Here is a 72089-nt window from a genome sequence, read left to right as displayed (position 1 = left end):
TGGGGAGAGAACCAGTGGAATGGAAGACATCTCTCTCTCTCTCTCGCTCTCGCTCTTGCTCTCGCTCTGGCTCTGGCTCTCTCTGTAACTCTGTCTTTCAAGTAAATAAAACATATCTTTAAAAAAAGAAACTTAAATGAGTCCTACCCCTTGGGCATAAACTCAGCTAAATCTACAGTGTCTGTCATCTGTCCATAGTAAAACTCAAGTCTGGTACATATCTCTCTTCAGCTAGACATTACTGTGTCCTTCCTTTAAGAATCAAGAACAGGGGCCAGCATTTGGTGCAGATTAAGCAGCTGCTCACAATGCTGGCATCCCAGATGAACTCAGGTTCCAGTCCCAGTTCTGATCCAGTTCACTACTAATGTGTGTAGGAAAGCAGCAGAACATTGCTGAAATACTTTGGCACTTCCCACTTTTATGGAAGAACCATTGGAGTTCCATGCTCCTGGTTTTTGCATGGCTCAGTCCCAGCAATGGTAGTCATTTGGGGAGTGAACCAGCAGGTGGAAGATCTCTCTCTCTCTCATAAATAAATATTTTAATAGAGTCCAAAACAGACTATAATTGTGCTACGACTCTACATTTGTCACTGTGATGTGCTGAATAAAAAATAATTAATGTGTATTATCATGTAGTTATTTGGATGATTGATTACTGGTAATTAGTATTTAGTTTTAAAGAAAAAATTTCAAGGGACAGTATTCATCAATAGGAAAAAGTTGAAACAAAGCGCTCTCTATTTTTTTTTCCCTACAGGCAGAGTGGACAGTGAGAGAGAGACAGAGAGAGAAAGGTCTTCCTTTTCCATTGGTTCAACCCCCAATGGCCACTGCACCTGCAATCGGGACAGAATCTGGCACTCCATCCAGGACTACAACCTGGTGTGCCAGCGCCGCAGGTGGAGGATTAGCCTATTGAGCCACGGTGCCAGCCAAAGCACTTTCTTAATCTCACAAAGTCATGTGGCTAGGGGAAGGCATATCTGATTTTTTCTAATCAGCCTTCCTAAAATTTACAAATTTTTTTCTGGCAACAGTGAATTTGGCTCATCATAGAAAGTTCTTTGAAGGCACTTATTAAACTTCTTCCTCTTTGAAAAAGTAAATTTTACTGCATGCTACTGCAAGAGGTAAATTTTTGATTTATAGGAAATTTGAAAACCAATTATGCTTAGTCTCTAATTTCTGATTTACTTATAGGACAGAAATTACACAGATAAATGTTACTTTGTCTAATTTTTAAAAATATTTACTTATTTATTTGACAAGCAGTCATAGATAGACAAGGGGAAAGACCAAGAGAGAGGTCTTCCATTTGCTAGTTCACTCCCCAAATGAACACAATGGCCAGAGCTGGAGCAACTCAAAGCCAGGAACCATGAGCTTCTTCACACATGGGTACGGGGGTCCAAGCACTTGGGCCACCATCCACTGCTTTCTCAGGTCATTAGCACAAAGCTGGATTGGAAGTGGAGCAGCTGAGACATGAACCAGCACCTGTATGGGATACCAGTGCCACAGGCAGAGGCTTAATGATTATGGCACAGCACCAGCCCCCGCTTTATCTAAATTTATGGTAAACCCATGAGTTGCACCACAATGCTATTTTCTTTTCCTTCCTTCCTTTCTCTCTTCCTTCCTTTCTTTCTCCCTTCCTTCCTTCCTTCCTTCCTTCCTTCCTTCCTTCCTTCCTTCCTTCCTTCCTTTCTTTATTTCTCTCTTCCTTCCTTTCTTTCTTCCTTCCTTCCTTTCTCCCTTCCTTCCTTCCTTCCTTCCTTTCTTCCTTCATTCCTTATTTTTCTGTGTCATGAAGCTTGCACATTGCATCCAAGGACATGGACCAGGGATAGAGGCTTATGATTACTCTGTGCAAGAACTCTCCTCTTGGGGGTCAAAGCATCTGACAAGGAAGCTCTCCTAGATTAAGTCCTTAAGCGCCTCTCTCAATAACAAGCCAGAGAAGGTGTGCTAACTGGAGAGAATCTTTGGTTTAATTAACTCTGGGAGGTCTGAGTGTTGCTGGGGTCCTCATTGGGCTATAATAATGGGTCATGAATCATTGGAATGTGACTATTCACCACTAGAGGGCTCTGTAGGGTCAATTACATTTTCACAATCATTGACACCTGATTCCCCACTGTTGTCTCCAGCTGCTCTGCTGGGGAAGAAAATCTGCTTCACTTACAGGATACTTAAGTCCAGCACTGGAAGAAGGATAATTGAAAGAGCCCACAGCTGAGATAAAGGCATAAAGACCCTTGCTTCCATGTGAGAATGACTAAGAATACTGTCTTGGTTGGGTTGGGTAAAAGTCATCATGAAGAGGATCAGGGACCTCTGCATCTCCAAGTGTATTTCTACCTCCCAGCTGTGAACCCAGAATAGGGTATCCATTAAACAATGATTCCATACTTCCATGTGGTGCTTCTCTGCTTAACATTGCCTGCTGAATTCTTGTTCCCATATATTTTTACCCAGCATGATTAATTTTCTCACTTCTGCCTGACAATACTCAACAATTTACACACTGTGCTCTACATTTGCACACACTGCCAGCACTTTCACTTGATGTGCATTATAAACCTGATAAATTGCTCTAATGATTTTTATTATTCCATCATTGTAAAAAAAAAAACCAGTATCATGTTCTTTAATAAGTTTGGCATAATACTGAAAGTTGGATGTTTGCCCTGGAAGACATTGTATTTTGGCTCACTGGTATTACCTAGATTAGGAGTAGTGATATCCTCTGGTTATACCTTCAATTTGAACTAAATTCTAAAACATAAATAAAATTGCTGATAATGGAGATGAAGTTAAAGAGGTAGAAGACAAAATTGGGCACTCTGATGGTGTGAGTGAGCTGTTTATGGTGATCTGTTTCTTATATAAAACCTGCTGCTGTGGGTTTGCCAAGTTATGTACCACTCAATAACCTTCATGTATCTTTAAGAATTCTGTCCCAAATCTCGTCCCTTAATTTCACTTTCACAGTTACAGAAAATGAAATTTTGAACAAAGCTGCTGATTATGGATTTCAATTATTTGCAGAAAATCTGTCTTGCTAATGTGTGAGTCGGTGATGCTAAAAGATTCCTCTTATCTCTCCCAGCAAGAATCTCTCATTGCCCACACTGCTGCTTGTGCTGTAGAAACTTAGAGCATTGAAGGTGTATCCAAAATGGAGGCTGTCATGATGAAATTATTGTAATATGCATTTTAAATAATCACCATATTTTTGTGTTGCTATTGACTAACTCACAGTATCATGTTATCCTTTGTTCAGCTGAGCTATACTGCAATCTTCTTTATGGACATGATCATCACTTTTTATCCAGAGATTAGCATTCATTACATATCTCATCTGAGTTAGGCCACTCTCAAGGAATGAGGTTGTGTTGGTAAATAATTTAGTTATACTGTGTGTCCTGTGGAATGTAAAATTTAAAAGAGATAATTTATCATAACCACCTCAAAGGTCCTTTGGTACATCTTTCTGAATCACTTAGAGATGAGAACTCCTTTGAAAGAAGAAATGAAGTAGCTGACACATGGAGCCACTGCCTGTAATGCCAGCGTCTCATGTGAGCCCTGGTTTGAGTCCCAGCTGCTCCATTATGAGCCATCTCCCTGTTACTGCATCTATTTGGGGAATGAACCAGCAGATGAAGATCTCTGTCTCCACTGCAACCTTCTCTCTCTGTATCTCTGCCTTTCAAACAAATACTGTAAATCTTATTTTAAAAGAGTTTAGGGTCCAGCACTGTGGTGTAGTGGGCTAAGCCTCTGTCTGTGGTGCCAGTTTGAGTTCCAGTTGTTCTTCCAATCCAGCTCTCTGCTTTGGCCTGGAAATGCAGTCAAAGATGGCCCAAATGCTTGGGCTCCTGCACCCATGTGGGAGAGAAGAGTGAAGCTCCAGGCTTCTGGCTCCTGGCTTCAGATCAACCCAACTCAGTCTGTTGTGTCTACTGAGAAGTAAACCAGTGGATAGAAGATTTTTCTCTCTGTCTCTCCCTTTGTCTGTAACTACCTCTCAAATAAAACAATAAATTTTTTTAATTAAAAACAGAGTTTAGCCTCACCTTTGGAACTTCTAGTAATTTTGATGGGTTGATAGGAAATTTGTAAAGTCTATGATACAACTGAGAGCCTTCCGAGTCCTAGCATGTAAGAAGAGAATAGCGAGCAGACAGCTGGTAGACAAGACCTAACAGGGTACAACCCATACATAGCATTGTCTTTCTGAAGACCACAGTAAGTCCTATGGTCCCTGTTCAAAGGTCATGGGAAACCATCCACACAGTTGAAAGAGGAGTGTGACTTGATGAGATTTTGGTTTGTAAAATGACCTTAGTATTAAAGAACATCTCCAGAGCAAACATAGAAGAGTACTGCTGGATGGTAAATCTTCATTAATAGTAACAAGACTTGATGAAAGAAATGGCACCTTTAAGGGAAATGTAATTCAGGGAAGGAAGATAAGAATTAGTGAATCTTTTCTCCTAAGATGGTACTTACACCAACTGTAGATATTGGGGCCCTAATTTGGTGTGTTGAAGAGGATTCCTCTAGGATCTGGAATAACTTGAGCATCAGAACACATAATTTCAGACTATAATACCTTTAACAAGATAAGAATCTATGAACTCATAATGATATAAAACATAATGACACACTAACTAGCACAGAAGAGTGAGCCCTTAGCTTTGATGCTAGATCAAAATATAAATGGAGAAACAATATTGGGAATTAAAACACCAGCATTTCATATAGTATTGATGATTAAAATACTATTAAAGGTAGTGGATGAAAATTTGATAGGAAGTAGGATACTGGCATAATATTGGAATAATTTTTAATAAAAGTCCACACATTCCAAAAAGGAATAAAAATGTGCATATAGCACAGCATATACGAATGCTGTGGTGCAGCAAGTTTTGCCACTGCCTGCCACACCAGCATTCCACATCAGAGTGCTGTGGTGCTGCCTCAAGTCCCAGCTTCTCTGCTTTTGATCAAGCACAATGTGAATGCACCTGGGAAGGCTTCAGAACATGGCCCAAGTCCTTGGGCCCTGCCACCCATGTGGAAGACCGGGAAATAGTCATTCATCCTAGCTTCAGCTTGACAAAGAACTTAACATTGCAACTCTTTGGAAATGAACCAGCAGAGACAGAGAGAGAGAGAGAGAGAGAGAGAGAGAGAGAGAGAGAGAGAGAGATCCAGCTCTCTGCTATGGCCTGGGAAAGCAGTAGAAGATGGCCTAAGTGCTTGGACCTCTGCACCTGCATGGGAGACCCAGAAGAAGCTCTTGGCTCCTGGCTGTTGGTTGATGCAGCTCTGGCTGTTGCAGCCAATTGGGGAGTTAACCAGGAGATGGGAGACCTGTCTTTCTCTCTCACTGCCTCTCTTTCTCTCAAATAAATAAATAAATCCTTTTAAAAGATAATAGATGTAGACATAGATATAGGTATCGATCACTCATTGTAATTCTGCATTCAAAATGGATAAATAAATACTTAAAAGGTTGCATGTGAATCAATCTGGCAGAAATTCACTAAGTACCAAGTTGATAGCATCCATCATAGCACAGAAGGGAGACTGAGCAGAGCCCAGCATTGACCCATGGTGCTTCTGATGAGAATACAGGGCCCACATTTTCTCAGAAAGGAATACTGGAGCAACCCAGCTTGAGTCATCTCTGCTCTTGATATCTATTAAGGGTTTTCATATTAGAATTTCATATTAGAATTCCAGAAAAATAACATGGAATCACAGTGGGAGAAACGATATTTTAACATGGTTGGAAAAAGATGTGATAGTTCTGTGGATTGAGTTGTGTTGGATTAATGTTGGTTTCTTAAATTGGGGTTCATATGCTATTTATCAGGGGACCACCCTATAGTTAGCAGAAACATCTTGGGTCAGGGGCAAAAGTGCTGAAAGGATACTAACTGGGCATTCTCAATGAATGGGACTCACTCATGATATTTCTGTAAGTTTGAAATAATTTCAAAATTAACTACTCTTAAAATGACCAAATTGTAAGATGACAATATCCACATCCTGTTAGTAAAACAGGGACATAATCAAATACTATAAAGGCTAAACCTTACCCAATTCCCATTAGGCCAACGTTATAAAACTGGACCCCCTCTAAGCATCTACATGCCTGTATGGAGACTGCAGAAATAATACAATAATATTCACAATGTGTTTCCTGTTCTGAATACATTTGTGATAGTTTTGAAACAGCTTGATCTTTTTATTTTAAAGATTTTGAGAACTCTCTTGATCTTTAGAAATAATTATTTTATTTTTGTACTGAAAAGAAAATATGTGGATATGTCTCAAATCTGTTGGTTCACTCCCCAACTTTATGCCACAACTGGGGCAGGACCAAGCCCAAACCAGCAACCTGAAACACAATCTGGGTCTCTACAAGGGTGGCACAGACTCAACTCCTTTAACCCTCATCACTGTCTCTCAGAATGCACACCAACATGAAGCTGGAGTCAGAAGCAGAGCTGGGACTTTACCCAGGCTCTCTGACATGGGATGCAGGCATCCCAAGCAGTGATCACACCACTATGTCAAATGGCCACTCCTTCATTTTTAAATTAATTTTTTTATTTGAAAGAGACTGAGAAAGACAAGCAGCAGAAATCACTCATCTGTTGGCTTACTGCACAATGCCCACCACATCAGGACTGAATTAAATGAAAGACAGGAGCCAGGAGCTTCATTCAGGTCTTCCATATGGTTGACAGAAATGGTTGGGCCATTATTCACTGCCTTCTCCACAGACTAGCAAAAATCTAGAATGGAAGAGGAGTTGCCAGGACTCAAAGCTGCACTCCAGTATGAGATGCCAATGTCAGAAGAGCAGCTTGACCTATTGAATCACATGCTAGTCCCTGCATCAATTCAAACCAGTGCACTCACCCTACCCTGTATATATTCAAAGAATGCAAAGCTGGACATCCTCTCCCTTTCCTTATTATTATATTAGTTCCTCAGCAGAACCATTGTTCAGTTTAAACTGAGAGAACAGAGCAGCTCTGATTAGTACAGTGATATGCTTTTTGGGTTTTGGACACTTTTTTAAGATTTATTAATTTACTTATTTGAAAGTGAGAGTTACACAGAGAGAGGAGAGATGAGAGAGAAAGAGTTCTTCCATCCACTGGTTGACTCCTCAAATGGCTGCAATGGCCAGCGCTGTACCAATCTGAAGCCAGGATCCAGGAGCTTCTTCTGGGTCTCCCACACAGGTGCAGGGGCCCAAGGACTTGGGCCATCTTCTTACTGCCATAGCAGGCCATAGTAGAGAGCTGATTTCTATGCCACTGGTCCAGACCCTGGACACTTTTTTGAAGGTTGAGTAACTGATTTTGGCAATGACAGAAAGTTTCTTTGACAATGACTTTGATGGGGCTGGTGCTGTAGCATAACAGTTAAAGCTGCTGCCTGGAGTGCCAGCATCCCATAAGGGTGCTGGTTTAAGTGTCAGCTGCCCCACTTCCAATCCAGCTCTCTGCTATGGCCTGGGAAAGCAGTAGAGGATGGCCCAAGTCCTTGGGCCCCTGCACCCACTTGGGAGACTCACAAGAAGCTCCTGGCTCCTGGATTTGGATCAGCACAGTTGCAGCCATTGCAGCCATCTAGGGAGTGAACCAGCCAATGGAAGCCCTCTTCCCCTCTCTCTCTGCCACTGCCTCTCTAACTCTGCCTTTCAAGTAAATAACTAAATCTTTTTAAAAAAGTGAAAGAAGAAGAAATAATAAAATGACCTTGCTTTCCACAGCTAAAGTGTTTTATGTTATCAGGATGTTTAAGGGCAGCAGCCAGTAAATTAGTTTTGTAAAGCTCAGTCTGTACTGTTTGAAGAAATTTATTCATTTCTGCCATCGTAGTTTCAGGTTTTGGAGACAACAGCTTTTAAAACATTTTTTAATCCTGATTTGCATTTTCATAAGCCATTTGTTTTAGTAATATTTTGCCACTTCCTGATTATCTACCTGATGTCCAATAGCTTTTTCTAGCCTATCCACAAAGGACATATTGCCCTCAGTCAGCCCCTGATGGACTGTAGAAAATGAAGTGGACAGGTCTTTAACATCAAGAATCTTTTTCCATACTTTTAATGAATGTTAGAAATTTTTACATAAGCCTTCGTCCAAGGATAAGCAACTTGTCGACCAAGATCTGAATACACTCCCTCTCTCAGCAACTGTTCAAAAGTGGTAGGGACATTGTTATTTAGTTAATCTATGGCTTGTACAGAAGCCCAGTCTCTATTCCTGAGCCCCAACAGTGCACTGGGCTGGAGTAACCAAGATTTTAATTAAAGTTTTCCAGTTCCATGGCACCATCTCACATCCTTCTCCAATTCCCTCCAGTATGCCCACTGTACCAGAACTCTGTATCTTGTACTCCGTTAAGCCCCTTTTTAGCCCTCTGTAAACATTATAAGGAAGATGTCCATGCCAGGGAGCTGCATTTTCGGGTCAAGCTACAGGGCAAACAGTTAACACTGGTGATTCCCCTTGCTCCTTGGCTTGCGGAAGTGTACCTAGTACCGCTGACACACCTGAAGGGGACTCAGATATCACCACCACAACAGCAGGTGCTGAGAGTGCAGAGGTCTCTGTGAGGCAGTGGGGACAAGCCCATTGACTGACCTTCCTGGCCGGGGACAGAGGCCAAGGGAATTGTAACCTTACTAATGGCATCCCAACAGAGATATCACACGTGCAAAAACAGAATAGGAGCTCAAGGCTCCTGATGTTATTTTTGACCAACTTTCTCTCAATCAGTTACTTTTTTTTTTTTAATTTATTTATTTATTTCAAAGTTAGAGTTACACAGAGAGAGGAGAGGTGAGAAAGAGAAAAAGGTCTTCCATCCACTGGTTGACTCCTCAAATGGCTGCAATGGCCAGTGCTGTACCAATCTGAAGCCAGGAGCTAGGAACTTCTTCCTTGTCTCCCACATGGGTGCAGGGGCCCAAGGACTTGGGCCATCTTCTTACTGCCATAGCAGGCCATAGCAGAGAGCTGGATCAGAAGTGGAGCAACCAGGACTTCAACCAGTGCCCACCACTGCAGGTGGTGGGTTTTACCCATTAGACCACAGTGCTGACCCAACAATCAGTTATTTTTAAAGTGCCTTCATCAGGGTTCCAAGGATAGCAACTATTAATTTTTTACAGCAAGCATCCAATTACTTTTTGGTAAAGAGTGTCCCTCTTCGGGCCAGCACTGTGGCTCACTTGGCTAATCCTCTGCCTGCAGCAGTGGCATCGAATATGAGCACCAGGAGCTAGTCCCGGTTGCTCCTCTTCCAGTCCAGCTTTCTGCTGTGGCCAGGGAAGGCAGTGGAGGATGGCCCAAGTACTTGGGCCCCTGCACCCACATGGGAGACCAGGAGGAAGCACCTGGCTCTTGGCTATGGATCGGTGCAGTGCCAGCCATAGCGGCCATCTGGGGAGTGAACCAATGGATGGAAGACATTTCTCTCTCTCTCACTGTCTATAACTCTACCTGTGAAATAATAATAATAAAAAAAGTGTCCCTCTTTCTAAAGGAGATAAAACTGCCCAACTTTATGTTTCCATTACACCAGGTATGGGATTCCCCATCTTTATGACTCACCAGGATCTTGAAGAGATGAGTGTGCAAGTGAAAGGAGAGACAGGAGAGACAGGACATGGAAACAGTTCCTCTGCAAAGTGCTGCCAAACTAACCCGGGGTGTTTTCTTTATTGATAATGATTACAACAGCGTATTGTACAGCTCATGCATGTGCTCATCTAACTCCAAGGTTTCTCTGGAACATGTTTAGCAAGACATATTAGATAAACAAGTCTAGGGCAGCTGCTGCATGTCTTTGGGAAGCCAACATTCCCACAAGGCTCAGTGCTCTTCTTCTTAGTGGACCATAAACTATACTTAGTCCCTGCAGCTACACACTGTGTACTAGGAAGAAAATGTCTTTGCTTTGGCAGAAATCTTATTCTCCACAGTCACATTTGACCATCTTTACAAACCTTCCTATGAGCAACCAGGTTGACCAGATCTGAGTCCACTCTGTGGGTGAATGAACATGACTTTGCTTTATATCTAAATACTGTTCTTCTATTTTGGATTATATGTGTGTTTTTTTTTAACTTTTATTTAATGAATATAAATTTCCAAAGTACAGCTTATGGATTACAATGGCTTCCCCCCCATAATGTCCCTCCAACCCGCAACCCTCCCCTTATCCACTCCCTCTCCCCTTCCATTCACATCAAGATTTATTTTTGATTCTCTTTATATACAGAAGATCAGTTTAGCATACATTAAGTAAAGATTTCAACAGTTTGCTCCCACACAGAAACATAAAGTGAAAAATACTGTTTGAGTACTAGTTATAGCATTAAATCTCAATGTACAGCACACTAAGGACAAAGATCCTACATGAGGAGTAAGTGCACAGTGACTCCTGTTGTTGACTTAACAAATTGACACTCTTGTTTACGGCCTCAGTAATCACCCTAGGCTCTTGTCATGAGCTGCCAAGGCTATGGAAGCCCCCTGAGTTCACCGACTCTGATCATATTTAGACAAGGCCATGGTCAAAGTGGAAGTTCTCTCCTCCCTTCAGAGAAAGGTACCTCCTTCTTTGATGACCCATTCTTTCCACTGGGATTTCACTCGTGGAGATCTTTCATTTAAGTTTTTTTTTTTTTTCCCCCAGAGTGTCTTGGCTTTCCATGCCTGAAATACTCTCATATATATGTGTTTTGTAACTGTGCTTTGATTCATAGTAACTCAACTTTTTATGGAATTGATTATCATTGAATGGAAACTGAAAATATAAATAAAATATTGAAAGAGAAAAAATGAATTTATCCAAATATTACAATGTATCCCAGAAAATTTTTTAAGTATAAAATGGTGACCACAAATGAATAACTCCCTCTTGCTCTTCTATCCAACCCTCTCATTTATCTCTCACTCAATGCTGCTCAACCTCTCCCAGTACCTCTAGTACTGATTGAGCTCACTGCAGGAGTGTCTGTCTCCCCACTGCACTGTGAACTTCTGCCTTCACTCAGCTCTATCTCCTGTGTTCACCACTCACGTAAATTCACTTTGATCACTCCAATGGTTAATGAGGGAATTATTTCCTTAGCAACTCCATGATATAGAAGAGAAAAATCAAGTCTTTCATGTTGCTTCTCTCTAGGAAAATCTTTCATGGAGAAAGAAATGTTAATGTAAATGTTGGAAAGACATTATTTTATTTATTTATTTTTATTTTATTATTTTTTTTTGCCAGAGTTAGACAGAGAGAGTTATAGACAGTGAGAGAGAGAGAGAGAGACAGATAGAAAGGTCTTCCTTCCATTGGTTCACCCACCCAAATGGACGCTACGGCCAGCACACTGTGGTGATCCGAAGCCAGGAACCAGGTGCTTCCTCCTGGTCTCCCATGCAGGTTCAGAGCCCAAACACTTGGGCCATCATAAACTGCCTTCCTGGGCCACAACAGAGAGCTGGACTGGAAGAGGAGCAACTGAGACAGAATCTGGTGCCCCATACGGGACTAGAACCCGGAGTACCAGCACCACAGGTGGAGGATTAACCTAGTGAGCCACAGCGCCAGCAGGAAAGACATTATTGATTATTCTCTGGCCTGATATACCTGGACAAGGGTCCTACCAAAATAAAACTGGAGGGACCGGCACTGTGGCACAGGGGGTTAATGCCCTGGCCTGAAACACCGGCATTCCATATGGGTGCCAGTTCAAGACCTGGCTGCTGCACTTCTGATTCAGCTCTCTGCTATGGCCTGGGAAAGCAGCAGAAGATGGCCCAAATCCTTGTGCCCCTGTGCCCATGTGGGAGACCCAGAGAAAGCTCCTGTCCCCTGGCTTTGGATCAGCACAATTCTGGCCATTACAGCCAATTGGGTGTGAACCATCAGATGGAAGACCTCTCTCTTTCTCTCTCTCTCTCTCTCTGTGCCTCTCCTTTCTCTGTGTAACTCTGACTTTCAAATAATTCATTAAATCTTAAAAAAAGAATTAAAATAAATAAAACTGGAAATAATATTGTTGGATGCATTTAGAAGTCTCAGGCCAAGATGAGAGGCTGCCCATTTTCTTATAAAGGAAGATCCATTCATAGGATTCAATTGCAATTGCATTGTCATAAATTCAGCAGAGACTGGTGTATCTTCCTGCATTGTCACCCAAATACAGTGTGGTAACTAAGGAGACCAAGCTGGGGAGAGAAAAGAGATATGGCATTGCAGTCTTTCCCAACATTCCTAGATGACACCAGTCATGACTCTCTACTCACTTGGGAATAGCCTGCCACCAGCCCTACTCACAAACACCTGAAGAGTGACCAAAGACCAACAGAGGGAGCCCTTTTCTTATACAAGGTCAGATAGAAGAGGGCTTGAGTACTGTATCTCACAAGGGCAGTTGTCACTGTAAGGTAAGTGATGTATACATGTGTCTACACACACACACACCAGATTTCTAGGATTGTTTTCATCTAAAAGTTCTATTTCTACTGAATAGCATACCTTTTCTACCATCCATAACTACCCTTCTAATTTATGCTTCTCATAGTCTATTTTTTTAAAGATTTATTTATTTTATTTGAAAGTCAGAGTTACGCAGAGAAAGGAGAGGAAGAGAGAGGTCTTCCATCTGATGGTTCACCCCCTAGTTGGCTGCAATGGCCAGAACTGCATCGGCCCAAAGCCAAAAGCCAGGAGCTTACTCTGAGTCTCCCACATGGGTACAGGGGCACAAGGGCTTGAGCCATCTTCTACTGCTTTTCCAAGCCATAGCAGAGAGCTGTATCAAAAGGGGAGCAGCCGGGACTAGAACTGATGCCCATATGGGATGCCGACGCTTCAGGCCAGGGTGTTAACCTGCTGAGCCACAGCGCTGGACCCTCGTATTCTATTTTTTAAAAAAGATTTATTTAATTGAAAGAGTCACAGAGATAGGTAGAGCCAGAGAAAGATCTTCCATCCACCGGTTCACTCCCCAAATGACCACAACGGCCAGAGCTGAGCCAATCTGAAGCCAGGAGCCACGAGCTTCTTCCAGATCTCCCACAGAGGTGCAGGAGCCTAAAGACTTGGGCCATCTTCTACTGCTTTTCCAGGCCATAACAGAGAGCTGGGTCAGAAGTGGAGTAGCCAGGAATTGAAGAGGCACCCATATGGATTGCTGACACGGCAGGTGGAGCTTTAAACCACTGCACTACAGCGCTGGCGCCTCTGACTACTTTAAATACTTCATATGTTGGAATCTTACAGTATTTGTCTTTGGGGACTGATATTTGTGGTTAATTTCACTTAGGAAAATAACCTTACTGTTCATCCATGGCACAGGATTTTCTTTTCTCTGTGCCTGCATAACTTTGCACTGTGAGTGCAGGCCACACTAAAAGTCTTGGCTACAGTGAATTATGCTGTGGCAAACAGTGCCAATACTTTTTTTATATTGAACTTTCAATGCTTTTAGATAGTTAATAAGAACTGAGATTATCAGATAATATAAAAATTTTGTTTTCAATGTAATGAAGAACACTCATACTGTTTTCTGTGGTGGTTGCATCATTTTACATTACCACTGACACTGTACATGTAGCTGAAAATATATATCTTCATCAAATTATGCACCTGGGTTTTTTGTTTGTTTGTTTTTAAAGAACAGGAGCAGGAGGTCACATTGGCCATTACTGGCCATGGTTATGAAGATCCCTCTGCACAGTTATGAAGATCCCTCTGTACTTGCACTCAAGGTGAATCAGCATTGGGCTTCATTGTCAGTGTGGTGAAATTGCCCATCACCCAGGGAGAAGTGTATGACTGTTAAGTACATTTTCAACTTCCTGCGGTGGTTCTAAAGCCAGGTCTATAGGTATCATAACCCCATCTGGCTTTCAATATTGTTTCTGTTCCAGGTAACTTTCTGTTAGCAAGGTCAAGCACAGATTTCCATCTGAACATTTCTCTAGCTTGGGATTCACATAAAAGATGAGTGCCAGCACAACATTCCTCTACCCATTCTGCCTGCCATGACCTAGAGTGTAGACCTAACAGGCTAACCCAGATTTTAACTCTTCCAATAAATTGTTCCTACATGGGACAGGACAGCCTACATGAAGCTCCCAAAAATACCCACAAAAGGGGAAGTAGTGTTGCAATGCCCAAGTAGGATCAGCATGGTGACCTTGCCTAGAGTTTCCTTCTTTGGGACAACCCATGTCACCATGGAGTCCTTCCTGCCCAAATGCCTGAGGTATCAATAGCAAGAGCTGAGTCAATATCTGCAAAGTTATAAAGTATTCACATCCTAGATTTCTTGAGTCTGGGCCCCTAGAAAGTAAGGACAGAAGAGAACAGATGGCTTTCTCCAATGGGGCTTCAGCAAAGAAAGCTTAGACACCCTGAGTTCCAGGTTCTATTGTAGACTTTCATCAAGAAATTGATTTCATTTCTTGGGATTCTCTTTCATGGGATTTCTCAGCAGAAAAGACCTCTCCAAAGACTCATCCTCCATCTGCCTCATGCCATGTCAATAATCACACACATTTATGACACATAGCTCAATCTGAAAACCCCAGGGAGTGCCTGGGTACAATCAGGACCCAGCTTTGCAGACAAACTGAGTTCCAAGAGGGTTCCCTCTACCCTCTCAGTTATGTGACCCTGAAATATCACTGTATCTCCTAAAGACTCCATAGTCTGGGCAATGGCAAGTAGAATGGCAGTTACTGGGAGTTGGTGGTGGTGGAATTGTAAAAACTTTCCTTCAATGGGTAGAGAGTTTCAGTCTCATAAGGAAAAACAGTTCCTAATATTCATCCCACAACAATGTGCATATCCTCAACACTACTCAACTATACACTTCGAAATGCTTAAGATGATAAAATTCATCAGCTGTATTTTGTTTTGTCAGGACCACAATAATAGTACATTTTAAAAGTGGTCAAATAGGAGCTAGACCTGTGGCACAGCAGGTTAAAACCTTGGCCTGTAATGTCAGCATCCAACAAGGGTGCCAGTTCAAGTCCTGGGTGCTCCACTTCCCATCCAACTTTCTGCAAATGTGCCTGGAAAAGCAGTAGATGATGGCCCAAATACTTGGATCCCTGCACCCACATTGGGGAACTGGAAGAAACTCCTGGCTCCTGAATTCAGATTGGCCCGGCTTGGCCCATTGTGGACATTTGGGGAGTGAACCAACCAATGAAAATTTCTCTGTCTCTACCTGTCTTTCTCTAACTCTGCCTTTCAAATAAATAACAGAGATCTTTAAAAAAAAAAGTTGATATGAAAAAAGTGGCCAAATACACATCTCAAAAAAATTAACATATTCTCTCAGAAGTGCAGTTAATACTTACTAATTTTGTACAATCTCTTATATTTGCCCATTTTCACAATAACATTCCTAATTCCATTTTGTTGAGTTTTATGTCATCAATTTTTTTTGAAATAGGAATCCGATGCCATCCTCTCTCACTAAAGACACTGATGACAGAGTGGAGAAGCTGAAGCCATGTTCAGTGTGGGTGTGGCCTAGGTTCCCTCCCTCCTGGCTGTGTTTGAGGGAGACATAATTTGGTCACCCTTGGGCATCTTACACTTAGGTGGAAGCAGGTGTACCTTGTGCTGAACAGAGAGATGTTGTGTCAACAGCCAGGGCTAAATCCTGGGGCCTGTACATTCCCTCATAAGATATGCACACCTGAGCCCCAACTCCTCATGCACCAACACTGCCACAGCAGGAAGAACAAGCATGACCCTTGCCCCTGCAGCAGGAGCTAGTTTTATGGTCACTTAACACTTGCATTGACAGGTGGGATGGATCACTCTGAAGAAATCATTGGATGATGCTCTCAGTAGAAGACGTGGACTTATGCCAGGGAAAAGCATCAGAGTTTGAGGGTCATGCAAGTCCAATCCCATTTCTACATAACAAAATGTTTTTTCTATTGTGTTTCTTTGAAGTAGAAGTTTTCTATTTATTTTTATTTCTTTTTATTCACCATTTTCTATATCTTGAAAATTGATTGATTCTTCATTGTTCTATGTGTTTTTTGAATTCCTCATTTTGTTCCTATATTATTATTGATATTGTTGAGTGTTCCTCTGTGTACTTTTCTAGGTTGAACAACATGCATACCCAACCTCAGGACACAGAATATATAAGCAAATGTTGACAGCTCTGAAGGGATAAAGAGCAATGGAACAAACAGAATGTATTACTACTCCACTTTCAAGAGTGGTAGATTTGAACAATATTATAAATCAACTTTTCCTAACAGTTATACAGAGAGCATTCTACCTGACAGCAGCAGAACATGTGTTCTTCTCAACAGCTGTCAACAATTCTCCAGGTGGGATCATCTGTTATTTCAGAAAATATGTGTCAACAATTTTTAGAAAATTGGAGTCATATCATTGCTTTCATAACTCCAATGGAATTAAAATAGAAATCAATTCCAGAAAAATGGGAAAAGTCACACGTATGTGGATGTCAATCCACACTGTGTCAAACAGCCATTGGCTTGAAGAGGAAATCAGAAAATATTTCAGTGGGTACATTTTGAGTTTTGAGCTGGGATCCATAGCCACAATCACAATCCTCAAGTCCAGGCTTGGTACAAAGAGAAACCAGGTGGACATGGAAGGTCACCAGCAGAAAAGCTCTCTGAACACTGAGAACCATGGGGATCTTTAAACAGAGCAGACAGAAGTCTTCTTACTGCCCACAACAATTAAGGAGACAAGGATACTGATGCTCATGACCGAATTCAAAGGCAGACTGCAAATTCATATATATATATATATTTTTTTTTGACAGGCAGAGTGGACAGTGAGAGAGAGACTGAGAGAAAGGTCTTCCTTTTGCCGTTGGTTCACCCTCCAATGGCCACCGCGGCTGGCGCGCTGCAGCCGGCGCACCGTGCTGATCCGAAGGCAGGAGCCAGGAGCCAGGTGCTTTTCCTGGTCTCCCATGGGGTGCAGGGCCCAAGCACCTGGGCCATCCTCCACTGCACTCCCTGGCCACAGCAGAGAGCTGGCCTGGAAGAGGGGCAACCGGGACAGAATCCGGCACCCCAACCGGGACTAGAACCCAGTGTGCCGGCGCCGCTAGGCAGAGGATTAGCCTAGTGAGCCGTGGCGCCGGCCAAATTCATATATATTTTATATACAATATAAACATTTCATAGTCAGCTGAGCTTTATTTTATAAATGGACTGATTGAACATAAGCTCCTTCATTAACATTTAGTAAATAGTTCAGTTTGTTCATTCAACAAATGATCTTCATGTGTCAGGCACTAGACACTATTCTAAGTATTTGGGATGGAGATGCAAAAGACATACAATCAGGAAGGTTGCTTTGTAATAGGTCACACACTACATATGAGAAAATGAATGAAAACTCACACTGATGCTGTCATAAGAGCTATAAAAATGTAAGTGTGGACAGAGAAAGAACTGGGATACAAAAAAGCTGCTTTGAGTACTCTGAACAAATCAATCCATTTCCTCCTAAAGTGCAGTATCCCCCAGATGCTTGATCCTGAAGGGAGATATTTTAGAGATTTATTTATTTTGCTGAAAGGCAGAGTGAAAGGGAAGGAGATACACACACATAGGGGAGGAATAAAGAGAGAGAGAGAGATTTCCATTCACTGGTTCCCTCCCCTAAATGGCTGCAACAGTTGGGCCTGAGCCAGACTGAAGCTAGCAGTCAGGAACCTCATCTGAGTATTTCATGTGGGTGGCAAGGAGTCAAGTAATCAAGCCATTATCTGCTAATTCCTAGGCACAGTTAGGAGATTGGATCAGAAAGAACACAGCTAGGATTCAAGTTGGCACTCTGATAGGAGATGCAGGCATCATAAGTGATAGTTTAATGTGCTGTACCACAATGCCAGTCCCAGCAAGTGAGTTTTATGTTCATGTTCTTGATGATTGTTTCCTATTCCATATTTGCACTGGAACCTGTGAACTAAACTGCAGTGGAAGGTGAAGAGAAGTTGGAGAGGTCCCCTGCTCAGAGGCCTGGTCTGCCTCTGTGGTCTACTCTGGCAGTAGGCTGATATGGACGCCAGGCAAGGTGGTGAGGCGGCATCTTGGCTGGAGCATCTTGTAGTCTCCTTGTGTCACTTAGCAAGGGGGCTAGGGAGCTGGTGCTTCAGCTCCACATGTGAGGAGATCCAGAGGTTCGTACACACTGGGCCCATGCACACACACTAACACAGACAGTGGGGTTACAGCTCAGGGACAGCTCTGAAGGTTGGCTTGTGCCACTACCTGCTCCATGCAGAGTAGCGGGCTGCCTCTTCAACTCCGGATGTGAGGAGATCCAGAGGTTCACACACACCAATTTGGAAGAGTATTCATTTGGTGAAATATGAGTGGTTCAATTTAATTTCCATCCTAAACCACCTTGAGTTGCATTGTGGCTGATTGAGCAGCTTATAGTTACACTCCTATTACTAAGAAGAAAGTGGTGTTCTACTGTAATACTGCATGTCCTGTATGTGTGTTAAATTTAAGAGAAGTTGGCTGTTAAGTGGATTTTTTAAAATGTTTATTTTATTTGAAAGGCAGAGTTACAGAGAAGCAGAGGCAGAGAGAGAGAGAGAGAGGTCCTCCATCCACTGGTTCACTTCCCAGGTAGCTGCAATGGCCAGAGCTGGGCTGATCTGAATCTAGGAGTCAGGAGATTCCTCCCATACCCCCTCCACCCTGGATGCATGCCCAAGCACCTGAGCCATCCTCCACTGTTCTCCCAGGCCACAGCAGAGAGCTGGATCACAACTGAAGCAGCAGGGGGTGGCCCTAACTGGCACCCAAATGTGATGCTGGCACTGTGGGTGGCTGCTTTACCCAATATGCCACAGCATCCGCCCCTGTTTAGTGGATTTCCTATAGTAGAGGTTTTGTGAGAGATCTGGTAAATGCGATGGAGTAAACATTTAAATCCCTTAAACCATCCAGCAACTGTGTCTGTGGCTGTTGATGCCCAAGGAGACAGTGAGGAGTCCTTGTCAATTTAGAAAATGCAGGAGCTTTAGGGATATTTGTCCCATTCTTGACTCTTTCTTTTCCTCCCCTCCCCTCCCCTCCCCTCCCCTCCCCTCCCCTCCCCTCTCCTCTCCTCTCCTCTCCTCTCCTCTCCTCTCCTCTCCTTTCCTTTCATAAAGCATTTACTTAATGAATACAAATTTGATGGATACAGTTTTAGGAATACAGCAGTTCTTCCTCCCATACCCACCCTCCCACCCCCACTTCTCCCTGTCCCACCTTCTACTCCCTCTCCTATCCCATTCTTCATAAAGATTCATTTTTAATTATCTTTATATACCAAAGACCAACTCTACACTAAGTAAAGATTTCAACAGTTTGCTCATACACAGACACACAATGTATAAAGTACTTTTGAAGATGACAAGTTTTACCATTAATTCTCATAGTACAACTCATTAAGGACAGAGGTCCTACATGGGAAGCAAGTGCACAGTGACTCCTGTTGTTGATTTAACAATTGACACTCTTAATTATGAAGTCAGTGATCACCTGAGGCTCTTCTCATGTGCTGCCAAGGCTATGGAAGCTTTTTGAGTCCACAAACTCTGTCGGTATTCAGACAGGGCCATAAGCAAAGTGGAAGTTCTCTTCTCCCTTCAGAGAAAGGTACCTCCTTTGATGGCCCCTTCTTTCCACTGAGGTCTAACTCACAGAGATTCTTCATGTAGTGGTTTTTTTTTTTTTTTTTTTTTTTTTTTTTGCCACAGTGTCTTAGCTTTTCTTGCCTGAAATGATGTCATGGGCTTTTCAGCTAGATCCAAAGGTCTTACGGGGTGATTCCTATGTCAATATGCTGTTTAGGGCATTTGTCATCAGCTCCCCATCAAATTTCTCTCAGCTGCGGCCCAGACAAGCTATGCAGGGTGGGTATGGATCACGGATGGGTGAGGGTGTATAGTGCAGGAAGATGAATAGGGTTAGGACTCATGGGAAGCCAGCCTTTATCATGTTGCTGTTTTTCCTTTTAATAATTTTTGGAGAATTATTAAAATCCCTTAAATGTCTCACCACCCTGGTAGGTAGATTTGCAACCTCTACAGACTGCCACTATTTCTAAAGTATACTAACTAAATACAATGTTTGGAGTTCTCTCATCTTATACTCTCACATTATGCTAGAATCTATATACAGCACCCATACTGGGGTTTTCAGATCTGAGATAGGTTTTGGAATTCTTGGTAATCAAGAAGCAAGAAATAGGACTCAGAATACTGACTCAAATTTAAAAATTTAAATATTTAAAAATCTGGACATTGCTAGGCAAGACTGCCTAATGCATGTAAGAATAACAGCCACTGATGTACTATGGAGAGGCAGAGCAGTTCACTCTTGGACAGCCCATCTCACTATTGCAACCTCATAAACAACAGGGAGGTTCCCAGCTCACAGTCACACGACCTGCTCATTAATCTAAAAATGATGAGTGTCAGCCACCTTTCTTCTAAAGCCTTCCGAGGAACATGTGCATGGATGCTTGGAACACTATAGTCCAGCAAGCCTGTATGTGATTGACATCCCCTTTAGAAATTCGGATCTGGAATTCATTTTTTTTTAAAGATTGATTTTCTTTATTTAAACAGCAGGGTTATATAGAGAGAAAGCGGTAGGAAACTATGCTTTTTCTTATTATGCAGGTGCCTATTGGATGGTGAAGGAGAGATAACTGAGCTTAAATTTCCCTACTGTGGAAGGCAATCGCCCAAAGCCAAATGGCTTGAAACACCCTCATGGCCATCCAAAGAAGAAATTTGTGCCTCCATCAAAACAAGATATTGTGTATAAAATCCCAATAGCTCTGGGATCATTTTCCTAGCTAACATGCCCATCCAGTTTAATACTATGTCTGACCTACAAACTGAGCCCTAGTCAATGGCTTTACTTACTTGAGGTTAAAAATTCTTAGTGAAAGCTGCCAACAGTTTTATGATTTGCTGTTTAGGTAGAGTAATGTTAATATGTTGTTGCTTTTATTATTACTGTGAAATGATAAGGCACCTGCAAGGTAAAACATGTGGAAACTACCTGTGTGGCTCCCCTTTCCCAAGCAGGTAGAGACTGGCTTTCAAATTCATTTCCTGGATACCATCTGGAACCAGGTCTATTTTAGGAGGAATTTTAAATGAGGACTAACATTCTAATAATGTTATTGGGAATTTACTTAGGGTTTAAAGTCACTATGTTACAGAAACTTTACAAATGAACCTATGAGCCAGAAGCTAAACAAATGTTCTTGCCTTTATCTCTCTTCAAAGGGAGAAAGCAAGGGTCAAAACAATGTCAATTTTCCATTCCAAAAATTCCCCTACATTACTTTCATTCAGCAGAAAGTAGCCAGAATGGAGTCAATTCCCCTATTCCATACATATGGATCAGAAAACTTGACAGTGAGGAATTATTAGCCATAATAAAGGCACCTTCCCTTCCCACATTTTACCTTCATGAAGGCATCTACTCTAACCCTAGTCTTGTGAATATTGTTTTCATAAGAATTTTAGGAGTCCACTGAAAGGGGATGATTTGGAATGGCAGACTTTTGACCAGCTACAGAAAGTCTCCTCCCAACTGATGTTGAGCTCTCCCAACTGATGTTGAGCTCCGCATCAAGAACTGCCAGCTGAGGGATCCATGCTACACTCCTCTGCCAAGGTAGGACCCTCATCAGAACAAAGCATGAAAATCTGCATAATTGTTAATCAAATAGACTCATTGTTCTATTTCCAACCTCACTCTGCAACTGTCCTGTTGGCTTGTTGGGAAAGAGCTCACTTTGGATTGGGGGATCTCTTTCCCCCAAGAGTACTGGATTTTTTAAATTAACCCTTTCCTTTTACCAACACTCTGATGAATTGACCATCTGAGCAGCAAGCAGCAAGGGCCTGATTATTTGGTAACTATCATTGAGATTTGATAGACTTCTGTGTCCTCGTTTGCAAAGGATTAACTGCTCTGTTTTATTCTCCCCAAAACCATGTCCTCATTATTTTAATTGGCACTTGCTGTGGGGAGATGGGCCCTGCTCCCCACAGGGCCCTGCTCCCCACAGCTCCCCCTTCTTTTTATTCTTTGTGGTGTTCATACACGCCTGTCTTCGGTGCCCCTTGGCACATACTCTGCTCTGCTAGAGTTGCCCACAGGTGCTTATCACCCTAGGCAGTCCGAATCCAAGCCCTCTCATCGCCATGTTGTGGGGAGACTTTCTTATTTTTTTTTTCTATTTCCCGACTCTCTTATCCCCCCGCAGCTTTTTTCCCCTCAGCTTTCTTTCTCTCCCTGCGGTTTTCTTCCTGCGGCTTTTTCTTATTTTCCTTTCTCCAGCTTTCTTATTTCTCTCTATGTTTCCCCCGTGGCTTTTTGTCTCTTGCTCCCCGCGGCTTTTTGTCCCTGCCGCTTTTTATCTCTCTCCCCGCAGCTTTTTCCCCCCATCTGTATCTGAGTCACGGAACCACTTGTCGCTCCCCAGCAAGCTCACGGGGGGGGGGGGGGGGGGGAGTAGCTACACCAGACTGGACGCTGTTGTTTAAGCGAATGACTCTGCCTTGTGTGCTCAAGTTTGCTCCGGTGCTAACCACATTCTAACCGCATTCCAGTTGGTGTGTGTCCGCATTCTTGTTATTCTTTCAGTGCATTTTGTGAGATGTCTGTGGCACATAAACGAATCCCTCCATGCCGCTTCTATCTTGCCTTTATAGTCCTCTTCCACCAATCCGTGCTCTGCTGCCCACGCACTGAGCATGCTGTTCTCCTCCAATCAGAGGTTGGATCAGGAATCAGCTAATTGATGAAGCAGCTGTGTAAGATTTGTTTACTTCCTCAGAGCACCATATGGTGGGACATCAGGCGCATAGAGTTAGTCTCAATAGTCTCAGTAGTCTAGTCTAGTCTTGGTAGTCTCAGTACTTATTTCACCATGTTGCAGGAGATGGGCCCTGCTCCCCACAGGGACCCGCTCCCCACACTTGGGACAGAGTCCAAGCCTTTGGAAACAACACTATTCTAATTTCTAATTAAATTTTAGTACTTTATCATCAGGTTTGATTTCCAAGTTATCTGGTTGAGCAGCTTGTTAAAATAAACAGACTACAAGAGAATATTTTACATATATGATTATTAAATGAGGAAAAGACATTTTATGTTTTGTCAAAATCTCATTCTCTACTTTTTTTGCTTTTGAAGATTTATTTATTTATTTATTTGAAAGTCAGAGTTACACACAGAGAGAGAAGGAGAGGCAGAGAGAGAGAGATCTTCCATCCACTGGTTCACTCGCCAATTGGCTGCAATGGCCGGAGCTGTGCCAATCCAAAACCAGTAGCCAAGAGCTTCTTCCAGGTCTCCCATGTGGGGGCAGGGGCCCAAGGACTTGGGTCATTTTCTACTGATTTCCCAGGCCACAGCAGAGAGCTGGATCAAAAGTGGAGCAGCTGGCACTCAAAGTGGTGCTCATAAGGGATACTGGCACTGCAGGTGGAAGCCCTACCTGCTCCACCACAGTGCTGGCCCCCAATATGTATTGTTTTTATAAGCAGATCATACAGGGGCCAGTGCTGTGGCACAGAAGTTTAATCTCCACCTGTGGCACCGGCATCCCATATGGGCATCAGTTCTAGTCCCGGCTGCTCCTCTTCCAATCCAGCTCTCTGCTGATGGCCTGGGAAAGCAGTAGAAGATGGCCCAAGTCCTTGGGCCCCTGCACCCATATGGGAGACTTGGAGGAAGCTCCTGACTCATGGCTTTGGATCAGCCCAGCTCCAGCTGTTGCCACCATTTGGGGAGTCAACCAGCAGATGGAAGATCTTTCTCTCTGTCTCTGCTTCTCACTGTCTGTAACTCTACCTGTCAAACAATAAAATATTAAAAAAAGAAAGCCATATGAAGACACACAGAAAGGAGATGTCATGACAACAGGGGCAGAAATTAGAGAGATACAGCTTCTAGCCACTGAATGTCAATGATTGCAGGCAATCATCAAAAGCTAGGTAAAGGCAAGGAGGCATTCTTCTCTAGAGCCATTAGAAGGAACATGGCCCTGCCGACACCCTGATATCAGATTTCCGGCCTCAAGAACAGAAAAAGAATATATATTTATTCCACATTTTTATATGCCTATCCCATTTTAGTTGTTTTAAGTCACCTATTTTGTCATGATTTTATGGCAGCCTAGGAAACAATACACGTTCACAATGCTTACATATTTTACTCTGTGACATCAGATTCCGCATTTATTCACTAGCAAGGCATTAATTTTTTTTATAGGCAAAGTGGACAGTGAGAGAGAGAGACAGAGAGAAAGGTCTTCCTTTTACCATTGGTTCACCCTCCAATGGCCGCTGCAGCTGGTGCACTGTGGGCAGTGCACCGCGCTGATCCCATGGCAGGAGCCAGGTGCTTCTCCTGGTCTCCCATGGGGTGCAGGGCCCAAGCACTTGGGCCATCCTCCACTGCACTCCCAGGCCACAGCAGAGAGCTGGCCTGGAAGAGGGGCAACTGGGACAGAATCCAGTGCCCCGACCGGGACTAGAACCTGGTGTACCGGTGCCGCAGGTGGAGGATTAGCCTATTGAGCTGCGGCGCCGGTTGGCATTAATCTTTCAGTCTGTCCTTCTCCAAGATAAATCTACATTGCTTCAAACATTTTTGATGTAGCAGAATTACTACAACCTGGTTGATTCTGTATCCTGCAACTTTATGGAATGCATTTTTGGATTTAATAGTTTTTTTTTTAATTTTCCTTTTTAAAGATATATCTATTTTAGTCCAGCAACCACCTGCCATTCCGCTATACCACGTGTGCACTGATTAGAGTCCTGGCTCTTCTACTTCCTATCCAGCTTCTTGCTAATGCACTGGAAAATCAGGGAAAGATGGTTCAGGTGCTTGGACCTCTGCAACCTATGCTTCTGGCTCCCCAGCCATGCCACTGTAGACATGTGGGCAGTGAACCAAGATCAAAGATCTCTCTATCTCCCTGTAACTCTGCCTTTCAAATAAATGAAAGAAATCTTGAAAAATATTTATTTGCTATGTTTGCTTGCTATAATATTTATTTACTTGAAAAGCAGTTACAGAGAGAGAGAGAATCAATTTTTCCATCTGCTGGTTCACTTCTGCAATAACCAGGGCTGGGACAGGCCAAAGCCAGGAGCCAGGAGCTTCTTTCCAGGTCTCCCATGTGGTTGCAGGGGCCCAGGCACTTGGACCTTGGACCCAGGTGTATTACCTGAGAACTGGAATGGAAGTTGAGCAGATGGAACCCACACTGGTATCCATATGAGATGCTGTTATTACAGGAGGCCACTTAACCTCCTCTGCCACAGTGCTGGTCCCTATTTGTCTTAAAAGCAGGAGACTCTGAGATAGGCAGAGACAGATGGGGAGAGAGAGTAAGAATGACAGTTTATTTCTTGAATGGCTACAACAGGCAGATCTTTGGCAGGCTGAAGCCAGCAGCCATCATTGTCTCTTACATTGGGTAACAGGCACATAAGGCTTGGACCATCCTCTGCTGCTTTCCCAGGCATATTAGCAAGAAACTGGATCAGAAGCAAAGTAGCTGGGATTAGAGCTGGGGCTCTGATAGGGAATGCTGGCAGCACAAACAATGGCTTGACATGCTGCACAATTCAGGACAATGAATAGCCTCTCATGGAATCATTAGGGTTTTCTAAATAGCTAAGGTCCAGTTTTATTTCTTTTTCTCACTAATTGCTCCCACTAGATGTTTCAGTCCTATACACAATTGAGGTGATGAGAGTAGACATCCTTGTATATTTTGTTGTTATAGGAAATGTTTTTCTTTTCTTTTTTTAAGATTTATTTATTTATTTCAAAGTTAGAGTTACACAGAAAGAGGAAAGGCAGAGAGAGATAGAGGGGTCTTCCATCTGCTGGTTCACTCCCCAGATGGCTGTAACAGCTAGAGCTATGCCATCAGAGGCCAGGAGCCAGGAGCTTCCTCCAGGTCTCCCACATGGGTGCAGGGGCCCAAAGACTTGGGCCGTCTTCTACTGCTTTCTCAGGCCACAGCAGAGAGTTGGATCAGAAGAGAAACAGCTGGACTAGAACCAGCACCAATATGGGATTCTGACACTTCAGGCCAGGGCTTAATCCACTGCACCAAGCGCTGGCCCTGGAAATGTTTATATTTTCAAGGAGTCAGGAGAGACAGAGAGAAATCTTCCATGCTCTGGTTCATTCCTGATGGCTGCAATGGCCAGCCTTGGGCCAGCTGAAAGACAGGGGCTTCTTTTGGGGCTCACATGGGTTACAAGGGCCCAAGCATTTGGAGAATTTTCTTTTGACATTTCCTGGTCATTAAAAGGGAGCTTCATCAGAAGTGGAGCATCTGGGACACAAACAATGCCATATGAGAGGTTGGCATTAGATGGTGACTTTACCCAGTATTCCACGATGTCTGCCTAAGAGGAAAAGTTTTCAAATTTTCACTGTTGACTGTGGTGTTAGCTGTGAGCTTGTCATTTATGGCCTTTATTTTATTGAGATGCATTTCTTTTTTTAAAAGATTTATTTAGTATTTGAAAGTCAGAGTTACAAAGAGAGAGCAGAGGCAGAGATCTTCCATTCACTAGTTCAACTCCCCAAATGAATGCCCAACTGATGGCAGGGATGGGCCAGGTCAAAGCCAGGAGCCAGGAGCTTCATCCAAGTCTCCAACATATGTGCAAGCAGTTGGGCCATCCACTACTGCTTTCCCTGGCACAGTAGCAGAGACCTGGATCAGAAGTGAAGCAGCTGGGACTTGAATCAGTGACCATGTGGGATGCTGATGCTGTAGACAGTGGCGTAACCATCTGTACTGCAACACTGGCCCTGTCTCTCTCTCTTTTTTAAAGATTTATTTATTTAATAGAGTTACACAGAGAGAAGAGAGGCAGAGAGAGAGAGAGAGAGAGAGAAAGAGGGAGAGAGAGAGAAAGAGAGAAAGAGGCCTTCCATCCAGTGGTTCACTCCACAGATGGTGAGAGAGAGAGAGAGAGAGAGAGGTCTTCCGTCCAATGGTTCACTCCCCAGATGGCCGCAACAGTTGGAGCTTCGCTGATCCAAAGCAGGAGCCAGGAGCTTCTTCCAGGTCCTCACTTGGGTGCAGGGGCCCAAGGACTTGGGCCATCTTCTACTGCTTTCCCAGGCCATCAACAGAGAGCTGGATTGGAAGAGGAGCAGCTGGTTCTAGAACTGGCACCCATATGGGATGCTGGCGCTTTAGGCCATGGCGTTAATCTGCTGCACCACAGCATCAGCCCCTGGCCCTCTCTCTTGAAATTTTTAAATAATGAATCTGGGTTTGTTTTGCCAGATGCTTTTTTCTTTGCAGCTGTTATAGAATACAAAATTAAGAGAATTTATATAACCTAAGAACCAATTTTTTGAAAAACAAATTCTAGCAGAAAAAATAAATATATAGGAGTGAATTTAATCTAGGAAGATAATTACCTGAATGCTGAATATTTTATAATGTTGGTGAAGAAATTGAATACAACAGAAATAATTGAAACATTACTCAAGTTCATAAGTTAGAATAGTATTAGGATATTCTTACTATCCAAATCAATATACAGACTCAGTGCAATTGCAAAGTTTCAATGCTATTCTTTAACAAAACTTTTTAAAAGATTTATTTATTTGAAAGAATTGCAGAGACAGAGACAGAGAACCAAGTGTTCCATCCACTGGTTCACTCCACAGATGGCCACAAAGGCTGTGGCAGGGTGCTGATCCAAAACCAAGAAACAGGATTTCTTCAAGGTCTCCAAGGACTTGGGCCATCTTCCATTGCTATCCTAGACCATAGCAGAGAGCTGAATCATAAGTGGAGTAGTCGGTACTTGAACTGGCACACTTATGGGATGCTGGTACTGCAGGTGGTGGTTTTACCCACTAAACCACAGTGCCAACCAGCCCCTCTTTAACAAAATATTTTAAAGTCCCCAGAATTGTACAGAACTGTGAAGGATAATGAATAGTCAAGTCAATATTAAAGTAAAAGAAGAAAGCTGGATTGGTCACACTACTTAATATATTTTACAAAGCTATAGTAATCAAAATAGCATATCACTGGCACTAAAGCAGATACATTAAGCAATGGGGCAGAATAGAGAACAAGTCATTAACCTATAGTCAATTGACTTTTTTTTTTTTTTTTTGGACAGGCAGAGTGGACAGAGAGAAAGGTCTTCCTTCTATTGGTTCACACTCGAATGGCTGCTGTGGCCAGTGCACCACATTGATCCGAAGCCAGGTGCTTCTCCTGGTCTCCCATGTGGATGCAGGGCCCAAGCACTTGGGCCATTCTCCACTGCCTTCCCGGGACACAGCAGAGAGCTGGACTGGAAGAGGAGCAACCGGGACAGAATCCAGCGCCCCGACTGGGACTAGAACCCGGTGTGCTGGTGCTGCAGGCAGAGCATTAGTCTATTGAGCTGTGGAGCTGGCCAGTCAATTGACTTTTAAGGTGTCTAGAACAGATGAAGAAAAATAAGTAGTCTCTTCAATACAAAGTGTTTGGAAAAGTCAACCAATTCTTTTTGCATTTGAAGAGAAATTATCCAGATAACATTGAGAGCCTGGAGTGCTTCATGAAATTTATGGGGTCATGTGAGGGTATTTTAAGGATGAAAAGAGAGGAGGTTGTAGGCATTTCTTTAATTTCTTTATTTGCTTACTTATTAATTAACAGGGAGAGAGAGGGGGAGAGATCTTCCACCTGCTGTTTCACTTCCCCAGATGGTGGCATCAGCCAGGGCTTAATCATGCCAAATCCAGGAGTCAGGAGCTTCTTCATGGTCTCCTGCCTGGGCAGCCGGGGCACAAGTACTTGGGACATCTTCCACTGCTTTTGAAAGGCCATTAGCAAAGTGCTGGATTGGAAGTGCAGCAGCCAAGACTAAAATCAGTACTCATATAGGATGCTGGAGTCATAGTTGGCAACTTTACCTGTTACACCACAACAGCAGCTGCTGTAGGTGTTTCTTTAAGAAAAAACTCCCAAGTTCTGGGTTTAGCTGTAGTGATCTTCTGCATAAATAGAAGGTTTACACAGCCAGTTTCTGCATAGCTTTATCTTGCAGGTGCATCACCATTCTACAGCAGTAATAAAAGCATCATGCTAGTATTTCTGTACCTCAAATGAAACCAGAGAAATTAGTGATTTTTCTGCCTGAAAACTTTCAGTTTAAAGCCAGGAAGAGTCACTGATTAAGACTTTGTGTGCATGGGGCTTCCACTTTAGTGTAGAGGATAAAGCCACCGCCTGCCTTGGCAGCATCATATGGATATGGGTTTGAGTCCCAGATGCTCCACTTCTGATCCATCTTTGATAATGCACCTGGGAAATGAGCAGAGGATGGTCCAAGTCCTCAGTTCCTACAACCACTTGGGAGACCTGGAGAAGCTCTTGGCTCTTGACTTGGGTGGGCCCGTCTCTGGCTGTTGCAGCAATTTGGGGAGTGAACCAGCAGATGGAAGATCTCTCTGTCTCTCCCTCTCTCTCTTTGTAAGGCTATCTTTCAAATAAATAAATAAATACTTAGCAAAAATAAAAAAGACTTAGAATGAGGCCAGACATTGCATTTTAAGACATGTTGAGTTCGGAAGCAGTCCACACAGCAGACTCATAGAATGACAATCATTTTAAAAGCATATAGGTGTAGCATTAGGTGTGAGAATATTAAGTATCATATCTAGTTCTCATCTCTTTTTCAAAATGGGAGGGCACTCTAGAGATTGTAGTTCTAGCAGAGTCTTTTTGTGCCAGTTACTATCCATCATTCATTAAAAATCTTTATAACTTCTTTGCTTTATCTAATTTGCTTTAGAGTTCACACCAGTGACTCACTACATCTTGACTTTTGTTTCTTCCATGTGATCAAGATCTAGTTCTGAAATCACAGCTGATCAATCATGTTCCATCTGTCTCTTGTTGCAAAGTTGTATTTGACCTGGTTTTTCATGCAGACCCATGTCAAGATAGAAACATTTGATGAGAAGAAGTCAGTGTAAATATGTTTTTAGTCACATTTGATTAACAAGGAAGATTTAGGAGTGGTCATCAGGCTAACTTTATCTGTAGTCCATTGCTAAACTTAGATCTATCTGTTCTGTATACAGAAGTCATTGCCCCGAAGTACCTAGCCAGGATTATTTTGCTGGGAATTGTACTTCTGCAGAAGTATGCCATTCAATAGGCCCAAAGTTCAAAATAAAAGTGTTTAGCAAAACCAACAAGATGATAACAAATTGAGTTACATCTATGCATATAAGCTATACAGAAGTTATATGTTAAAACAATGAACAAGGTTACAAGCGAATAGCAGAATACCATAATTAACATCATATAAGTACACAGGAAATGCTTATTAACCTCAGTGAAAGTTTTCAGGTCCATGAACATGGGCTGGTATTGTGGCCCAGTGGTTCAGCTGCCATCTTTGATGCCTACATCCCATACGAGTGCCAATTTGAGTCACTTCTTATTTGGCTCCATGCTAATGGACCTGGGAAAGCAGTAGAAGATGACATAAGTGCTTGGACCCCTGTCACCCATGGGGAAGACTCAGATGAAGTTCCTGATTCCTGGCTTCAGCCTTGCCCCATTCCATATATTGCAGCCATTTGTGGAGTATACCATGGATGGAAGACCTCTCTTTCTCTGTCTCTCCCTCTTTGTCTGTAATTCTGCCTTTCAAATAAATGAAAAACTATATCTATGAAATAAAACAAAAACAATGAACAGAGTTGTGATCTGAAAGAAGGAGTATTACAGTGTGCTAACTACTTACATTAAATATGTATAATGTCTGATCCAAAAATTCTGAAAGTTAAAAATTGAATCCAAGACAGGCTTATATTTTCTTTTTTACCAGCAATATCTGGTATTTTCAAGTTTTGGGGTTCACCAAGAAGTGACAACTCTATTCACTAATTGCAAGGCTAGGAGTTCATGATGCCAGATATTCTGTGCATAATTTTTGTATATGCTAACGTTTTCAAGGATATTGTGGTATGATGATAATAGATTCTTCTTTTTTAAAATTTATTCATTTTTACTTGAAAGCCAGAATTACAAAGAGGCAGAGGCAAGAGGGAGAGAAAGATGTCCTCCATCTGCTTGTTCACTCTTCCAAATGGCCACAATGGCCAGAGCTGGGCTGATCTGAAGCCAGGAGCTTCTTCTGGTTCTCCCACACTGGTGCAGGGGCCCAAGGGCTTGAGCCATCTTCCATTGCTTTCCCAGGCCATAGCAGATAGCTAGATCAGAAGTGGAGCAGTCGGGACCTGAATCATTGCCCATATGGGATGCCAGCACTGCAGGTAGCAACTTTGCTTGCTATGCCACAGTGCTGGCCCTGATAATGGATTCTTACTGAACTCATACAATAATGTTGCCACAAGAAATCAAAAAAGTTTTGCATTTCAGAGGAATTAAGTAGGTAGAAAGGTAAACATTTCCATCTATTTATAAAACTATACTAAAGTATAGTAACCAATAGAAATTGTAGAAATCTTCCTGAATCTAGATGAAACACTGAAATGCAGAACCAAAAAATTTAAATAAAGCATAGAAATCCATAAATATGATTAATTCAATCTCATGTAACTAATTCTATGTATTTGAAAGACAGTTACAGAGAGAGACAGAGACAGAGACAGAGAGAGAGAGCACTTGCATTTGCTGGTTCACTCCCCAAGTGGCTGAAACAGTTGGAGCTGAGCTAATCTGAAGCTAGGATCCAGGAGTTTCTTCTGGGTCTCCCATGTGGATGTAGAGGCCCAAGGACCTGAGCCATCCTCTGTTGCTTTCTCAGGAACATGAATAGGGAGCTGGATCAACAGTGGAGCTCCCAGGACTTAAACTGGTGCCCATATGGAATGCTGGAGTGTCAAGCCAGGGCTTTAACCCACTGTGCCACAGCACTGGCCCCTCTACTAGCAGTTTAATGGGATTTTTAGTTTTTTTCTTTGCCGCAGCATTCTGGAAATTAGTGTCTAAAGTAGCCTAAGATCTGTATTTAAGAATATTTTCTGCTAAACTGATTTCAACTGTTTTTAGAAAATACCAAATTATCCTTTGACATATTCAAGGGTCCAGCTAGATATCTCAAGGTCAAAATGCTTAGAACCTTGATCCTGAGAAATCCTATCAAGAATGCAAAAAGGGCTTCACATGTTTGGTCAAAACTTCTCTTGTCATGAGCTGTACCAAATCCTCTCTGGATGTGGGGGACCAAAAATTGGGAATTTCTTACACCCAGGGGGCTGAAGCTCATGGCTCTAAGGCAATCACCATGCTGAAAAATGACTATTTGACTCCTCAGGTACCCTAGTCTCTACTGTGGACCACATATTGATTGTCAGAGTGCTTTGCTTGCACACTAGAGTTTCTCACCTGATTTCACTCAGATTTAAAAGCTGTAGGAAATCATGGGAGTAGCCATTAGGAGCTTAGGTCTCCAGACATCACCAGTCACTGGGTTCCACATTCCCCTTCCTTCCCACAACTAAGTTCAGCTAAGTCAAAGGAAAAGGATAGCTCTTTGTATTTCCTTTCTGAAAACATCAATGCTGAAAACATTTAAGTGAAGTCTTCTCTAGAAATTTCACTTGGTTAATGCTCTGTCTGCGGTGCTGGCATCCCCTATGGGCACCAGGTTCTAGTCCCAGCTGCTCCCCTCCCAGTCCAGCTCTGCTGTGGCCCAGGAGGGCAGTGGAGGATGACCCAAGTGGTTGGGCCCCTGAACCTGCATGGGAGACCAGGAAGAAGCACCTGGCTCCTGGCTGCAGATTGGTGCAGCTCCAGCCATTGTGGCCATTTGGGGAGTGAACCAACAGAAGGAACACCTTTCTCTCTCTCTCTCCCTCTCTCTCTCTCTCTCTGTCTGTAACTCTACCTGTCAAATAACAAAGAAAAGAAAAGAAATTTCAAGTTGGAGAGAACATTTATCCAAGGTCTATGATCTAGATAGCTGATTATTTTTAGCATCTTTGAGCAAGAATTGTTAATGAGCTTTTCATCTTAGATCACCAAAGTGTTCCAAGTTTCAGTGAAGCACCACAGAATTCAAAGGAAATCTCATCAATCTCTTCCTAGCAGTTTATTTCCTGACAGTCACCTCCCAATTAAAGCAGCCAAAAGAACTTCTAAGATCACAGACACACATTAATGGAGCCACATTCCAAGTCCATGTCTATAAATTAGCTTTCAAATGGTCGGGGATTGGGGTAGTAATCTTAAATCTCCGTGCACAAGTCCACAAAACAAGACAAGCTGTGTGCCAAGAAAGAGGAGACAGAGCATGGAGCCACAGGCAGACCAGGTTTATTCAGAAGATTGATTCACTCCAAGATGAATGCATGGCAGAGAGTTCCCAGCAAACACAGCAAAGAGAGAACCCCCTGTCTTACAGACTGGTGCTTTATATAGCACAAAGTGGTGGGAAGGAGCTTGGAGGTCTGAGCTAAAGCAGGGCTGCTGAGATAGAGAAGAGCTTGGGCTAGATTTAAAGGTCCTTTGAGGTCACAGTGTGAGCTGGGAGGGGTTTGGGCTGAGGCTGGGCTCTGAGGCTGAGCACTGAGATAGAGGGAGACAGCTTGGGAGGAGTGGGGGAGATCTCAGGCTGATAGCAGAGTTTTCACATAGTGTTGTGTCCAAAAGTTGAGGCAGAGCAAGGCTGGTCAAGGCGGGGTGGGGGGGAGAGGCTGTATTAGCAAGTCAGAGAAACAGGGGACTGCTTGTTGTGTAGGTGAGAGATCAACATGGACATAAGGATTTTTGTCCTTTCTCCATCACTGTGTTTGACAAAGTCAGAATAGAGCAGACTTTGGTGGGAAATTTCTGATATAAATTCTATAATAAAATTTAGCCAATCACAATCTTTTGCAGTTCGGATAGATTTCTGTGGGTGATCCCATGGGACTGCCTGCCCTGCCCATGCAGGAGGTTGAGAGGGCATGGTGCGCTATGCCTCCCAGGAGGGACCCCACAGCCTGGCTGCTGGCAAGTGGCAGGAGCTCCAGGCCCATTTCCTCCATCCCCTCTTCCTGTTGGAAGCCTTGTGGCTATGCTTTTGTGGTTCATAAACAGAGAGCTGATAAGCAACTCCCAGACATGGGCTGGTTGCACAAAGGAGCCCAGGGGCCTATGTGTGCTAAGTGACCTAGAAGTCAATTAGTTGGAGGTCTTTTGGCATGTTGCCCCTTCTGCTCTATAGACTTGCTGTTGCCACCCAAGGTTTTTTCTTCCCCTCTTCCCCTATAAATTCTGAGCCTGATTGCTAAAAAACAGACAGGCTCATCAGGCCTGTCTCCAGTGTTTCTTGTGGAGAGATGCTGTTGCACTTCCAGCCGGACAGCTGAGGGTCTCACGCAAAGAGACCACAGATGTCAGTCTTTAGATAATGGGATTCATGTTTGGCTGCCTTTCAGCTGGGAACCTGAGGAAATGTCTAGCAAGGGTGAATGCCATAGGAGTTGTCAGAGACCTAGTTGAGAAAATGATGTGCACCACCAATGGCAAAATCCAGCTCTAATGACAGAACTCCCAATCCCAATATGGAGCCACACATTTAGCATCTTTCAAGTCAGCAAGGAGTACTTACATTTTGCAAGAACTCTCAGTCAAGTCTCAAGCTATGTGCATGCCTATATTTGTTTTAAGCAAATATCATTTGTTGGGCCATGTGTAGGAAAGATAAGCAGGATATTAGCCACATTAGGCCCTTTATTCACAAGTTCCAACATCATTACTGGCACCAATTCAGATTTAAGAGGAAGGCAATTGCTAACCTTGGGTGTGCATCTTGGGGAAGGGGCAAAGGAGATGCTGTGTTTCCTGTCTCTTTGCTCATTTTCTAGCCTGCAAACCTTTCTTCTCTAGTAGCCCCAGGCAAGAAATCAGCCTGCCTCACTTGCTCATAGGTTCTTCTTGAAAATCCCATGGCGCTGGCGGTGCCATAGCTCACTAGGCTAATCCTCCGCCTTGTGGCGCTGGCACACCGGATTCTAGTCCCGGTCTGGGCACCGGATTCTGTCCCGGTTGCACCTCTTCCTAGGCCAGCTCTCTGCTGTGGCTAGGGAGTGCAGTGGAGGATGGCCTAAGTGCTTGGGCCCTGCACCCCATGGGAGACCAGGAGCAGCACCTGGCTCCTGCCATCAGATCAGCGTGGTGTGCCGGCCACAGTGCACTGGCCACGGCGGCCATTGGAGGGTGAATCAACAGCAAAAGGAAGACCTTTCTCTCTGTCTCTCTCTCATTGTCCACTCTGCCTGTCAAAGAAAGAAAGAAAGAAAGAAAGAAAGAAAGAAAGAAAGAAAGAAAGAAAGAAAGAAAGAAAAGAAAATCCCATTGCCCACTCTCCCTCTGTCTGACCCTCATTCATATCAGGCATGTGAGTGAACACATGGGACAGCACCCAACATTGCACATCAAGTTGTCATTATGACCCATAACCTGCATACATTAACCAGAATCTCATCTGGTGGTCTCTCAATATCACCCACCCAGCTTATTGTACTCAATTCAGGCTCCTCTAAGTTCAGAGGAGCATAAGGGGATGGACATGTAGTCAGGAGTCCACCCTGCCTTGCAGGGCTACCCCTGCCACATCACCTTCTGAAAATATTGTTGCTATGGCAACTTTCCAAACTTGAGGCCAGTGCTGCATACTTCCTCTGCCTGTAGGTCTACACACATCCCTTGGCCTCATCAGGCACTCCAGGAGCAGACTCACTCCATGCATACTGCAATGCTGGCCAGACAGAGGCAGGATTAGCTCAAACCACTGCCACCAGTCATCCCTGATGTGTCAACAGCTGCAGCCAGTACCACGAGGCCACAGCTCACAGCACATCTGTGACCATCCTACTCTGTGGGCAGATGTGTGATGTGGCAAGCCTCTGAGTCTTTTGCTGGATCCTTTAACCAATGGGCTCTAGAGGAGCAGGGCCTTTCCTCCCCAAATGTTTTCTACACTGTCAAGACAGTGCCTGCCCAACTCTGGTCTTAGGGGATTTGTCATTGTTCCAGGAGCATGTACTCAGGGGTGGATGGCTGGGCACTTCTGAAGTGTGAACAGGATTTTCTGTGTTTTGTTTTGTTTTCTTTTTTTCTTTTTCTTTTTTTTTTTTTTTGCTTTGTAAGGAGGACTCTATGGTTGAACATGACCAAAGTCCTCTGCCTCAGTTTTCTCACCTTCAAGTACACCCATAAGGTGAGAATAGATTCATGAGTCTTCCATTTACATGATACCTCAAGATTCTGTTCATTCAGCCATTCACATTCACATGTGCCCAGTGATGTGGGGCTATGGGAGGTCTGGTGGCTTGAGAGGTTTATGCTAAGAAGACAAGGTCAGGAGTGAGCCTTCCTATGAAAGAGGGAATCTCAGGGTTAAAAAGATTCTGGCTTCAAATGTGGGGAGCTCCCACAGTCCCCTCAGCCATGGCCAGAGATGATTTTCTCTTTCTTGGTTATGCCTCTCTGCCAAGACATGGGCACTAGGATAGAAGTTGGGAGATCCCAGCCTAGTCCAAGTTGATGATTGGTTTGACAGCCTGCCAGTCAAGATCCGTGTGCTGATCCCAGCTTTAGTTACCAAGCTTCTACCTACCATCTGCCTATTTTCATTTCATACAATGGTGTCATTTCTGGGCTCTGCTACCTCTGAGATCTGACTCTTTTTTAAAAAAAGATTTATTTATTTATTTGAAAGTCAGAGTTACACAGAGATAGAAGGAGAGGCAGAGAGAGAAGAGGTCTTCCATACACTGGTTCACTTCACAGTTGGTGGCTGCAATAGCTGGAGCTGCACTGCTCAGAACCCAAGAGCCAGGAGATTCCTCCAGGTCTTCCCATGAGGGTGCAGGGGCCCAAGGGCTTGTGCCATCTGCTTTCCCAGTCCACCGCAGAGTTCTGGATCAGAAGTGGAGCAGCTGGGAATTGAACCAGTGCCCATATGGGATGCTGGCACTGATGGGGGTAGCTTTACCCTCTACACCACAATGCCAGCCCTGAGATCTGACCTTAACCTGGTGGGTTCCTGCCTGATGGGCATGGCATCCACAAATGATGTAGGTGATTGTATTCTGCACCCACAACTTTTGTCACATTGTTTTGAATTATCTATGTCCTTGTCATTTGTCCACCAGGACTGAAATCACCTTTAGGGTAATCATGACATTCACATTATTCGTATTGCATCAATCATACCCAGGAGAGTACCAGGCATAATGCAGACAAGTCACCCCTGTCTCCCTTCCTCCTCTGCTCCTCGTTCCCACAGTGCTAGGGGCTCTTGCTCTTCTCCTCCTCCACCCCTCCCTCTGCACAGCTACCACCACCATGAGACCCACACACCATGCTCCTCTACTCCCTCTGACCCCATACACTCTCCAGTTCCAGTGGATCCTAACAGGATGACATATCAAGTGTGGAGGTTTAGTTGTACTCATGAAGCGAAGCTACAGAGCTCCACTATCACTAAGTGAATTGTGGATGTTGGACTTGAAAGCTCTGATTCTTGTGCTCAGTTCTATGGTCCTATGACAACTGAGAGCATGGCAGAAATTAAGGAGATGCCTGCCTGCATAGCCCATTCAGTTAGGAGCCACAGAGCTCTGCAGCATTGTTGTTGGAGCCCTTTCCATTTATTCACTGCTCAAACCTATTGCTTTCTTTTCTGCTTTGTGTCCATCCACTCATATCAGAGTAGCCAGGACAGTGAGTTTTTGTGAGTCATGATGGTGAGCCAGCGGCTAGACACCTTACTTAGACTTTATAATGTGCATTTTGGCTATTCCAGGAAATTGTTTTTTAAAGATTTACTTATTTATTTGAAATAGTTACACAGAGAGAGAAGGAGAGGAAGAGAGGGAAAGGTCCTCCATCCGTTGGTTCATTCCCAATTAGCTGCTATGGTCGGAGCTGTGTCAATCTGAAGCCAGGAGCCAGGAGCCTCTTCCAGGTTTCCCACATGGGTGCAGGGGCCCAAGGCCTTGGGTCATCTTCTACTGCTTTCCCAGGCCATAGCAGAGAGCTGGATCAGAAGTGGAGCAGCCAGGACTTGAACCGATGCCCATATGGGATGCCACACTGCAGGTGGCAGCTTTACCCACAATGCCATAGTGCTGGCCCCTCCCCAAGGAATTTTTTTTACTTCTTTCCTGCTTAATTGTGCTTTAGTTACCTAAGGTTGATGAATCTATAAATTGTGAATTAGTGAGGTATTCCAAATTTAGCTTTGAAATATATGATTTTGTGGGTTTTTTAACTTAACTTTTTTTTATAATTTTTTTTTTTGACAGGCAGAGTGGACAGTGAGACAGATAGAGAGAAAGGTCTTCCTTTTACCATTGGTTAAACCCTCCCATGGCCACCGAGGCCAGCGTGCTGTGGCCGGCGCACCGCGCTGATCCGAAGACAGGAGCCAGGTGCTTCTCATGGTCTCTCATGGGGTGCAGGGCCCAAGCACTTGGGCCATCCTCCACTGCACTCCCAGGCCACAGCAGAGAGCTGGCCTGGAAGAGGGGCAACCAGGACAGAATCTGGCGCCATGACCGGGACTAGAATCCGGTGTGCCGGCACCGCAAGTTGGAGTATTAGCCTATTGAGCCACGGCGCTGGCCTTTTTATAAATATTGAGCATTACCACTCCTTTTTAAAAATATTTATTAGCTTATTTATTTCAAAATCAGAATTACACAGAGAGAGGGGAGGCAGAGAGAGAGAGAGAGAGAGAGGTCTTTTATCTGATGGTTCACTCTCCAATTGGCCACAATGGCCTGAAGTGTGCTGATTCAAAGCCAGCAGCCAGGAGCTTCCTCCAGGTCTCCCATGTGGGTGCAGGGGACCAAGTATCCTCTACTGCTTTCCCAGGCCATAGCAGAGAGCTGGATTGAAAGTGGAGCAGCCAGGTCTTGAACAGGGGCCCATATGGGATGCCGGTACTTCAGGCCTGGGTGTTAACCTGCTGCACCACAGCGTCAGCCCCTGAATTTTACTTTTGTATTTAGACCTTTCTTATAGAAATGGATTATGTCTTTTAGTTTCTAAGTAACTGCATCATAATGAGGACCATTGTAGATTGTAGCAGTGAAAAATATTTGGCTTGATGATCAACATAAGGCTTATAGATAGTAGCTACCCATGAGATTGTGTCTTGGATTTAGGGGAAGTTTATGTCAGTTGGAGGTAGCCTTTAATTACTGATGAACATGAATGTACTGAGAACTCCTTGTCCATTAAATAATAAAATCCAAATGAAGATTTACACATGAGTTCCCTCCTGCCTTCATCTACCATTGAAATCCTGTTGTTTCTGCCTTTTGGATCTCCCTGTAATCTGTTGCCTCTTCTTCATTCCCACTACCACCATACCTTGGTTCAGGTCCTACTAAATTACCTTTGATATACTTTTTAATTGACCTCTGTGCTTTTTGTTTTTCTTACCTTTGTGTAAAGCCTCTTAGTTCATCCAAACATTTTTCTGATTGCTCAGGTTCTCTTACTCCAATAACTAGGAAAATCATGTGGCTGGTAGTTCTTTCAACACACCACACAAAAGAATGCTCAGTAAATGCTTACTAAATAATGAATGGAATGCCTTACAAAGCTAGGGTGAACATTTAACCTGCTTGGCCCTGGATGGTTTCTGTTTATACATTTCAACCCTGCGTCATTATGAATATGTCTCTTTTATTATCAAAGTTGTCTCTGAGCAACAAATTATACATTCATCTAATTGTGTGTGTTATCAAATAGATATCTATTTCATTGTCTCTTCAACTAGGTAGTTATTGGGGATCAGAAATTGTATTTGTTTAATTTTTATAGCCTCATTTATTCATTCAACTAAAAGAATGACTCTATCAAGATGCTGAGTTTCAATGTCAAAGCAAACATGTTTCTTGCCCTCCTGAATTTTCAATCTGGCAAGAAAAAGCAGTCTACACAAAGAATATCACCTGACATAATAAACATTAGTGTGAAATGAATGGATACATTTAAGCATTCCTAATCCAGCAATTCAAATCCCATGAATTATAATTGACAGAAGTAATCACAAACAGAACTCCATGTCATCCTGCTTCCATTTACATTTCTACTTAAAATCTTAAAAATCAAACACCACAAATATACCTAAGAATGCATAATATTTATATGCTATCTTGATATTAAGCATGAGAAAAAAAACCATACAGCAATAGCAATTTTGAACCTCCTTTCTTTTTTAGATAAGTTATAATCCTATGTGTTTCTCTACAGTGAAGATTAGGATTGTAGATACTCTTCCTCTCCCTCACTTTTTATTTTAGAGATGAGAAATCTGGGGTTTTAGAAACTGAGCTCCAAGATAAAAGAAATATTTCTTTTTTTAAAAGAAGATTTTTTTTATTTGAAAGGCAGAGTTACAGAGAGGCAGAGGCAGAGAGAGAGAGAGAGAAGTCTTCCATGCACTGGTTCACTCCCCAAATGGCTGCAATAGCCATAGTTAAGCTGATCCAAAGCCAGGAGCCAGGAAATTCTGGGTCTCTGATGTGCATGCAGGGTCCCAGGCATTCGGGCCATCTTCTGCTGCTTTCCCAGGCTACCGCAGAAAGCTGTATTGGAAGTGGAGCAGCAGGGACTTGAACTAGCCCCCGTATAGAATGTCGGTGCTGAAGGCGGAGGCTTAGCCCACTATGCCACAGTGCTGGTCCCGAAAGACTTCTTAAACCAATATTTCATGTTGGTTGGCCTATAACCTAGACTTTTTTTTTTTTTACCATACTTCCATGGGCAAATTCAATTCTAATCTCTTTCCACCTCAGCTTTCTCTTTGTAAATTGAGAATATGGTCTCCAGAATTAACCCAAGGTATAATTGATACAAAGTAAGGCATTTACTCTGTTAATCTGGCCCCTAGAAGATACTTGGCAATGTTATCCTGTATCCAGTTCTTTTTTTGTGTGTGTGTGTCTGTCTACTTGGTGAATTAGAGGGTGGTGTAAAATGCTTTGAAAAGAACCACAAATAAAAGACACAAGTAAAAATTGTATTCTCAAATCTAGATGTTAAACTGTGCCGTGTAGACCTGTGCTGAGAGTTACATTGAAATCCTTGTCATTGGTTACTTGAGAGAAGCTGTCCAGGAATAAAGCAGCAGGGGATTTTCCTGAGGGAAACAGCGTGTGTGAGGGAACCGGGATTTGGGACTCAGCAGCAGTGGCTGTCACTTCTTAAGATTTTGTTCAAGAAAGGAAGAACAGCAGCTGACCCTTAAGATCTGGGGTGGGAAGGAAGGGAAGGAGGGATGGAAACAAAAGCAAACGCTCTCTGGTTCCCAGCCTGTCTCCACCCACCCCGCACTGAAGCCCTAGGAGAGGGCCAGTAAGTCTATCTAGGAATGCCCTGGCCTGGACTCCATTTCCCAGAGTCACCCGGTGCTCTAACGTTTTCTGCTCTGAATGCCTGTGCGTGTGCATGTGGGAGAACGTGCGCATGCGTGCCTTTCCCTGTGGCTCGGGGCTGGGAACAGAAGTTCATTTACTGATCAGAGAGGTCCCTGAGAGGCCGCGCTGCTCCTTCTCCCACATTCACTGGGGAGTCTTGCTCTGCAAGTGCAATTGCAGGCGGTTCGGGAGCACACACCCCGGACCTGCCGCCCACTGCTTCTGTGCCTCTGCATCTGCCACCGTGGGCCCCAAGTTCCAGCGACTTCTCCTGTCCCACACTCTCCGCTTTGCTCCCCATGTGTCCTGAAGGAAGGGGATGTGCTCCCGAGATTTTCCACAGCAAGTATGGAGAACAGGAGGGGCACAGATGTGTGTGTGGGAGAGGGGAGGGTGCGATGGCGGGTGGCGGCTCCCAGACCTCGATCACTTGCTTCTCAGTGATGCTGGGAGCTTCTCCAGCAAAGTCAAGTCTGGGAACCAGGTGTTGTGTCTCCCACCGCCACTTCCCAGTCTCCTGATGCTCGGCCAGTCCCACGGGCTGCCTTACTCAAATTCTCCTTAAAGTACACTGGGTGAGGAACAGCACCAGCAGGGCAGTTGAGAGCACGCTGAAGGAAGGAGTCCCATTCCCTAAATTTAAATAAGCCCAGTTCTCACTTTGGGTGGGTCAGAGAATGCCTTGTGGCTGGCCTCCGGCTATATCCCCTGGTAGTTCCAGCTGGGCGGGGCTCGGTGGCCCTGAGCCAGAGCCTGAGGCAGTGGAGAGGTGGAGATGGAAGATCAGAGTAGGCTCTGGCTCCTGGCCCCCACGCTGGACCCCGCGGACACATTTTCAGCTGGGGCGCTGTGTGTTAGGCTGACTTTCCCAGCAGCACGTGAAGCTTGTGCAGTAGCTTTGTGGATTGATCGCTCCTCCGTGTTTAATTAACAGACTCTTTTTCAATCTGGAGCTTGAGGCCATAGAAACCTAGCTGATTTATTTTCCTGCGTTTCGATTTCTGTCTTCAACCCTTCTTTCTTCTCATGTTATTAGGGATGTGAACTTTTATTACCTGCTGCTAATCCCTTTGCAAAGTGAGAAGTGAGCTGAAATTAATGCAAGTCTACCGTGTGAGTTAATAATGAGCTACTTCAATCTGCATTTTCATAGTGGAGAGCTACAAAAACATAAATACAGAAAAGTATCAATTTTTCTTGTCTAGTTCTTTACAGTCACTCAATGCTCCACCAAGCTGATTATCTTACAGTCCATACGATTTTAATTAAGGGGGCCAGTTACATTTTTTTTTTTTAATTTGACACGCAGAGTTAGAGAGGAAGGTCTTCCTTCTGGTGGTTCACCCCTAAATGGCCACTATGGCTGGCGTGCTGTGCTGATCCGAAGCCGGGAGCCAGGCCCTTCCTCCTGGTCTCCCACGTAGGTGCAGGGGCCGAAGCACTTGGGCCACAGTAGAGAACTGGACTGGAAGAGGAGCAAATGGGACAGAATCCGGTGTGCATATGGGATACCGGCGCTGCAGGCAGAGGATTAACCAAGTGAGCCACGGTGCCGGCCAGTTACTTTTTTTAAAAAAATTATTTATTTATTTATTTGAAAGGCAGAGTTACAGAGAGGCAAAGACACACACACACACACACACAGAGAGAGAGAGAGAGAGAGAGAGAGAGAGCTCCCATCTGCTGGTTCACTCCCCAGATGGTCACAATGGTGAGAACTGCATGGATCTGAAGCCAAAAGCCAGGACCTTCTTCCAGGTCTCCCACACAGGTACAGGGGACCAAGCACTTGGGCCATCTTCCACTGCTTTCCCAGGCCATAGCAGAGAGCTGGATCAGAAGTGGAGCAGCCAGGTCTGGAACCAGCACCCATATGGTTTTACCCGCTCAGCCACAACACCAGCTTCAAGTTACTATTCTTATTCTGGGTTCTGTGTTTAACACCATGATATTTTCAACATGGGAGGATATTAGTGATAGATTTGCAAAATGACTGGTCTGTGGAAGACTTTGTACAAGGTGTTGATGTGAAGACGGGTAAGGAAGAAAAGAGAAAATGTGCCCCTCTCCCCCACAGAGATGCCCACACAGTACGGTAAAAGATGTGGCTTTGGGCTGGCACTGTGGCTCAGTAGGTTAATCCTCTGCCTGTGGTGCCAGCATCCCATATGGGCACCAGTTTGAGTCCCAGCTGCTCCTCTGATCCAGCTCTCTGCTATGGCCTGGGAAGGCAGTAGAAGATGGCCCAAGTGCTTGGGCCTCTGCACCCATGTGGGAGACCCAGAAGAAGCTCCTGGCTCCTGGCTTTAGATCAGTGCAGCTCTTCTGGCCATTTTGACCAACTGGGGAGTGAACCAGCAGAAGGAAGACCTTTCTGTCTGTCTATCCATCTCACTATCTGTAATTCTACCTCTCAAATAAATAAATAAAACATCTTTTAAAAAAAGAGAGATGTGGCCCTGAAAACTATTGCTATAGACTAACTTTCAGTGTAATGAAGTTTTCACTTGATTAACTGAGTGATTCATAGATTCTGTTAGAGTCCTGTTGTCACCAGATTACTAATCTGTGAAACTCATTTAGCATAGTAAGGTTACCTAGGAAGTAAGAATAGAAAGGGAATCCTGGATAGAGGTTGCTAGGGTGACAGCATTCTTCCTCTCAAACTCAGTGTGTTTTGACCTTTTCTCGCATGTACTCCCTATCACAGTGCTTGTGAGTGGGCAAGCAGTTATGTGTTTCTGCTGAGAAGAACTGCTTCACACCCGGGAAACAACCAGTGCCCATGTGGGGTGCTGGCACTGCCAGGGTCTGCTTAACCTACTACACCAGTCCCATGTGCATGTTTCAAAGAGGGGGAGGGGTTACATTTTTTCTAATATAACTCTCAAAATAAAGATTATAATGTGTAGTAGATGATGATTTTGGTTATATTTTGAGTTTCATTAAATTTCTATATTTTTTAAGTTAATGAGTACTAGTAGTTATCTTATTTTTTTTTAAGATTTATTTATTTTACTTGAAAGTCAGAGTTACAGAGAGAAGAGGCAGAGAGAGAGAGTCTTCATCTGCTGGTTCACTCCCCAATTGGTTACAGTGGTCGGAGCTGTGCCGATCCAAAGCCAGGAGCCAGGAGCTTCTTCTGTGTAGTAGTTATGTTATGTTATCCTTGCTTTGGATAAACAAACTCTCTCCCATCCCTCAGTTAAAATGTTTTTTAAAACAGGTTTATTTTGAGGGCTGGCACTGTGGCATGGCAGGTGAGGCTGCCACCTGCAGTGCTGGCATCCCATATGGGTGCTTGTTTGAGATCTAGCTTCCTGCCGTGGCCTGGGAAAGCAGTGGAAAATGGCCCAAGTTCTTGGGTTCTGCACCGCATGGGAGACCTGACAGAAGCTTCTGGCTCCTGGCTTCAGATAGATCCAGCTCTGGCCATTGCAGCCATTTGGGGAGTGAATCAGTGCATGAAAGACTTCTCTCTGTGCCCTGCCTCTCTGTAACTCTGCCTTTTAAATAAATAAATAAATTTTTACATGCTACACCACTGTGCTGGCCCCAAGACCTAACAGGTTTTCTGGGTGTACTAAGCACAGTTATTCTGTGTGACTGCATATTTCATGTTCCTTCTTATGGAAAAGTTTTTCTCATGATCTGAGTGATTGGCTACATCTGCCCGTAGTGGAAACTAAAACTTAATTTGGCGTTTGAACACCCAGAGTGCTGATTCCTGTAATCTTTTGAATTTAATCAAAAAATGTGTTTTGAAACATTTGGTCTGTGGGTAGGCAGGGCAGTTTTCCTGGATCCCTGTGAGAACTGATGAGCTGATGGTGTGTTTCTACCCCACATTATATTCTGAAATTTACTTCCTTTTATTTTCTGAAAATAACTATATTTGAAATTTGCTCCTCCCTTCTGAAATGTTTGTGCTTCTGTCCTCCTTATAACCATGGACATGAGTAGCCCTTTTCCTTCTCTTTATGATGTTACAGGAGCAGTGGGACATTGCAGCTCTCTCCCCTGGCAGCATATCTTCCTCATTACGTCTCTTTGAATTAGACCCTGGGTTAACTTGGCTGCACAAAGGCATATAGCTAAACCCAGTGTACCTAATGAATGAAAGTCATCATAAAGTCAATATGCCTTGTAAACCTCTCATCTCTTGTTTTGGAATGTGTTGTGAATGTGTCTTTTATGTCAGTGTCTGTAAGCTGGAGACTTCCCACTTAAGGCAGAAGGCTGCTGAGGGACAGCACAACTATAGCTTTGCTCTGTTACTTTACTGTGGCTACTCTCTCACCCTCTCTATTTTATTAAGATTTAAAAATTTTATTTTAAAGCAGAGTTACAGAGGAAGAGGCAGAGACAGAAGGATGGGGATCTTGCATCTGCTGGTTCACTCAAGAGACTGCAATGAATAATGCTGGCCCAGCCTGGAAGTCCAACCCAGTGTCCCACATTGGTGCAAGGACCCAAGTACTTGTGCCATCTGTTTCTGCTTCCCTAGTTGCATTAGCAGGGAGCTGGATCAGAAGTGGAACAGCTGTGACTCAAACTGGCACTCATGGGGCACAATGGGGAAAGCCACGATCTGCAATGCCAGCTTCCCAGATGAACAGCCGTTCATGTCCCAGTTGCTCCACTTCTAACCTAGCTCCCTGCTGATGGTTTGAGAAAAGCAGCAGCAGATGACTCAAGTGTTGGGGCCATTGTAACCCATGTGGGAGACCCAGATGAAGTGCCTGGCTCCTGGTTTCTGTGTGCTTCAGCCCTGGCCATGGCAGCCATCTCAGATGGAAGATCTCTCTCTTTTTTAGCATTTATTTATTTATTTACAAGCAAAGATAGAGAAAGGGAGAGAATGAGAAAGAGATTTTCCATCTGCTGGTCTACTTCCTGGATGGCTGCAATGGCGAAGACTGGGCCAGGCCCAAGCCAGGCACCAAGAGCTTCATCCAGGTCTCCCACTTGGGTGTCAAGGACCCAGGTATTGGGCCATCTTCTACTTTTCCAGGGCCACTAGCAGAGAGCTGGATCAGAAGTGGAGGAGTCAGGACATGAACTGGTGCCTATACCAGATGCCAGCACTGCAGACAGCAGCTTTACCTGGTAGTCCACAATGCCATCCCTTCTGACTCTCCCTCCTCTCCATAACTCTGACATTTTTTTTTTAAGATTTATTTTATTTATTTGACAGAGTTACTGATAGAGATAGAGACAGATAGAGAGGTCTTCAGTCTGCTGGTTCACTCCCCAAATGGCCACAGTGGCCAGATCTGAGCTGATCTGAAACTAGGAGCCAGTAGCTTCTTCTGCATCTCCCACGTAGATATAGGGGACCAAGGACTTGGGCCATACTGTGCCACTTTCCCAAGCACATTAGCAGGCAGCTGGATTGGAAGTGGAGCAGCCAAGACCTGAACCAGGGACCATATGGGATGCAGGCTAGTGTCTCAACCAGCTGTGCCACAGCACTGGCCCCCAAAACTCTGACTTTCAAATAAATAAATCTTTTTTAAAGGATGGACACACATATTGGATCCCAGCATTTTATTTGGTGGTGGTTTAATCCACTGTGCCACAAAGCCATTCCTACCCTTTATCCTGGTGACTTGTGTGTCAAGATCTGGGTAATATCTGCTGAACAACTGTTGGTATTATGGTAGACTCTTCTGTTTTATTTTGGTTCTCATTTGTTGAGTTTATTTTGGCTGCCACTTTTGGGTAGCAAGCTGTGATGTCATCAGTGGCTAAAGCTGCTGTGTGTTAGGCTGGCACTGATTCTACCTTTCCATTTCTTCAAGTAGAAGTGGAAAATGAAATCCTCTCAAAAGTAACAAGCTACAAAGTAAAAACTGGAAATCAAGCTTCCTTTCTTCTCACCTAACAGACCCAGCTGGTCTCTGTGTTTCTCATTTTAGCCCAAACCGACATCAGATTCCTAGAGCAGAAGGAAGCTTATTTTTTAATGCAGAATTCATAGATGTGGTTGTCCATTCACCTCTGAGAATTAAAGCCATCACTCTGCTTTTTGACTGGTTTTCAATTTGTGGTGGTGTCCTCTCTCACAGGAGGACAGATTCCTCACAGAAGAATACACCTAGGTGGAGAAAACTTTATGGAGTGGGTTTTCCAAAGTGAAATGGAATTCTGGCCTGGACATCCTTGAGATCATGATCAGCAGAGTGGGGAAAATTCTTAGCTATGTCCATTCACATCCTTTCCCTTTTGTTCATTGTATTCCTCCCTTATATAGTGCTCTGTGCTCTCCTTCTGTTGCACACACACAAGGCATGTCTGTGATTGAGGCTGTTTGTGGACCACTGCAGCATCTGGAGTTGCCTTTGTCTCCATCTCTAACCAGAAACTCAGATGCAGAGTGAGAAGGGGACTGCCAGCCTGCCACACAGGGTTTGGACCCCTTGCTCCTTTACTTTTTTTTTAACCCGGTGTGCCAGCTCCACAAGGAAGAGGATTATCCTAGTGAGCCGTGGTGACAGCCGCCAGGTGTTTTTAAGCTGCTAAATATTCTCCTAATTTGTATTTATTTAAAGACTATTAACTCAGTATGACAATTCTTGTTATAATAATTTGATTGCCAATAAGGAATTTACAAATTCATACCTTGACTAGAAGTTTTACTTTGTAACAATCACAGACTAGCAGAAGTCATTAACCATTAACCCTCATTTTTCTAAAATAAGAGGTTGTAATTAATATGTATATTTAAAGAATATATTTTTTAAGATTTTATTTATTTATTTGAGAGGTAGAATTACAGACAGAGGGAGAGTGAGAGACAGAGAGAAAGGTCCTCCTTCCATTGGTTCACTCCCCAGATGGCTGCAATGGCCAGAGCTGCATCAATCTGCAGCCAGGAGCCAGCTGCTTCTTCCTGGTCTCCCATGCAGGTGCAGGGGCCCAAGCACTTGGGCCATCTTCCATTGCTTTCCCAGGCCATAGCAGAGAACTGACTGGAAGAGGGGCAGCCAGGACTAGAACCGGTACTCATACTGGATGCTGGCACCACAGGCAGAGGATTAACCTCTGCACTGCATCACCAGCCCCAAGTACATGAAGAATTTAGAACAGAAAATCTACCAACCTCATGGAGTTTATCTCCCTTTCAAAACTTTTAATAGCCTTTGGGATGGAGAATGCTAATTTAAGGTACTGTAATTAAGTTCACACAAACAAAAGATGTTTTAGGATGTTTTCCTTCATTATTTAAGTTAGATACTGTTAGGAAATTCTAGATTATTTGGGGATAAATTGTAATTTCTTTTCACAAGTGTATTTGAGTAGAAACACAAGCTTTCATAATCAATTATTTATGTTTAAAACATATGCTTATGTATGTTTTGTATTAAAATAACAGCATTTTATGAAGTTTAGATACATCTTGTTCAATACAAGCCTATACTTTTTTTAAGTTTTCTTTAAAAAGAATCTTCGTATTCATTTTTTTAACACAGCAAACTCAGGTGACACAGTAAGTCCATTATTTCCCACAAAATTCATAAACTTAACAACTGAGTATCTTAAGTCTTATAAATCTTCTGAATCATTCATAGTTATGCACTTGATGGAACGTACTCCTCAGCAGCTGAGAAGAATCTTAACTTAAAAGCACCAACTCTTCAGGCATCTCTACAGACCTCTATTTTTCATTCCCTAAGACATGCAGTCAGACTGCTGATGCGCAAATACCAATTCACCTTAAGCTGAATGGATAAGAAAAAGCATTTGGGAAACCAACATTCTTAATATTAAGTCTGAAAACATTTCTACCTCTTTACTGAATGACTTTCCCTTCTGTCAATGTTAAACTCTAATGAATAAAAATTGTGTTTTGAACATAATTTTTTCAGGTTAATCTAGCACTTTAGGACATTTGTATTTGTTTTATAAGCCTTAAGGAAAACAAAAAGATAATCTCTAATCTAGACAATTCTGGACTCTTTCATTAGATTTAGAATTTTACAGCAAAGTAATATGATGTGTCCAAATAGAATGCCTTTTAAAAACTTCTCTTCATGTATGTAAATTAGTCAAGCTTATTTCCAATATATATTTTCTGTATTTTCATTTGCTGAAGCAGGGTTCAAAGGGTGTTTTTAGGATCTTGCCAACATCAGCCCTATGTACCCATAAATTATTGGAGCCATTAAATGGACAATAAAAACTGGTTGAGGCTACTGATGAATGCTTCAAAAGGAATCTGAATCTTTTCCAGGTGTCTTTTTAGGCCATTAAGGCGATTGATAACATCCCAAAACCCTGTAGTTTGGAACATACACCCTAGCGGTTTGGACCCTACACTTTAACCAATCATTTTAAAAAGCATCACCCCCAAAGCCATCTAACCACCTTTACTAGGTCTATTCCCACCACTGGATTTACTAATCAATTTTAAGAGATGTTCTTTAAATTCCCGCAGAATGAGGTGATTTGCTGAATGGTGCTATAATATGTAGAATGTCTCTGAAAACTCTATATAAACCCCACAAAGTATATGGGATGGGTCCTCATCAGATGACCACTGTGATGATTGGAGGAGTGGACCCTAGATCAAGCTAGAACAATAAACCTCTTTGCTTTTGCATCATTGAAGTCTCTCATTGGGATAATTGAGTTCCATCCAAGTTCGGTCTAACAGAAAGAGAGTCGGCCTCTGCCATGCACTAGTTCACTCCCCAAATGACCACAGTGGCCAGAGCCTTGCTGATCTGAAGCCAGGAGCCAGGAAATTCTTCCAAGTCTCCCACATGTGTGCAGGGGCCTAAGGACTTGGGCCATCTTCTACTTCTTTCCCAGGCCAGAGCAGAGAGCTGAGTCAGAAGTGAGCAGCTGGGACTTGAACTGGAGCACATATGGTGTGTCAGCACTGTAGGCCAGGGCTTTAACCTGCTGCACCACAGTGCCAGCCCCCCAAGTATTTATTAAGAGCTCCTAACTGACCTGTTAATTTTGATAAAAATTTATGACACTCATGAGTTTTATTATGAATCTTCATTCTAGTTTGCATGGCATATAAATGACCCCCTTGGTGAAATACATAATGATCAAACAATGGCTGACAAGAAACACCCCTCAGATCAATTCTTGAGCAACTGTTCAGTAATAGGCCACCACAGGGCCCTACTTATCATGCTCCTGAACTATCAGGTGATGCTGTATTTCTTTTATTTTTTAAATTATTTTATTTTATTTTTTTATTTTGACAGGTAGAATTACAGACAGTGAGAGAGAGACAGAGAGAAAGGTCTTCCTTCTGAATGTTGTTGGTATTTTGATTGAGATCATGTTGAATCTGTAAATTACTTTTGAGGGGCTGGCACTGTGGAATAGTAGTTTGAGCCTCTGTGGCATTGGCATCTCATATGGATGCCAGTTTGGGTCCCAGCTGGTCCTGTGATCCAGCTCTCTGCTCATGGCCTAGGAAGGCAGTGGAAGATGGCCCAAGTGCTTGGGCTCCTGTATCCACATAGGAGATGAGGAGGAAGCTCCTAGCTCCTGGGTTCAGATCAGCCCAGCACCAGCCATTACAGCTATTTGGAGAATTAACCAACAGTTAGAAGGCATCGCTTTTTGTCTCTCCGTCTCTCTGTCTATAACTTCTTCTCAAATAAATAAATGATTGTAAAAGTAAAATTAAAAATAATTTCTATTGGTAGAATGGGAATTTTGATGATATTTGTTCTTCCAATTTATGAACATCAAAGATTTTTCCTTTGTTTGTGTTTTCTTTTTTTTTCTTTAATGTTTTGTAATTTTTCTTATAGAGATCTTTCACACCCTTGACTAAATTTATTCCAAGGTAATAAAAAATTTTATGGTTATCAAGAATGGCACTGATCTGATAAGTTATTTTTCAGCCATGGCATTTTTGTGTATATAAAGGTTATTGATTTTTGTGTGTTGATTTCATATTTTACAACTTTGCCAAACTTTCTTGTGAGTTTCAATAATCTCTTGGTGGAGTCTTTTGGTTTCCCAATATTTAGGATCATGTCATCTGCAAACAAATTATTGGACTTTCTCCTTTCTAATTTGTTTTCCTTTGATTTCTTTTTCTTGCATTATTGCCATGGCTAAAACTGTCAGTAGTGTATTGAACAGCAGTAGTGAGGGAGAGCAACTTTGGTTTCAGATCTTAGTGGAAATGCTTCCACGATTTCCCATTCAATATGATGTTGGTTGAAGATTTGTCATATATTGCCTTGATAGTGATAAGGAATGTTCCTTCTATTCTCAACTTGCTTAAGGTTTTTATAATGAAAGGCTGTTTTTTATCAAATACTTTCTCTTCCTCTATTGATCATCATGTGGTTTTTATTCTTTAGTTTGCCAGTGTCACATATCACATTTATTGATTTGCATATGTTGAACTATCCCTGCATACCATAGGTACATTCCACTTGGTCCAGGTAAATTATCTTTATGATCTGTTGTTGGATTTTATTAGCTAGTATTTTGTTGAGAATTTTGGGACCTGTGGGTATCAGAGATATTGTTCTTTAATTCTCTTTATTGTATCATTTTCTGGTTTAGAAAATAAGGTGACACTGGCCAAGCAGAAGGAGTTTGGGAATACTCTTCTCTTTCAATTGCTTTGAATAGCTTAAGAAGAATTGGAATTAGTCTTTTTTTTTTTTTTTTTTTTTTTTTTGGACAGGTAGCCTGGACAGTGAGAGAGAGACAGACAGAAAGGTCTTCCTTTGCCATTGGTTCACCCTCCAATGGCCGCCGTGGCTGGCACGCTGAAGCCAGCGCATCGTGCTGATCCAAAGCCAGGAGCCAGGTGCCTCTTCTGGTTTCCCATGGGGTGCAGGGCCCAAGCACATGGGCCATCCTCCACTACACTCCTGGGCCATAGAAGAGAGCTGGCCTGGAAGAGGGGCAACTGGGACAGAATCCGGCGCCCCAACTGGGACTAGAACCCCGTGTGCCAGTGCCACAAGGCAGAGGATTAGCCTATTGAGCCATGGCGCTGGCCAATTAGTTCTATTTTTAAAAGTCTGATAGAATTTAGCAGTGAAGCTTTCTGGTCTTGGGCTTTTCTTTGGAGGGTTTTTGTTACTGATTCAATATCTGTTTTGGTTTTTGGTTTGTTTAGGTTTTCTATATGTCTTCATGGCTCATTTTTTTTACCTAGCATGTGTCTTGATTTCTTCCAGGTTTTCTAATTTGTTGGTCATTGCATGTGATGCCCACATTCTATATTGCAGTGCTAATCTAAGTTTTCAGTGTTTCACTTCCAAACTAGTTTCCTGCTTAATATCTCTGAGAAGCATGGGGTAATGGCTCAAATTCTTCAGTTCCTTTCACCTAAGTGCAAGATCTACTACTTATTAGGGGACCTGAGAGCCTGGTCCAGCCATAGCTGTTGCAGACATTTAGAGAGTGAACCAACATAAGCAAGACCTCTCTTCCTCTCTTTCTTCACCCACTTTCTGTGTGTTTCTCTGCCCTTTCTAAAATCATTTTAAAAGTTATTTACTTCTTTATTTGAAAGTCACAGTTAGAGAGACAGAGAGAGAGACATAGAGAGATCTTCCATCATCTGTTTCACACCCCTGGTTTCTCCAATGGCCGGTGTAGGGCCAGGTTGAAACCAGGAGCATCTTTTGAGTCACCCATGGGGGTGGCAGGAGCCCAAGTACTTGGGCCATCTTCCACTCTATCAGGCCATTAGCATGAAGCTAAATCAGAAGTGGAACAAGTGTGACTTGAACTGGTGCCTATATAGGATGCCAGTATAACAGATGGCAGCTTTGCATACTGCAGCACACCGTCCTCCTCTCTGCCTTTCAAATAAACAAATCTTTAAAAAAGAAATGAAAATGTCCTTAAGATAGTAAAAGTCATCATGATTGAGCACTGAGGAATCTATTGAAATAATTACATTTTAAAAGATTTATTTATATATTTGAAAGGCAGTGTTAGAGTGAGAAAGGGAGAGACTGATCTTCCTTCTGGTTTGTTCTCCAAAATGGCTGCAATGACTGGGGCTAGACCAGGCTGATCTCATGAGATAGGAGCTTCTTCCAGATATCACATGGGTTCAGGGGCCCAAGCATTTGGGCAAGCCTTTGCTGCTTTCCCAGACACATTAGCAGGGAGCTGGATAAATTTGGAGCATCAATATCTATGACATCTTCCTTGCAGTACAAGGATATAGAGCCCATCTGGCACAATTTACGTTCTATATATGGGTGGGCCAAGTATAACAGCTTCCAACTCTCAAGGTTTGGACTAGATGGGTTCTGAGGAATCATGTTATAACAGATATTAATCCATAACTCTTGGTTTAAGCTTTTGTTAGCAGATAACGACTGTGACTGCTTTGGGTCTCTGGATTGTCACCAGTGAAGGCATCCAGATTAATAGTAATGAAATCAACAGTCAGTAGAATGGTGTCCAGCTGAACTTAAATGGTTTTTCTTTATTATTGTTAGAATAGTGACCTCCTGCTGTACCCTGGCATCTGGACATAGACAGCAGACATTGGAAGCCATCCCCTTTGCCAAATGGAGTATGCCAAGTTTGGGTCCATCATCTATTAAGGAGGCCTTAGTAGCCATTCTCATGTTTTACTGTTCTATATCCATGGCCAAAGTCCTACTAGATAACAAGGTTTGGAGAATCACAGGCTCAAGGTGTGTAGGTGACTGCTTTTCCAGTCTAGCACAATTAATAGAAATCTAATTTAATTTTACTGGCACATAGCAAGGTTCCAAGAGAGGTTATTCCTTGCATCACAGCCCTTGAGAAGCAGTGGATATCACAAATGATCCAGAGAATTTAGAAGGCATATGATCTCCACGAGTGAAGAAGTCACTGAGAGCACTAAGGATAGTGCCTACAGTATTCAATTTGACTTTTCATTGGAAGGGGGGCCATATAAGCTGGACTGATTTGTAGCATCCATGACAATTAATTTTTTAAATGAAGCATGCATTGCACCAAAACCCAGGAAGGACTAAAAGGTATTAGCATTGTATGTTCTTCACAGTGTGTCAAATAGTCTCATGAAGGGAGGAAGTCATCAATGTGATATATTCTTGTGCTCCTGATAAAAGCTGGGTACAGTTAAATTCTTTGCAAAAATTATGTTTGATGGCCAAGTCAATGAGATGCTCATGTACACCCTAGAAAAAGTGTCTTTCCAAAGTGAAGGCAAACTAGACTGAGGAGCTGTTGGAAAAGCTTTAAGCAAAAACACATTTCCCACTTTTGTAATAGTTAAGACAGGTCATTTATCTACTAAGAGGCATCAGATATGTTAATATTAGATATAAAGTATGGTGGACATAATCAATGGCATATAGCATTAAGATTTTAGTAATCTACCATGAGATGCCATTTACTTTTTTCCAGATTCAACAGGTAAAATTGGGCTGCCAAGTGGGAAACAGCTGGAATAATCACCTTTTTGTTTATTAAGTTTAATGTAATACATTTTAATGCATGAAGACATTGAGTTTCCTTTTATTATGTCATCTTAATTATTTTAGTTTGGGACCTGTGGAGTGTTATTTTCCCTGGTTAAGTTGTAGCTTAAAATTTTTATTTTAATAATTACTCGCTGTGTTAGGCCATCTCTCCCACCTGTGGGAATTTTTGAGTACATCTGACTATTGGAAATTTAGGTAATACTATAGTTAAAATGAGATGTACCAAATAAATAATTTTTTTCTTCTGATACATATTTTGGAACTTTTCTAAAATGGTATTGAGCACCCGTTTAAATTTAGGGGGATTCCCTGGGTAAGACTGTTATTTGAGACACATTACTGATTACTTCTATGAAAATCTGTGAATAAGTGCATCTAGAACCTGGAAAAGTTGATGTCTTATGTTGAAGAGACATAAGAATCAATGTCTTTTTATCTTTTTTAAATTATATAATTATAAATAAGTTTTAGATGACAAAAAGGATGAAATTATGTACTTTTCAGAAATTTATACCTATATACAACTATAATTGATATATTATACATTTTCTTTCTTTAGGTTTTTAAGACTTATTAGGGCTGGCACTTGGTGTGGGCAGAGGCCCACACACTTGGGCCATCTTTTGCTGCTATTTTCCCAGGTTCAATAGCAGGGAGCTGGATCAGGAGTGGAGAGACTGGGACACAAACTGGCACAAATATGGGATACCATTCCCATCTAGTAAAACTTGATCAGATAACACTGGTTGCTTCTATTAGTGATAAGTAGCTCAAGCTTGACCTCAAATTTAGTCCTTGTAGGATCCTGAATTAGTTTCAGTCTGTGATCCTCACTCTCTTTACATCTTAGGGACTATATTTTTCATTATTGATTCAGTAAAATCAAGTGTTAGAGCTCCTATTTCTAAGTGCCTGAAATTATAAATGCTGGTCAGAAGGTGTATTTAGGGTTTGGTGCCATGGCTCACTTGGTTAATCCTCCACCTGTGGCACTGGCGTCCCATATGGCCACCAGGTTCTACTCCTGGTTACTCCTCTTCCAGTCCCGCTCTGTGCTGTGGCCACGGAAGGCAGTGGAGGATGGCCCAAGTGCGTGGACCCCTGCACCCCCATGAGAGACCAGGAAGATGCACCTGGCTCCTGGCTTTGGATCAATGCAGCACTGGTGACAGCGGCCATTTGGGGAGTGAACCAGCACAAGGAAGACCTTTCTGTCTCTCTCTTACTGTCTATAACTCTACCTGTCAAATAAAAACAAAGGTGTATTTAAAATCAGTGAGAGAAAATGAATTGTAAAAGATCAATCAACAACAATTGAGTGTTGCGTGCTGCCTTCCCACTTTCTTCTCAGGAATCCCCACAGAATTTTCCAGCATAATTCTAAAATCAGCAACTCCTGCTGTCAGAAGTGTGTGGCTACCACTATGGGGAGCAATAATTTTTAGAAAGGACAAGGGAATTCACTATTTCATGATACTATTCTTGTTTGATGCCTACAACTTCATTTTCTGTTTACACTGTATGATGCTGGGAACTAAGTAATAATTTTATTCTGGGTCTGAGGTGAAGTTATGTAAGATTGAAGTTTAAGACTGAGATCCTTCAATTTGCAGAATGAAGTCACTGAAAGGCAATTACCAGATAAGTGCTGATACAGGCATTTGCATGGCACAATTCATACACTATACATAGAAAAAATGACCAGTAGCTGTGGGCCAATAGTCAATGTCCCATGAGACCATCACTCAAATCCTCAAGAGTTTGTCTATAATTTCATGGCAATTCTCATTTAGACTAGAAGAGGAGTAAAAGCAGGAGCTCCACGATACCCTAATATTTGTCTCTTGCCTAATTTGTGTCAGAAACCACTAGTTAAGTGCAGTTTTTTTTTTTTAAATATAGCTTTGTTAAAAATATACAGATAACTGGATGTGATGGATAGATGAATTCAGGATGTTTTGGGTAAAGAATTTCTAGATAGTGCAGTTTTAAATATTCACAAAGACTTTACAAGGCATTCACCCTGTTTTCCAGCCATATTAATGCACCAAATTATTACTATTTTACTGTAAAATATGATCCATTGATGGTCCACAAATTATTTTAATAGGTAAGATCAAGCATCATTTTAAAATCTAGTCTGTTATATACTTGGTACCTGGGCTATGCTTCTGCCCACTGTATTCTTTTTCTCTTTAACTTTTATTTAATAAATATGAATTTCCAAAGTACAGCTTTTGGATTACAATGGCTTCCCCCCCCATAACTTCCCTCCCACCTGCAACCCTCCCATCTCTGGCTCCTTCTCCCATTCCATTCACATCAAGATTCATTTTCAATTATCTTTATATACAGAAGATCAATTTAGCATATATTAAGTAAAGATTTCAACAGTTTGCACCCACACAGAAACACAAAGTGTAAAGTACTGTTTGAGTACTAGTTATAGCATTAATTCACATTGAACAACATATTAAGTACAGAAATCCTACATAGTGAGTAAGTGCACGGTGACTCCTGTTGTTGATTTAACTATTGACAGTCTTGTTTATGGCATCAGTAATCACCCTAGGCTCTTGTCATGTGTTGCCAAGGCTGTGGAAGCCTTTTGAGTTCACCGACTCTGATCTTACTTAGACAAGGTCATAGTCAAAGTGGAAGTTCTCTCCTGCCTTCAGAGAAAGGTAGCTCCCTCTTTGAAGGCCTGTTCTATCCATTGAGATATCACTCACAGGGATCTTTTATTTAGGCTTTTATTTCTTATTTTTTTAATTTTTTTTTTCCAGTGTGTCTTGGCTGTCCATGCCTAAAATACTCTCATGGGCTCTTCAGCCAGATCCAAATGCCTTAAGGGCTGATTCTGAGGCCAGAGTGCTGTTTAGGACATCCACCATTCTATGAGTCTGCTGAGTATCTTGCTTCCCATGTTGGATCACTCTCTCCTTTATTTATTCTATCAGTTAGTATTAGCAGGTACTAGACTTGTTTATGTGCTTCCTTTGACTCTTAGTCCTTTCATTATGATCAATTGTGAACTGAAATTGATCACTTTGACTAGTGACATGGCATTGGTACATGCCACCTTGATGGGATTGAATTGGAATCCCCTGGCACATTTTTAACTCTACCATTTGGGGCAAGTCTGATTGAGCATGTCCCAGATTGTACATCTCCTCCCTCTCTTATTCACACTCTTATATTTAACAAGGACCACTTTTCAGTTAAAGTTAAACACCTAAGAATAATTGTGTGTTAATTAAAGAGTTCAACCAAAGTATTAAGTAGAACAAAAAAGTACTAAAAGGGATAAAGTATTAAGTTGTTCATCAATAGTTAGGAAAAGGGGTGATCAAGTCACTGTTTCTCAAAGTGTCTGTTTCACTTCAACAGGCTTCCTTTTAGGTGCTTGGTTAGTTGTCACAGATCAGGGAGAACATATGATATTTGTCCCTTTGGGACTTGCTTAATTCACTCAGCATGATGTTTTCCAGATTCCTCCATTTTGTTGCAAATGACCAGATTTCATTGTTTTTGACTGCTATGTAGTATTCTATAGAGTACATGTCCCATAATTTCTTTATCCAGGCTACTGTTGATGTGCATTTGGGTTGATTCCAGGTGTTAGCTATTGTGAATTGAGCTGCAATAAACATTATGGTGCAGACATCTTTATTATTTGCCAATTTAATTTCCTTTGAGTAAATTCCAAGGAGTGGGATGGCTGGGTTGTATGGTAGGGTTATATTCAGGATTCTGAGGAATCTCCAGACTGATTTCCATAGTGGCTTGACCAGTTTGCATTCCCACCAACAGTGGGTTAGTGTCCCTTTTTTCCCACATCCTCTCCAGCATCTGTTGTTGGTAGATTTCTGTATGTGAGCCATTCTAACCAGGGTGAGGTGAAACCTCTAAGGTCTAATTGATAGGCAAAGATTGTGTTTATAGGAGCTTTTTTCTAAGTTTTTTAAAAAAATTATTTGAAAGTATTGTATATAGAGGAGAGACCCAGAGAGATCTCCCTTCTGCTTGTTCACATCACAGATGGCTGCATTGAGCAGGGCCAGGAAAGAATGAGGTCAGAAACCAAGATCTTCACCTGGATCTCCCACATTGGTAGCATTTGCCCAAGTATTTGGATCATCTTCCATTGCTTTTCTCAGGCCATCAGCAGGAAGCTGGATCAAAAGCAGAAGAGCCAGAACATGACCCAGTGCTCATATGGGGTGCTTGTATTGCAGACGGCAGGTTTACTTGCTATGTGACAATGCTGGCCCTGTTTTATGGGAACTTCCAAATGAAATTTTGAAGTTGTATGCATTGTAGTTTGCATGTAATTCAACTTTCTGCCATACTTACTGATATATATCAGCATTTGATGTAGGACAAATCAGAAAACACAATGGCTTAACAAATAGCCATTTGATTTGCAGTTCAGACTCTGTTATGGGCTGTACTCAGCTGGGCAGTTCCTATGATCAGTCCAGGAGCAGAAATGAGAGTTCAGCCATTTGGGGAACTGATTGAGGCTTCACTTAAGTGTCTGGGGTTTGTGGTGAATCTTGGCTATATATTATCTCTTTTTTCTTTTTTTGACAGGCAGAGTTAGTGAGAGAGAGAGAGACAGAGAGAAATGCCTTCCTTCCATTGGTTCACCCCCCAAATGGCTACTATGGCCAGTATGCTGTGCTGATCCAAAGCTAGGAGACAGGCACTTCCTCCTGGTCTCCCTTGTGGGTGCAGGGCCCAAGAACTTGGGCCATCCTCCACTGCCTTCCCAGGCCACAGCCAAGAACTGGACTGGAATAGGAGCAACTGGGTCAGAACCAGCACCCCAACTGAGACTGTCACCTGGAATACCAGTGCCATGGGCGGAGGATTAACCTAGTGAGCCACGGCGCCAGCCTACATACTATCTCTTCAACAGGCAGGCCCCAGGGTTTTTCAGAAGATAACTGTCAGAAAAAGAAAATCTGAGAAGGCAAATACTTTACAAATTGTCTATTTCTGGGGCTGGTTCTGTGACATAGGAAGTAAAGACACCACCTGCAGTGCCAGCATCTCATATGGGTGTCAGTTCATGACTCAGCTGCTCTACTTCTGATCCAGCTCTTTGCTACAGCCTGGGAAAACAGTAGAAGATGGCCCAAGTCCTTTGGCCCCTGCTCCCTTGTGGGAGACCTGAAAGAAGCTCCTGGTTCATATCTTTGGATCTACACAGCTCCAGCCATTGCAGCCATCTGGGGAGTGAACCTGCAGTTCGAAGACCTCTCTTTATTCCTCCTTCTCTCTCTCTCTCTCTCTCTCTCTCTCTCTCTCTTCTCTGCCTCTCCTTCTCTCTTTGTGTAACTCTTTCATATAAATAAATATTTTAACAAATTGTCTATTTCTATCACATTTACTGGTATCTCATGGGGTAAATCAATTGAAATGGTGGAATTCATGGTCTTTTTCAAAAAGATTTATTTATTTATTTGAAAGAGTTACACACAGAGAGAGGGAGAGGCAGAGAGAGATAGAGAGCTCTTCCATCTGCTGGTTCACTCCCCAGTTGGCTGCAATGGCCAGAGTTGTGCCAATCCAAAGCCACAATCCAGGAGATTCTTCTGGGTCTTCCACATGGGTACAGGGGCCCAAGGACTTGGGCCATCTTCTACTGCTTTCCCAGGCCATAGCAGAAAGCTGGATCAGAAGTGGGGCAGCTGGGAATCAATCCAGTGCCTATATGGGATGCCAGTCTGCAGGTGGCAGTTTTACCCGTTAGGCCACAGTGCCAGCCCCAATCCAGGGTTTTGTGAAGTGAAGGGATGAATACAGGGAAAGGTGCTACTTGGAATCATTACTGGTAAAGTGCACTGCATTAAATATACATTATGTGTATTTGTTAACATTCTTTAGTATAAACTTTAATAACAACATAATGTTTATCTCTGATAACCTTATTCATTTGAGTACTCAACTTTTCTTTTTACTTTTACATTATTATTTTACAAAATTTGTAGATAATGCTTTTGTTAAACCAATGCTAACTTCTGTTTAATCTCTGCCACTTAATATAGGTGGGTGCATTTTCCTATGTATTTCTATTTTTAGAGGTTTATTCCTCCACAGTGAAGCTGATGTTTTCTTGGTTAATGTATTTATTATTCTTTATTTATTCTATTATATCCTTTTTCTCCCCATTGTTCAGTGCAGAAGGAAACCAGAGGGTTTTTTTTTTTTTTTAAGATTTCATTTATTTATTGAAAGAGTTGCAGAGAGAGAAAGTCTTCTATCTGCTGGCTCACCCTCCAAATTACTGCAAAGGCTGGAGCTCAGCCGATCCAAAGCCAAGACCCAAGAGCTTCTGGGTCTCCCATGCAGGTGCAGTGGCCCAGGGACTTGGACCATGTTCCACTGCTTTCTCAGGACATAGCAGAAAGCTAGATTGTATGTTGAGCAGGCAGGACTTGAACCAGACCCCATATGGAACGCTGGCACTGAAGGCAGCAGCTTTACCCATTATGCCACAGCGTTGGCCTCCCGAGTTTTCTTTGAACTCCTGCCACTCACCTTCTCTCCCAGGTATGATTCTGGGTCCTCCACATGTTTCTAAGAGGAAAGAAAATTAATATATCACCTGTAAGTGTTTTTTTTTTTTAATTATTCCCCAGCTTGTCAGTACTCATTTTAGGTGTTTAATGCTAGTTTATTTATTTATTTATTTTTTTAGATTTTTTTATTTATTTGAAAGTCAGAGTTACAGAGAGGCAGAGGGGGAGAGAGAGAGAGTCTTCCATCTGCTGGTGCACTCCCCAGTTTGCCACAATGGCTGAAGTTTCACTGGTCCAAAGCTAGAAGTGAAGAGCTGCTTCTGGGTCTCCCACATGGGTTCAGGGGCCCAAGGACTTAGGCCATCTCCTACTGAATCCCCAGCCCATAGCATAGAGCTGGATTGGAAGTGAAGCCACTGGGACTTGAACTGGCACCAATATGGGATGCCAGCACTGAAGGCAGTGGCTTTACCTGCTAGCCACAGTGCCAGTCCCAGTATACTAGTTAATTAAAATGGAAAATATGGGGCTGGCTCTGTGGCTCAGTGGGTTAATGCCCTGGTCTAAAGCATCAACTTCTCATATAGGCACCGGTTTGAGACCCGGCTGCTCCACTTCTGCTCCAGCTCTCTACTATGGCCTGGGAAAGCAGTGGAAGATGGCCCAGGTCTTTGGGCCCCTGCACCCATGTGGGAGACCCAGAAGAAGCTCCTGGTTCCTGGCTTCAGATTGGTGCAGTTCCAGCCATTGCAGCCAACTGGGGACTGAACCAGCAGATGGAAGACCTCTCTCTCTCTCTCTGTCTCTCCTCTCTCTGTGTATCTCTGACTTTCAAATAAATAAATAAATCTTTACAAAATTTTAAAATAGAAAAATAAACATAAAATTTGTTCTCACAGAATATACAGAAATGAATTATGAATTTGGCATGATTATGAAACATTACTGTCATCTATAATAATGCAGTTTGGTCTCTTGTCTTTCTGTTGCTATAGCAAAATATATTATTGTTACATGAATTGAGTTGAAACTAAGCACAATATGCTACATTTTTGGGGTCATGTCTGAAACATTCTACACATAGATGATGTACTGAACAGTGTTTTAGTGCTACCTATGAAGTAAACACTTAGCATTCTGCAAGAGGAAGTTACCTAGTGCTGGAACACAAATCAGTTAAGTTTGTTTTCAAATTGTTAGAGTAATGGAGTTCTTAATACCTTTGAGAAGTTGAATTGGATTCTGGAATAGGATAAGGAATGTGTGGAGAAAAGAATCTACTGGAGGCTCATTTATTTTTTTAAGATTATTTATTTGAAAGGTGGACTTGCAGAGATTGGGAGGGACAGGGAGACAAAAGGTGTTATATTCTATCTACTGTTTCATTCCCCAAATGCCCACAATGGCTGGGACTGGGCCAGGCCAAAGCCAGGAGCCTGGGACTCCATGGGTCTCCCACATTGGTGGAAGGATCCAAATACTCAGGCCATTTTCACTGCTCTTTCAATCAGGTTAGCAGGGAACTAGATTGGAAGTGGAGCAGCAAGGACTCAAGTCCTCTGTTTACATGGGATGCCAGCATTGATGGTGGAGGCTTAGCCTGCTGGATCACAATTCTGGTGACTATTGCAGGTTCTGAAACGAATCTCTAAGCATTTTTCTCAGAGAGTCACAAATGCAGATTGTACTGCAGACATTCCCAGGTTCTCTTTTTGGGCAAAAAATTCCATTGCTTTCATTTAATTATGTATAATGTCATTTCAAATGTTTATCATTTGAATGTTTTGGGCAAGTATTTCCATTGCTTTCACTTTAATTAGGTATAATGTTATTTCAATTGTTTATCACTAGAATAATCATAGACAAGGGCAAAAAGCTAATTTGTATTCTTTGTCTTACCTGTATTTTCTCTCTTACTTAAAAATATTTATTAGCTTGATAGAGAAAAAAGTTGATGGACTGAGAGATAGAGAGCTTTGACACATTAATTCACTTCCTAGATAACCATACCAAACAGGTGGGGCAGGACTGAAGCCAGGATTGGGGAATGGAATCTAGGCCTCCTTCATTGGTGACATCACCATTGCTTCCCCAGGTTTGCATTATCTGGGAGCTAGAAACTACAGCTGGCATTGGAAATCACAGACACTCTGAGGTGGCATCATAAACAACACTAAGCTAAATGTCTGCCCTGTCTTTTAATATATTTTTCCTCTGACATATTGGAAATGATATGCATGGTGTTTTCCTGGAAATTGTTTTCTGTTCATTCCCATCGTAGTTTCACTGATGGTTTCTTGCCTTTTTTCTCAATGCTTCTACATCTCCTTAACATTGCCCAGTCAAGAGTCAGTATTGCCCCTCTTCTAGCCTGCTGTGTAATTCCCCTTGACAGATGTGGCCTTTGTGATTTGAACCTCCTGTTTCCCTCCAGCTTGGGCATGTCTCACAGCCTGTAGATCATGGGTTTGACTCTGTTGAATGCTCCATGTGGCTTTCTAAACACTCAACAAGTCTAATGTGAAACCATATCCTTCCTTTTTTCCTTCATATCCATACACAACTATCAGTGTTTATTTTGTGACAGAGTTAACATGTTGACTGGAAGTGTATTATTATAGGTGATGACAGCATTTGAAGACCTGGCTGTGTACTTTACGTGGGAAGAATGGCAGAAAATGAACAATGCTCAGAAAATCTTGTACAGAGATGTGATGCTGGAGACCTACAGCAGCCTGTTCTCCTTGGGTGAGTGACACCCATCACATGCCCAGTGATAACATTTTCTTGCTATTTGACAAATAAGGGAACACTTTATAATGTTTAATATTGGGCAGGATTAGAAATTGAGTCCATGAATAATCTGAATATCTACCATCTAACAAAAGATTCAAATTGGAACATTTGTTGCATAGCTCCTGAACCAAGCTGTAGTCCTTTAAATAACCCAAGATAGTGATTTTACTAAGTCTTACTTTGTTTCCATTAATAGGGCACTGCATTACCAAACCTGACTTGATCTTCAAGTTGGAGCAAGGAGAAGAGCCATGGATGGTGGATGAATGCTTGAATCAGAGCCTTTCAGGTCAGTCTGCACATAAGAGACAGGGAGGCCAAGGCAGAAAGTGTGCAGATGTTGACTGGTGTTCTTTCCATGAAATTTTCTCAAGCCTTACTCCTGATGACAGCTGGTTTTGTGCATCAGACACAGGCATTTAGAGATACCAGTATCTTCCTAACTTTTGTTCTTAGTGAAGATGTTCTTTGATTAAAAAAAAAAATCCAGTCATTTTCTGATGTTACTAAGGCTTTTATCTAGGTTTGATACATTCCCCCAATTCTAACTTGTCCTTCTCTACACTTTCATACCTTTCCCTTCATGCACTTATTAGTTCCTTCAGTGCTTGTTAATTAGGTAACATACAGAAACTTATTTTTTTTTAAGATTAATTTTTCTGTTTTTTTTTTTTTTTTTTTTTTTTTTGACAGGCAGAGTGGACAGTGAGAGAGAGAGACAGAGAGAAAGATCTTACTTTTGCCATTGGTTTACCCTCCAATGGCCACCATGGCTGGTGTGCTGTGGCTGGCACACCACGCTGATCCAAAGCCAGGAGCCAGGTGCTTCTCCTGGTCTCCCATGTAGGTGCAGGGCCCAAGGACCTGGGCCATCCTCCACTGCACTCCTGGGCTACAGCAGAGATCTGGCCTGGAAGAGGGGCAACTGGGACAAAATCCAGCACCCCGACCGAGACTAGAACCTGGTGTGCTGGTGCCGCAGCAGAGGATTAGCCTATTGAGCCACCACACCAGCCTGTTTCTGTTTTTTTTTTTTTTAAGATTTATTTATTTATTTGAAAGTCAGAGAGAGAGAAGAAGGAGAGGCAGAGAGAGAAAGAGGTCTTCCATCCACTGGTTCACTTCCGAATTGGCTGTCGTGGCTGAAGCTGTACTGATCTGAAGCTAGGAGCCAGAAGCTTCTTCCAGGTCTCCCATATGAGTACAGGTGTCCAAGGACTTGGGCCATCTTCTACTGCTTTCCCAGGCCATAGCAGAGTGCTGGATCAGAAGTGGAGCACCTAGGACTTAAACTGGTACGCATAAGTGATGTTGGCACTGCAGGTGGTGGCTTTACCTGCTATGCCACAATGCCAGCCCCCAGAAACTTATTTCTAACTCATTGCTCAGATTGCGTTCCCACTCATGATTTTGCCCAGGCATAGAACTTGCTCAGGACTGAATCAATAAATGTGAACTCTCTCTCTTTCTTAGTCTCTTTCTTTTTTTTCCTCTGTGCCTCTCAAATAAATAAGAAAATTATAGTCTGTTGGAAACATTTGAAGAGTGAGCCTACAGTTGGCAAACCTCTGTTTCAGTCTGTCTTTATCTCTCATTCTGTCTCTCTGACTCTCAAGTAAGTAAATAAGTAAATGTTAAAAGATGGTCATGTGGCTGGCGCTGTGGCACAGTGAATTAACACCCTAGCATGAAGCACCAGCATCCCATATGGGCACCAGTTTGGGACCCAGTTGCTCCACTTCCAATCCAGCTCTCGGCTATGGCCTGGGAAAGCAGTAGAAGATGGTCCAAGTCCTTGGTCCCCTGCACCTGAGGGAGACCCAAAAGCAGCTCCTGGCTCCTGGCTTCAGATCAGCACAGTTCTGGCCATTGTGGCCAACTGGGGAGTGAACCATTGGTTGGAAGACCTTACTCTCTCTTTGCCTCTCCTCTCTCTGTGTAACTCTGACTTTCAAATAAATAAATAAATCTTTAAAAATAAAAGATGGTCATGAGTAAGCCTCTGTGCTGTGACATCAGAAATTATGAAGCTAGGAATGACACTGTGGTGCAGTGTGTTAAAGCTCCAGCCTGCAACACTAGCATTGCATATTGGTGCCAGTTCAAGTCTCAGCTGGTCCCCTTCTAATCCAGCTCTCTGCTAATGCACCTGAGAAAAGAGCAGAGGTTGGCCCAAGTCTTTGGCCCCCTGTACCCATGTGGGAGACAAGAAAGACACTCTGGCTCCTAACTTCATTTTGGCCCAGCATTGGTTGTTGTGCCCATATGGGTAGTGAACCAGCAGATGGAAGACTTCTCTGTGTCTCTCTCTCTATAATTCTAGCTTTCAAATAAATAAAGTAAATCTTTGAAAAAAAGAAATCCTAAACTAAGCATTAACTTACATAAAACATGAAAATAAGTGATCCTAGACTCACCAAGAAAATAATGAGATTTTGAGACCCAAGGTCAAGTAGCCTCATGGGGTTATGTTGAGTGACTCAGATTTCTTTAAGGGTGGAGTTTGAAGTATGATTTCTCTCTTATTTTCAGTATCATTGAAAATAAGCCAATAAAAAGATAAGAAAAGCATAGGAAATGAAGCTTTCAGTGAAAATAGGAGGCAACTGATCAAAAGCCTCCAGAAATTCAAATTATCACACAGGAATGTTTCTAGAAAGAATTTAGAGGAGGTAACCAGTACTGATGATTTCAGAATGAGTTAGAAAACACTTTTCAAAGAAGATGAGCACATCCCAGTTTGCAGAAACAAATTCTTCAAATTGATTGGGAGTGTTTAACTAAAGTGGTATATTGGGAATTTTCTGTACCTGTTGTACTTCTGAGAAGCTGAAGGTGTTGGGTGTCCTTAGGAATTTGGGGAAGCTGTCATAGAGTAGAGACAAAGTAGTTTTTCATTTGAAAAATCCCACAAATGATGTTTACCTAGGAAGACTGAGCATGAGACACTCATAGATTCAAATCCTACTCCTTAAATGTTGTCCTGCTTAAAGTACAGGCACATTTCACTCTTCTCCACCTGAAGTAAATGATTAGTGAAACTTTTTCATGTTTATGGTTGAGATATCAGAAAAGCAAAAAGCACACAATTTTTATAAAAATAAACTGGAGAAAAAGCACAGGGGAAAAAATGGTTGCTAGGTAGTGGGTGAATATTTTTATTAAATATTTGCCCATTCTTTAAAATATTTTATATTTATTTCATCTTTGTGAAAGGCAGAGTGATAGTGAGAGAAGAGAGAGAAAGAGGTCCTCTATTAGCTCTCACTTCCCAGATGCCTGCAACACTTAGGTCTAACTAGTCTGAAGCCAAAACTCTAGAATCCCTCTAGTCTTCCCTGGTTTCTCACAGGTTCCCAGGCACATGAACCATTATCTGCTTCCTTCCAGTTTACATAGGCAGAGAGCTGTACTGAAAGCAGAGTAGCCAGGGCTCAAACTGACACTGTTTTGAGATGCAGGCATCCCACACATCATAGCACAAAAGTCATTCTACCATCCTTGACAAATTCCCATAGTAAAAAGGATCATGTTTGAACATTGGGAAACCTCATGGTATATTAATGTATTAAGGAAAAAAACCATATAATGGTCACAAATAAGTACCTCATACTGATTTTGTGAAAATCTTATGCCACTTGGATAACAAGTAACTTCATTCCCTTTACATGAGTATGGCAGGAGAAACAGTTACATGTGATTCAGTGACATGATTGCTTTTTTCTCATTTCAGTGGTCATGAAAAGGGATGACCTGATTAGGATCAACCAGGAAAGTCAGGACAAAAATCTGAATCAGGATTTTATGAAAAATAACAAGATATCAGCTCTCAAGAGAATTGAATTAAGAAGAACACTTAGTTTAAATTCAAGCCATGTTCCAACACTGATTATTAAAAAGGGAATCTATTCAGGATTGAAGCCTGAGGAATGCAATAAATGTCACACTGTGTATCCTCCCAGTGGGCCTGATCAACTACAGGCTGGAGAGAAATTTGATAACACTAAGATACCTGGAAAATCTCTCCAGTTCTGTGAGCCTCTTAGCCAGCTTGACAATATTCACATCATGAAGCAGCCATTTGGACCCACTGGACAAGCAAAAGTCTTCACAAGAAAGATGTTCTGTAAATCTGAGAGGGTTCATATGGCAGAAAACTGTAATAAGTCAACTGTCACTTTTGGAAAAGCAACGCAAATAGAAAAAGCTATCCATGAAAATTCTAGCCTCAATATGCATCAACAAACTCACACAAGAAAGAAATTTTATAAGTACATTATGTATGTTGAACCTGTCATTCACCAGTCACATCTTACAATAAACCAGAGACTAAATACAAGGGAAAAACTTTACACATGTAAACCTTGTGGAAAATCACTCAGTTTTAATTCACCTTCTGAATGTAATGACTGTGGAAAAGCCTTTAGACAAAATTCAGTCCTCAGGAAACATCAGCAAATTCACACAGGGGAGAAACCTCATGAATGTAGTGACTGTAGAAAAGCCTTTACACAAAAGTCATACCTCATAAACCATCAGCGAATTCACACAGGAGAGAAACTTTATAAATGCCTTGAATGTGAAAAAGGCTTTCTGTGGAAGTCAGACCTCATCATACACCAGCGAATTCATACAGGGGAGAAACCTCATAAATGTAATGACTGTGGAAAAGCATTTGGATACAAGTCAGCCCTCCTCATACACCAGCGAATTCACACAGGGGAGAAACCTCATAAATGTAATGACTGTGGAAAAGCCTTTGGACAAAAGTCACACCTCATCATACACCAGCGAACTCACACAGGGGAGAAACCTCATAAATGTAATGACTGTGGAAAAACCTTTGGACAAAAGTCAAACCTCATCATACACCAGCGAATTCACACAGGGGAGAAACCTTATGAATGTAATGACTGTGGAAAAGCCTTTGGACGAAAGTCAAGCCTCATAATACACCAGCGAATTCTCACAGAGGAGAAACCTCATAAATGTAATGACTGTGGAAAAGCGTTTGGATACAAGTCAGCCCTCCTCATACACCAGCAAATTCACACAGGGGAGAAACCTCATAAATGTAATGACTGTGGAAAAGCCTTTGGACAAAAGTCACACCTCATCATACATCAGAAAATTCACACAGGGGAGAAACCTCATAAATGTTATGACTGTGGAAAAGCCTTTGGACACAAGTCAGGCCTTAGGAAACATCAGCGAATTCACACAGGAGAGAAACCTCATAAATGTAATGACTGTGGAAAAGCCTTTGGACAGAAGTCAACCCTCCTCATACATCAGCGAATTCACACAGGAGAGAAACCTCATAAATGTAATGACTGTGGAAAAGCCTTTGGACAAAAGTCACACCTCATCATACATCAGAAAATTCACACAGGGGAGAAACCTCATAAATGTTATGACTGTGGAAAAGCCTTTGGACACAAGTCAGGCCTTAGGAAACATCAGCAAATTCACACAGGAGAGAAACCTCATAAATGTAATGACTGTGGAAAAGCCTTTGGACAAAAGTCAGACCTCATCATACACCAGCGAATTCACACAGGGGAGAAACCTCATAAATGTAATGCCTGTGGAAAAGCCTTTGGACAAAAGTTAGGCCTCATAATACACCAGCGAACTCACACAGCTGTGAAACCTCATAAATGTAATGACTGTGGAAAAGCCTTTGGACACAAGTCACACCTCATCATACACCAGCGAATTCACACAGGGGAGAAACCTCATAAATGTAATGCCTGTGGAAAAGCCTTTGGACACAAGTCAGGCCTCAGGAAACATCAGCGAATTCACACAGGGGAGAAACCTCATAAATGTAATGCCTGTGGAAAAGCCTTTGGACACAAGTCAGGCCTCATCATACACCAGTGAATTCACACAGGTCAGAAACCTCATAAATGTAATGACTGTGGAAAAGCCTTTGGACAAAAGACTAACCTCATATCACAGCAGAGAATTCACACAGGATAGAAAACTCAATTGTAGTAACTGAGGAAAGCATTTAGCCATAAGTCAACCTTCATCATGCATCAGAGAATTCACACAAGGCACAAACCTTATGAATGTAATGACTGGAAAAGCCTTTGGACAAAAGTCAAACCTGAATGCACCAGAGAATGCACACAGTATTGAAACTTCATGAGTGTAATGACTGTGGAAAAACTTAAGTTCCAACTCCAAATGCATCAGAGTATTCACACAGGGAAATAACCTTATAAATGTAATGACTGCAGAAAAGCCTTTTTCTATAAGTTATACTCATATCAAAACAGTTCACACAGGGCAGAAACCTTATGAATCTAGTAAGTGTGGAAAAGCCTTTATAAATCATATGTTATAAATCATAGCTCATATCACACCACAGAATTCACACCAGGGAGAGACTTCATGAATGCAATGACTGTAGAAAAGCCCTTGGCAATAAGTTACATCTCAGAATGCATCAGAAAATGCACAGGAAGAGAAACCTTTTGGACATAATGACTTGGAAAGCTTTTCCCCATAATTCAGCCCTCATTGCACATCATCTAATTCATATGGGGGAAAACACTTCGGATATAATGCATATGGAAAAGCCTTTATCCATAAGTAACACCTCATAAAACATCAGAATTCACATGGGGGAGAAACCTTATGAATGGAATGAATGTTGGAAAACTCTGCCAAAATCACACAATATAACATCAGAGAATTTATTACATGGTGGAAATCTTGTAATAAATGTGGGAAAGCCTTTTGTCAGAAGGAATACCTCATAACATGTAGATCAAACAAGGGAGAGAACTTAAGAATATAATGAATGTGAAGGACTTTTTGCAAAATCAACATAACCATGTGATAGAGCCTTTTGCTGGAAATTACATCCCATACAATAGGCACTCCCATAAGGAAGAAAGGTTGGGACCAGCGCTGTGGCACAGTAGGTTAAAGCCCTGGCCTGAAATGCCTGCATACCACGTGGGCACTGGTTCTAGTCCCAGTTGCTCCTCTTCTGATCCAGCTCTCTGCTATGGCCTGAGAAAGCAGTAAAAGATGGCCCTGCACCCACATGGGAGACCCAGAAGAAGCTCCTGACTCCTGGCTTTGGATCGCTGCAGCTCTAGCCATTGCATCCATCTGGGGAGTGAACTAGCAGATGGAAGACCTCTTTCTGCTTCTCTGTCTCTCTCTAACTCTGTCTTTCAAATAAAAAAATTGTTAAAAAAATGAAGAAGTTCAGAAATATTATTAGTGTGACAAAAAGCCATTTGTCAGAAATGGCATTATACATCAAAATTCACACAAGGGGTTTCTTAGGAGTGTAATGAATGTGGAAGTATATTTTCATAGAATTCAGGCTTGCATAAATATAGGTGCCAGTTCTAGTCCCAGCTGCCCCTCTTCAATCCAGCTCTTTACTGTGGTCTGGGAAAGCAGTAGAAGACAGCCCAAGTGCTTGGGCCTCTGCACCCACATGGAAGACCAGGAAGAAGCACCTGGCTCCTGGCTTCAGATCAGTGCAGCTCTGGCCATTGTGGCCATTTGAGGAGTGAACCAACAGAAGGAAGAATTTATCTCTGTCTCTCACTGTCTGTAACTCTACCTGTCAAATAAATAAAAATCTTTAAAAAAAAAAAACAAGAAATTAAACATCAACTAACAGAGAATTCATACAGTAAAATTTCTTTTTTTTTAAAAACTTTTATTTAATGCATATAAATTTCCAAAGTACGACTT

The 72089-nt window shown here is 42.5% G+C and overlaps 1 protein-coding gene across 1 annotated transcript; it reads left to right on the top strand.

Moving 5' to 3' along the window:
* The first annotated feature begins 41537 nt into the window (after positions 1 to 41537).
* On the top strand, positions 41538 to 71583 carry LOC127489831 (uncharacterized). The gene is made up of 4 exons (XM_051841632.3): positions 41538 to 41918; positions 64184 to 64310; positions 64555 to 64647; positions 68092 to 71583. Exons 1-4 carry the CDS (start codon positions 41892 to 41894, stop codon positions 70242 to 70244), a joined length of 2400 nt encoding a protein of 799 aa, XP_051697592.2. The 5' UTR covers positions 41538 to 41891; the 3' UTR covers positions 70245 to 71583.
* Positions 71584 to 72089: the final 506 nt, after the last annotated feature.

Source organism: Oryctolagus cuniculus, chromosome 7, assembly GCF_051225735.1.
Source record: "Oryctolagus cuniculus isolate XC-2025 breed Fujian yellow rabbit chromosome 7, ASM5122573v1, whole genome shotgun sequence".
Lineage (NCBI taxonomy): Eukaryota > Metazoa > Chordata > Mammalia > Lagomorpha > Leporidae > Oryctolagus > Oryctolagus cuniculus.
Note: the sequence above shows the minus strand (reverse complement) of the source record. Positions and strands in the feature narration are given on the sequence as shown.

Excerpts from the sequence above, each read along its gene's own strand:
- LOC127489831 (XM_051841632.3), top strand. The coding sequence starts at position 41,892 with ATGTGCTCCCGAGATTTTCCACAGCAA. Across the intron at positions 64,311-64,554 it reads CAGCAGCCTGTTCTCCTTGG|GGCACTGCATTACCAAACCT; the intron begins GTGAGTGACACC and ends TTCCATTAATAG. Across the intron at positions 64,648-68,091 it reads CTTGAATCAGAGCCTTTCAG|TGGTCATGAAAAGGGATGAC; the intron begins GTCAGTCTGCAC and ends TTCTCATTTCAG.